Consider the following 53956-nt stretch of genomic DNA (forward strand, 5'->3'; position numbering starts at 1 on the left):
ACAAACATTTTCCCTGTCAGTTGTAACCTTCCCATTTATGAAATCAAAGTCCTGTTACTATTGGTTTGGCTTCTTACCATGATCTTACCAAATAAGGTGCATGTTTCTTTATTGAACCCTTATTGTATCACATTTGCTGGGGGACATGAGAGAAGCCTCCTCGCAGGATTGCAAGACATCCGGGCATCCCCTGGGCAACATCTTCGTAGACGGCCGATTCTCTCAACCCAGAAGCAACCAGAGACGACCAGGATTACCACCTCACCCGCCTCATAGGAAACCTGCTACAAAACAGGAGCTTCTTTGTTGAGTTCCAGGGCCAGAGAAGCAGATGGCGGAAACAGAAGAACGGCCTGCCTCAGGGGAGCATGCTTGCTCCATCCATGTTCAACATCTACACAAATGACCAGCCACTGCCAGAAGGGACAGAAAGTTTCATCTATGCTGATGATCGTGCCATTACTGCTCAAGCAGGGAGCTTTGAGATGGTAGAACAGAAGCTTTCCGAAGCTCTAGGTGCTCTTACTGCCTATTACAGGGAAAACCAACTGATCCCTAATGCATCTAAAACACAGACATGCGCCTTTCACCTTAAGAACAGACAAGCTTCCCGAGCTCTGAGGATTACCTAGGAAGGAATCCCACTGGAGCATTGCAGCACACCCAAATACCTGGGAGTCACTTTGGACCGTGCTCTGACCTACAAGAAGCACTGCCTGAACATCAAACAAAAAGTGGGTGCTAGAAACAACATCATACGAAAGCTGACTGGCACAACCTGGGGATCACAACCAGACACAGTGAAGACATCTGCCCTTGCGCTATGCTACTCTGCTGCTGAGTATGCATGCCCAGTGTGGAACACATCTCTCCACACTAAAACAGTAGATGTGGCTCTTAATGAGACATGCCGCATTATCACGGGGTGTCTGCGCCCCACACCACTGGAGAAATTACACTGCTTAGCCGGTATTGCACCACCTGACATCCACCGGGAAGTAGCAGCCAATAGTGAAAGGACCAAGGCAGAGACATCTCCAGCTCATCCCCTATTTGGCTATCAGCCAGCACGTCAACGACTTAAATCAAAACATAGTTTTCTTAGATCTACAGAGACACTCGCTGGAACACCCCAGCAAGCGAGAGTCGAAAAGTGGCAGGCCCAAATCCAGCACCTCAATTCATGGGTGATACCAGATGAGAGACTCCCCCCTGGGCACTCAGAAGACTGGGCGACTTGGAAGGCACTGAACAGATTGCGCTCTAGCACCACGAGATGCAGAGCCAATCTTAAGAAATGGGGCTACAGGGTGGAATCCTCAGCATGCGAGTGCGGAGAAGAACAAACCACTGACCACCTGCTGCAATGCACCCTGAGCCCTGCCACATGCACGATGGAGAACCTTCTTGCGGCAACCCCAGAGGCACTCCAAGTGGCCAGATACTGGTCAAAGGACATTTAACCAAATACCAAATTTGCAAAATCTGTGTGGTTTTTTTCTCTTTCTTTCTTTCTTTCTTTCTTTCTTTTCTTTTTCTTTTTAATCTCTGTGTTTGTTTTGCTCTGTTAGAATTGTAATACAATGGTTGCTGATGACACGATAAATAAATAAAATCACATTTGCTATTTGAAAAATCCCATATACCAAAGCTGTACTTCTCTATTTGAAGCTCAATATTTTCCATCCATTGTATTCTCTGTCTTTCCTTCTATCACTTGGTTGATCTGATTAAAAACATCATTTCATCCTTATTTTTTCTATACCCTTTATACAATAAATCTTATACTTTATACCATATATTGCTTTCATTTGTGTTAGAGCAATTGTTCTTTACCAGTCATGTAAACCAATCTTAGCAAATTCTGCATTTTGATATCTCATTTGCTTTGTTTTTCAAAAAGGTCTGATGCTCTGGAAAAACCAATAGGTTCTGGTACCAGATAATAATATGAGTCACCATTATTATTATTATTATTATTATTATTATTATTATTATTGCACTCCTTAAAAACTATAAAACACAAACAATACATATATTTACTGTTCCAATTAATAGTCCAATTGCAATTTTTTTTCATAAGCTTTGCATCCTTTTAATTGGTGGCCAGTTGCATTCCTGTTTAGAAACCAAATAAAGGGGGATATGATAGCCATGTATAAATATGTGAGAGGAAGCCACAGGGAGGAGGGAGCAAGCTTGTTTTCTGCTTCCCTGGAGACTAGGATGCGGAACAATGGCTTCAAACTACAAGAAAGGAGATTCCATCTGAACATGAGGAAGAACTTCCTGACTGTGAGAGCCGTTCAGCAGTGGAACTCTCTGCCCCGGAGTGTGGTGGAGGCTCCTTCTTTGGAGGCTTTTAAGCAGAGGCTGGATGGCCATCTGTCAGGGGTGATTTGAATGCAATATTCCTGCTTCTTGGCAGGGGGTTGGACTGGATGGCCCATGAGGTCTCTTCCAACTCTTTGATTCTATGATTCTATGATTCTATGAAAACTGTTAATTAACTTGCACAGCTTTCCAAGTTTTTCCTGGTTCGGATGAACCCACTTCTGTTTGTCATTAGCCTGTAATCAATAAGGATGAGGGTCTTCTGCTCAAAACTGCAAATACTTTATGAAAACTATCATCAATAAGAGTGAGACTAAATAAAATCTAAAATTACATATGTCATGAATGACTTTTCAATGATTTTAAAGCATAGGTTCTTTTTAGTGCAATTTCCAGTGTGAGAAGGTATATAAGATTACAGAAAACATTTAGACAAAGAATGACATTGGACATACAGACATACAGATTCTATGCAACTACATTGGATTCACAATTACATTGGTTAACAAACAAACAAAGGGGAATTATATTTTCACTCAACATTCATACACATGTACACGCATTCATCCACATGCATCCAAATATTACCATATCCTTTTCTCCCTCCTTGGAGAAGCACCTGCAAGGCCAGACCCTGCTTTCCTGCAGCCTGCCAATGCACAGTTCCATAACTTCCATAATGCCATAACTTCAAAACACTGAAATGCCAAAACTTCTTTCCCTAAGCACAATGCCAAGGACCAGACCTCTGTTTTCCATACAGCAGAACCTGACTTCCTGCACAAAATCTAAGACTCCAAAAGCACACTTCTTCCTCTTCCCTTGAGAAAGAAGCCCCAAAGTGTCCAGAATCATGCTTTCCCATAGCATATCTGACACTCTCTGAATACACCATCTCTGTCCTTCCCATGGGGCAGAGCATGTAAGTACTGGAGTCTGTGTCTATTTTTTCTCTGAAAGTGCCTAATGCAACCTGTCTCACTAAAAGCGGAATAAAAGAACCTATTTAATGTTTTTAAAAGTACTTATGACACATATGGTCCCTTTCTGTATCCAATTCATCCTGCCTTTCCTTCAGTTAAAACCTTACATACATTCTTGAATCTAGATGGTTGGCAGCTATGTAACGAAGGCATTGCCTTACTATTTTCAAATCATAAGTTCCGGTTTCTGGCCATCTGGGATTTAAATTAAATTTCAGCCATTCCACCTGACACAGAAATTGCAATTTCTGGGCATTGTTACATCCTGGCATCTGTTGCCTAAACTTAGAGAAATTCTTAACCATACATTCCAATGGGCTTGAGCATTTCTTACTCCCTTTTTGCCCCATTTCCCTAAGGGTGGTGCCTATTCAGTTGTTTCACACTCCCAAACAGACAATACTTTCCAACCTTCCACCCTTCTGGCGCCTGTTTACTAGTCTAGACTTTCCCTTTCCCCAAGAAAAACTCTACTCGCCTGGTCACGATGACTTGCGTTCCCTGACGTTCCTGGGGATGAGATTTCCAACTTTCCTCTCAAGTGGAGCGTTCCTGCTGACGAGGGCACCCAACAAAGATGAACAAAAGGATCGGTCTGTTGTTTTGGGATCCCTTCTCGACCTCTGTTGATACATCCCAATTGGGCAGCCTTCGCCTTCAGGAATGGGTTGCCAACAACCTCTAGAATCTCATCAAACCGGCACCTCTGCTATATCTCGGTGGAACCTCCAGAAATGTAGGGGACCCCCTGCTTGGGGTCCTTGCTGAGTCCGTCACAGAGGGCAGCAAAATGAAGAGAGTCTAGTCTCCAGAGGTAAAGCAGAAAATCTCTTTATTTCAAGTGTGGCCACACAGGGAGAAACAACCAAGACAAACCAGTGTCTTCAAAAAAGGCTGTCTCTCATATTTGGATATTTCAGTCACCTTATATACATGTCTTTTCACTGTGTCATGGGCACACACCTCTCTTATCGGATCAACCATTCAAAAACATGTTTTTCTCATATTTTGCCACTTCAGTGTCTTTCACTGCTAACCTTCTACAAACTACGTAAACACACACATTATTGTTACAGATAAGCATTTTGGGTGTTAACCCACCCTGAGTACTCTCTAGGCGAACTTGACAATACAGTATCTTGTGTCTTCCAGATTCATTATCTCCTCTTAGCTTTTGGTCTTCTGCAGGCCAGAGGAGAGGGACAAACCCCTCTTTAGGTTTGCATTTCAGCACTTAAACACTTCTAAGTTCTGTTAACCCTTTCACTTTAAACAGACAAGGGTTCTTTCTCCCACCCTGGACGTTATTCCACAGGTATACACACACCCCACTTGCCTTCCTGCCAACAGAACCTCGGAAGGTGTCATTCAGGACTGTAGCGAGGGGGAGGGGTTACGGGTTCAACTCCCCCCCCCCCCCGAAATGTTTCAATTTTTTTAAAAAACCTGGTTTACTTATGAATTTTAACTGGTTAACCAAATCCCCATGCTAAGTCTATGAGATGCAAAAAATTAGGAGTCCCTCCAGTCTGTTGGCTACCTTGATGAGATTGCTCCCAGACACCACTTCCGTCCTCACCGGAATCGTTCCCCTTGGTACACTAACGAGCTACGGATGATGAAGCAAGCACGAATGCGACTGGAACATCGGTGGCGACAGAAACCTGACGAAGTGTCAATGTCTAATTTTAAGGCTTTTCGCAAGTTCTATGAGTCAGCCATCAAGGACGCTAAAAAATCATATAATTCTTCCTTAATAGCCTCTGCTAGATCGCGCCCAGCACAGTTATTCAAACTCGTTCGTGCCTTGACTAGTCCGGCTCCTTTAGTCCAGAACCTAACAACTATGCCTATTACAGCTTTGGCATTCCAGAAATTTTTCACTAACAAAATTACCATGCTTTGGCAAGAACTCCCCCCACAGTTGACACTTTGAGTGAGCTGGAGACCTTGTGGCCCGCTTAGCGGGCCTATCTTCGATCAATTTACACTGCTTGACACGGAAGATGTCGCCAGAATTCTGGCCATTGCAAAACCAACCACCTGTTCTCTTGATCTGTGCCCCTCTTGGCTGATCAAGAGCTGCTTGGAAGGTCTACTCGATCCGTTATGCAGTATAATCAATGGCTCTCTTGAACAGGGGTTTTTCCCGGACAACCTAAAAGAGGCAAGGGTTCGTCCCTTGTTAAAGAAACCTAGCTTGGATCCTATGACCCTTGCCAATTACCGTCCTGTTTCTAATCTGCCATTCTTAGGTAAGGTGATAGAGTGGGCTGTACTAGGACAATTGCAACAATTCTTGGATGACACAGCCAGCCTTGACCCTTTCCAGTCAGGTTTTCGCCAGGGCCATGGGATGGAGACAGTCCTGCTTGCCATTACGGATGAACTCCATCGCCAGTCTGACAACGGTGGATCCGCGCTATTGGTACTTCTCGACCCCTTGCTAGTTTGGGCTCAGAGTTTCGACCTGGACTGCTATCAATATGCAGATGATACCCAATTCCTTCTATGCCTGGAGCCTAGAGCAACATCAATTCCAGACAATTTCACCTTATGTCTGGAGGCTCTGTCGAACTGGCTAAGTGCTAGCAGACTGAAGGTGAACCCGGCGAAGACTGAGATTCTCTGGCATGGCCGCCTGGCAGGTCTGACTCATCAGTTACCCACCTTCGATGGTGCCACCCTATCTCCATCGACCACTGTTAAGAGGTTAGGTGTCGTCCTGGATTCGCAGCTGACAATTGAAGCTCAGGTCGCTGCTGCCAGCAAACAGGCCTTTTTCCATCTACGACAAGCGAGGCAACTGGCACCCTATCTATCTGACGAGGCTCTGGCAACTGTCATCCATGCCAGGGTCACGTCTAGGCTGGACTATTGCAACGCCCTGTATGTTGGCCTTCCTATGCCTATGACCCGAAAGCTCTGTATTGTTCAGAATACGGCAGCCAGTTTACTCACAAGAACGCCCATGAAATGCCATATAACACCAGTGCTGCAACATTTACATTGGCTTCCAATTGAGTACAGTGGCCTGTATAAGATGTTAGTTCTGACCTTTAAAATTCTTTACGGCCAGGGTCCATCATACCTTAGGGACCGCCTCTCCTTCTCCCATCATCGGAGGTTGCAACGACCAGCCCAACGTGACTTACTCTATATACTGGATCCTAGAGAAGTGCACTTGGAAAGTACCAGACGCAAGGCTTTTTCTATTTCTGCCCCTGCCTTATGGAATTCCTTGCCACCCTATATGAGAGCCATGCGTGACTTAGGACCTTTTACTCTGGCACTTAAGACCTGGCTTTTTACTAGAGCATTCGATCTCTGTTAATTTTTAATTTCTGTATGTATGTATTTTATCTTTTACAATTTAGCTGTAAATCGCCTAGAGCATTCTCGGATGGAGGGTGATTAATAAGTAATTAAATATGAAAAAGAAAGAAAAAGAACTGCAAGCACTATCTCAGGCAAATATTGACAATTTATTCACACTGTCATTACTTGCAGCAGCAGCCGATGTAGTGAAGCAATCAAGTTGGGGGGGTGTTGAATGTTCTCATTAAGGAGGCCAGACTTGGTGGAGGTGGTTGACAGGGGCAGAGCTGCAGGCTATTGAAGGCTGCTCTGCCCTCTGCTGTGCTCTTTGCTTCAGCGTGCGCTAGGAGGCAGGTTTCAACCACCCCCCCTTGAAATTTTCAACCCCCCCTCCCCGAAAATTTCAATCCCTCCCAAAAAAATTTTCTGGCTACGGTGTCATTAGCCACAGGTGCAGGCGAAACGTCAGGAGAGAATGTCAGGAGAGGAGTTTTGGGGTCAGATGTCATCTGTACGAGGATGATGTTCAGCTCTATCACTCCTTCCCATATGTCACTAAGGAGGCTGTGCAGGTCCTGAATTGGTGTTTGGCCGCTGTGTCGGTCTGGATGAGGGCGAACAGATTGAAACTCAATCCAGACAAGACAGAGGTACTCCTGTCCAGTCGAAAGGCCGAACAGGGGATAGGGTTACAGCCTGTGTTAGACGGGGTTGCACTCCCCCTGAAGACACAGGTTCGCAGTTTGGGAGTGATCCTGGACTCATCACTGAGCCTGGAACCCCAGGTCTCGGCGGTAGCCAGGAGAGCTTTTGCACAATTAAAACTTGTGCGCCAGCTGCACCCGTTCCTTGAGAAGTCTGACTTGGCCATGGTGGTCCATGCTCTTGTTACATCCTGAATAGACTACTGCAATGCACTCTACGTGGTGCTGCCTTTGAAGACTGCCAAGAAGCTTCAACTAGTCCAACGATTGGCAGCCAGGTTGCTCACTGGATTGACGTATGGGGAACATACAACTCATTTGTTACGCCAACTCCACTGGCTACCGATCAGCTTCTGAGCACAATTCAAAGTGCTGGTTTTCACCTTTAAAGCCCTAAATGGTTCTGGCCCAGACTACTTGTCTGAACGTATCTCCTGCCACGAACCATAATGAAGTTTGAGATCTTCAGGAGAGGCCCTGCTCTCAATCCCACCAGTATCGCAAACACAGTTGATGGGGATGAGAGACAGGGCCTTCTCAGCAGTGCCCCCCCCCCCCCCGCCTGCCTATGGAAGGCCCTCTCTAGAGATATCAGATTGGCCACCTCCCTCTTGTCTTTTAGAAGGAAAATCAAGACCTGGTGATGGGACCAAGCGTTTGATCAGTGAGCAGCAAGTGGAAGAAGATCACATAACTTATGGCAATGAATTGACCTGGACTGGTTTTTGGATTTCGATTTTAATGGATGTTTTAATTAATTGTTTTAATTTTTAATATTTTGATTGTACTGTGGTTTTTTATGATGCTAGCATTGTATTATGCTTTTGTTAGGCCGCCCTGAGTCCCCCTTTGGGGGGAGAAGGGCGGGGTATAAATATAGGAAATAAATAAATAAATGCTGTTGGAACATGGCCAGACAGCCCGAAAAACTCACAGCAACCCAGTGATTCTGCCCTTGAAAGCCTTTGACAACACACCAAACAAAAGCATATACCCCACTTGTAATAAGGGATGGAGTCCTGAAAACAGAAGCTCTACTACCAGATAGCAAGAGATTGGAAGCATGCGTGCAAAAGCAAGCAGAGGGGAAAGAAAGGCAGGCAATGCAAGCCTCCTGTGCGGGACGGACGCAGGTGAAGGAAATGCTGCAAAGTGCCACAGGTGGCAAGGCTGGCTCTCTTTCTGGGGGAGGATCCAGAGCCAGGATCCGCTTCCCAGGAGCCCAGGGCAGACGGGACGGCTTTGGAAAGGTGAGACCCTTCCTTCCCTTCTTTCTCTCCCCTGGAAATAAATGCATTTGGGCCTCTCTCCTGGAGGAAGGGGCCCTGCAAAGGAGACTTTGAAGCTTTGCTGGGAAGAGTTTTGCCAACTGTGGAAGCCTTTTTTTGTATTCCTGCTTGCATTCCTGTCTCCAAGGAGCTATGAGGCCGGCAAACAAACAGCAGCCTCTTTAGGCATGGGCCAGCTTTGTCCCTTCAAATTGCATTATATAGTTGTTATAGACCAGGAATGGGCAAACTTTGGCCCTCCAGGTGTTTTGGACTTCAACTCCCACAATTCCTAGGCTGTCAGGAATTGTGGGAGTTGAAGTCCAAAACACCTGGAGGGCCAGAGTTTGACCATATGTAACACAATTTGATAAAATGTTCTGTTCCTGGTTTAAAAGTGTTATTTCCTTTAGTAGTACAGTCCTTACTTTGAAAGTAGTAATTCTACTCCAGGAACTTTGTTTTTGTGTCACAAACTTTGTTGAGACACGATGGGAGATTCATTGAAAAACTTGAGCCAAATGTACTGTAGGATAATGTCCATCCTGCAAAGACATTTTTTTTTTTGCATTTTAATAAACTTTCCCCATTTTTTATGATAGATCCAATTGGGGAATGACATTTATAACCCAGGAACAAAAAATTATTGTGTTACACAGAATTATTTGCCCAACAACCAGGTGCATCTACATTGGACATTGAAGGCAGTTTGGTACTATTTGAATTACGATGGAATGGTGGGAATTTTTAGGAGGCCTTTCGCCTTCTCTGCCCAAGAGTGTGCATTCCTCCTCGCCAAACGTATCTCGACTCTCGGTTAATCGGCACTCTCAAGCAACCGGGGGAATCATAGAAATCATACTTTAAATAAAAAGGTATTATTGCTATACAGGAAAATAGTAAAACTATGCCCCCCATCTATCATTCCATTTAATACAGTTGGAAACTGCATTATATAGTCAGTGTAGACTCAATGTAACATAATTGAACTGCATTATTATTAGTCTAGAGCAGACATAGGCAAACTATGGCCCTCCAGGTGTTTTGGACTTCAACTCCCACAATTTCTAACAAGTTTGCACATGCCTGGTCTACAGCAACCATACAATGCAATTTGAAGGGGGCTGCCTTACATTAAGTTTGTTTTTGTTTGCTTTCAATGTTTATTTATTTATCGTGTCAGGAGCAAACCAAAACAGTTGTATTGCATTAAAAACAAACAAACAAACAAAACATAAAGTTTGCAGACTTGGTATTCTATTAAATGTCCTTTGACCAGTAGCTGGCCACTTGGAGTGCCTCTGGTGTCGCTGCAAGAAGGTCCTCCATTGTGCATGTGGCAGGGCTCAGGTTGCATTGCAGTAGCTCATGGCTCTTCTCCACACTCACTTGTCGTGGATTCCACTTTGTAGCCCCATTTCCTAAGGTTGGCTCTGCATCTCGTGGTGCCAGAGCACAGTCTGTTCAGCGCCTTCCAAGTCACCCCTAAAGCGCCCCTAAAGTTCCCCACTGGCACAGTTACTTAACAAAAAATAACAAAAAAGTAGTTGTTATGTAGGGGCAAAGAAACAAAATATTTCCCCAAAAGGCAGAAGCCCCCTTTATAATGGGGAGGGCAAGGATGGACACCACAAAAGTTGAATCTTTTAAACTGCAAAAAACTATTGCCATAGCAATAACGACAAACAAGCATACGGGGGTGCAATCAAAGGGTTTGTCACAACCCCCAATTGGGCTCCAGAGCTTTTATAGTAAATGCAATATGCATTTTAATTCGTTTCCAAAGACAAATAATTTCATTGGTCTAAGTTAGCTGTGATTTACATTATAGCACACGTGGGATCCTAGCAATGGCACCACTGTAACATAACTATAGTCCATTGTTCTCTGACCATGACGGTATGTTATCTGTTAGTCTGTTGCAAACATGGCTTCAGAGCGACTGGGAACCTTGGGGATTCTAACTAGCCATCAGCTAGCTGGTTTTGTCCGGATATATTGTTAGCCTTGAATAGTAACTTCTCCTTTGGAGCAATGATTTCTCAAACAATCAGCATTTTTTGTAAACATAGGCCTACTGTAGAAATAGGTCAATATGGCAGTAAATCATGACATATGGGCATTGGGAACATCTCTGAAAATTCCCTTTTTAAGACCACGTCCCCTCTAGTTATAGTTGCGATACGGACCCCATCCAATTTTGGAAGCACTTTAGAAACTATTTTCCCCCACCCCCTAGTTTCGTAATGAGTATTGAAACAGGAAGTAGCCAGGCTTTGAAGCTGCAAGGCCATTCTATGCTAATCAAGGTGGCCAATTGCAACATTCACACCTGCCCCAAACAGATAAGAGTACTTTCTCCCACCCCGGACATTATTCCACAGGCATATAAACCCCACTTGCCTAGTTTCCAATAGACCTCAAGGCCTCTGATGATGCTTTCCATAGATGTGGGCGAAACATCAGGAGAGATTGCTTCTGGAATTATTTATTTAATTATTTAAAACACTTATATTCCGCCCTTCTCACCCCGAAGGGGACTCATAGGGCACACCATATACACGGCAAACATTCAATGCCTGGATACAATACATAAACATTAAAAAACATTTATCAAAATATCAAAATACACCATTTAAAATAACACCATTTAAAACCGTCCTAGCTATCCGCATCAAATCCGATTGGCCCTGTCATCTTTCCCATTGCAGCTTCATTGCCCTGTCCCGAAAGCTTGGTCCCACAACCAAGTTTTTACCATCCTTCTAAAGGACAGGAGGGAGGGGACCAACCTGATCTCACCAGGAAGGGAGTTCCATAGCTGGGGAGCAATCACTGAGAAGGCCCTGTCTCTCGTCCCCACCAATCGTGCCTGTGACAATGGCGGGATGGAAAGCAGGGCCTCCCCGGAGGATCTTAATCTCTGTAATGGTTCATAGGGGGAGATGCGTTCGGACAGGTAATTTGGGCTGAATGTAGCCATACAGCCTGGAAAACTTACAGCAACCCATTGTTTACACTGATCTCACAGACCGAATAATTATGTGTAGGACTTGGAGAAGTTTGACTGCAACTTCTGGATTCTACCAGCCGGTATGACAACTAGTATGACTCTGGAGACCAGGGTTCGAATCCCGGCTCATCCATAGATATCCCTGCGTGGTCTTCACCCCAAATCACCCAGAGATGTCTATGGATGAGCCAGGATTCTAACTCTCATCTCCAGAATCATAGTTTGCAAATGCAAACTTTCTCTGATGACATTTTGCCAAGAAACCCCCAAGATAGGTTCACCATAAGTTGGACATCTTGGAGGTTCACAACAACAACAACAACAACAACATCTTGAGGCAACTGGCCTTTAATATGGCTTCTCCATTGAAAGGTGTCTTAAATGAGCTTCATTGCCATATCAAGGCAGATTGTGTCATCCTGGGTTTTATAGGAAAAAATGCGGTTGTTATTCTGGGTGCTCTTTTTCCTTGGCCGAAGTCTTGTTTTGTGAAACCAGCTGTCATTTTGAAGCCACCTTTGACTATTTCGCCAATAAGGAAGTGAAATATACCCAGCTGATGAGGAAAAAGATCTCTGGACAGCCGATTAATGATTGCTAATGTCAATAGGGATATAAACCTTCCGAGGTTCAGGGAAAGAGCAGAGACGGGATGGTAGAACAACCAGTTCGAACAGTACTTTCCAGTTGTCCAAGCCAGTGGTAAGAACTGTACTTTTCCCATTTATTGTACTTTATTTTCCCCCCTTGTGATCTTAAAAAAGGCCAGGGTCAATTTGCTTTCCTTTCGGTGTTTTGAGATCTTAAACTCTGCCTGTTGAAGTGTTGCTTTTTTGGAACTGTAGGATGGAAAGAAAGTTTTGTTAAAAGTTTGTTCTAGATCAAGCATGGGCAAACTTTGGCCCTCCAGGTGTTTTGGACTTCAACTCCCACAACTCCTAACAGCCGGTAGGCTGTTAGGAATTGTGGGAGTTGAAGTCCAAAACACCTGGAGGGCCAAAGTTTGCCCATGCCCAATCTAGATTCTTTTCCTTTACCAGTCTTATCCAATAGATATACATTAAGTTTTGTCCCAGATCAAATTAAAAGCTCTTTCCGTGTCCCCAAAGAGCTTTATATACTGGGTTGCTGTGAGTTTTCCAGACTGTATGACGTTTTGCTCACATCTATCGCAGGCATCCTCAAAGGTTGAGAGGTCTGTTGGAAACTAGGAAAGTGGGGTTTATATATCTATGGAATGGATTTAGGAATTCTGGATAAAATATAATTTCCCTAGAAATGCAGGCATTTTTGAAGAGCAAGTCGGAGTGCTATGATTTTTTTTTAGCTTTGAATATGTTTTAATGGATTTTAACCGTGAATTTTAACACTTATATTTAATTCTATCTTAATGGTTGCCAATTTGTATACTTTAAATTGTGTGGTCATGCTTTTAATTGTAAGGTGCTTTGAGTCTCCTTCGGGAGAGATAAAGCCGGGTATAAATAAACATAGTAATAAAATAATAATAAAGGCATATGACTTCAATACAAACTTTGTGACAATAGTCTGGGGAGCTATTTAGCAAGATAAAGGTCCTCAAACAGAGCAGTTCAAATTTCATATTTCCAAGCAATGGTTGAGTATCTTTTATCCAGAATTCCTAAATCCAAAATACTAAAATAAACCCAAAGCTGTTTCACTTTGGTGGCTGAGAGAATGATGCCTTTGCTTTCTCTCCAAGCTATCTCATTATCTATATACATGCATATTGCAAAAGTAGTAGAAGTAATAATAATAATAATAATAATAATAATAATAATAATAATATTTTTGTGTCAGGAGCAACTTGAGAAACTGCAAGTCTCTTCTGTTGTGAGTGAATTGGCCATTTACAAGGATGTTGCCCAGAGGATGCCCAAATGTTTTAGCATCCTGTGGGAGGCTTCCCTCATGTCCACGCATGGGGAGCTGGAACTGACAGATGGCAGCTCACCCCACTTCTCGGATTTGAACCGCCAACCTTTCGGTCAGCAGTCCTGCCGGTACAAGGGTTTAACCCATTGTGCCATTGGGGACTCCTTTTATAATAATACTAATAATAAGAATAATAACAATAATAATCATAATAATTTGTACCAATGTTAGTGTTCAATCTAAGGTGACACTGAGATATTTAGGGCGGAGCAGTGTTTGAGCTCTTGGCCTTCCCAGGTAACTTTCAATTTCCTGTTGGCTTCATGGTTATGTAGATGGAAAGCACACACTTGTGTCTTGGCAGGGTTAGGCTTCAGGTGAGAGAGATCTGGAGAGATCTTTCAGGACATTAGGAAGTTGTTTTTCAACTTTTTAAAAAGTCTTTTGCTTGTGTTGCTAGGCCAAGGTTGTATTGTCGAAGGCTTTCCTGGCCAGAATCAGTGAGTTGCAGTAAGTTTTTCGGGCTGTATGGCCAGGGTGTTTCAGCAGCATTCTCACCTGACGTTTTGCCCACATCTCTGGCATTCATCCTTAGAGGTTGTGAGGTCTGTTGGAAACTAGGCAACTGGGGTTTATATATCTGTGGAACAATGTGCAGGGTGAGAGAAAGAACCCTTGTCTTCTTGAGGAAAAAGTGAATGTTGCAATTGGCCAGCTTAATTTGTATTTAATGGCCTTGCAGCTTCAAAGCCTGGCTAGTTGCTGCCAGGAGGAATCCTTTGTTGGGAGGTGTTAACAGGCCCCGATTGTTTCATGTCAGGAATTCCCCAGCTTTTTGAGTGTTGCTCTTCATTTACTGTCCCGATTTTAAAGTTTTTTTTAATACTGGTAGACAGATTTTGTTCATTTCCATGGTTTCCTCCTTTCTGTTGAAATTGTCCACATGCTTGTGGATTTCAATGGCTTCTCTGTGTAGTCTGACATGGTAGTTGTTAGAGTGGTCCAGCATTTCTGTTTTTCTCAAATAGCAGGTGCTCTGCTATGGCTGACTTCTCTGGTTGAATCAGTCTGCAGTGCCTTTTGTGTTCTTTGATTTGTGTTTGGGCAATGCTGCTGCGTTTGGGTGTCACTTTGTAGGCTAGTCTACAGCTGCATGGTATACAGTGTACTCCTGCAGAGGTGAGAGGATCCCTCTTGTCCTTTATGGAAAGTAGCATTTGTTGGATTTTCTTGGTGGGCATTCCATAGATATATAAACCCCACTTTCCTAGTTTCCAACAGACCTCTCAACCTTTGAGGATGCCTGCGATAGATGTGAGCAAAACGTCATACAGTCTGGAAAACTCACAGCAACCCAGTATATAAAGCTCTTTGGGGACACGGAAAGAGCCTCCTTGAAGACTGAGTACCGCATATACTCGAGTATAAGCCGACCCGACTATAAGCCGAGGCACCTAATTTTACGACAAAAAACTGGGAAAACATATTGACTCAAATATAAGCCGAGGGTGGGAAATGCAGCCACTACTGGTAAATTTCAAAATAAAAATAGATAGAAATAAAATTACATTAATTGAGGCATCAGGAGGTGAAATGTTTTTGAATATTTACATAAAACTGTAATTTGAGATAAGACTGCCCAACTCTGATTAAATCATTATTCTAAACTTCTTCAATGTAAATGTACTTACGTATCCTTCCAACAATAATGAAGAGAGTAAAATAATAAACGTAATAATAATAACAAAGTAAAATAATGGAAATGCAATAATAACAGTAATAATAGAGTAAAATATTAAATGTAATAATGGAGTAAAATGATAAATGCAATACTAATAAAGTAAAATGATAAATCTAATAATAATCATGAATAGTGTAAAATATTAATAATAATAATAATAATAATAGAGTAACATACTGTAAATGTAATAATAATACAGTAAAATAATACATGAAATAAAAATAATACTAATAACAGAGTAAAATAATGAATAACCTTGACTCGAGTATAACCCGAGGGGAGTTTTTTCAGCCTAAAAAAGGGGCTGAAAAACTAGGCTTATACTCGAGTATATACAGTAATTACAATTGGGCGTCCCCTAAGCAATATTTCTTGTAAACAGCTAATCTTTCCAACCCAAAAGCATTGCTTTACAACATTTTAGCCTGGAGATGTGTTTCTTTCCTCCAGAAATGGACGGACACCAATGGTCTTTATCAATACCACTTCTAAATATTATGTCTATTAACAACATATTAAAATAAACATATGCAGTTAAAATACACGAGCCAGTGAAGTCATATGTTCGAAAGAACATAATCAATACATATTAAACAGCAATATAACTTTAGCAGTGTTGCTATGCAAACAGTAAAGCGCTTTTATTTGCAGCTCTCCTTTTGCAAACAGGATTCCTTGGCTTTGCGCCACTTATCAGACTTGGGATGCCTCTGCAGTATTAGCAGATGTCTCTTTGCATCATGAGAGACTTTCTTCACAAACGGATGTATGGCTATGCTATATGTGTGTGGTTAAATCCACGTTGAGGAATCATCACTGGATATACCGACTGGAGCTGATGGGAGTTGTTTTCCAAAATATATGAAGGAATCAAAGCTTCCTACTGCTGGTTTTAAACAGTTATAGATAGGATTAGAAAAACCTTTTCCAATTGCGACCGACTTTACTGATGGTGACACAGCATGTTAAATTGCTGAGCTGCTGAACTTGCTGACTGAAAGGTTGGTGGTTTGAATCTAAGGAACGGGGTGTTAAGCCCAGCTTCTGCCAACCCAGCAGTTTGAAAACATGCAAATGTGAGTAGATCAGTAGGTACTGCCTTGGCAGGAAGGTAACGGCGCTCCATTCAGTCATGCTGGCCACATGACCTAGGAGGTGTCTATGGACAATGCTGGCTCTTCAGCTTAGAAATGGAAATGAGCACCATCCCCCAGAGTTGGGCACAACTAGACTTAATGTCAAGGGGAAAGCTTTCCCTTGCCCTTGGTAATGACGCTTTGTCTATTTTTTTTAAATCCCAATAATTCGTTTTAATTTTCTTTCTTTCTCCTCTCCTCTCAACTCAACAGTGAGGTGCTTGAAAGTGATACCTCTCATTAAATTGTAATATGGAACCAGTCGCAGGATCATGTCAGTATTACCTTTCCAGTTCGGAGTAAATTAAGAACCTGTCACAAAGCATAACGTTCACCTTTGTGATGCCAGTCATTCAACTAGGGTAATTTTGTTATATCTAGGGCTTGAAGTTTCTCTGTATTATTTTTAAGTCTTATTTTCTGATTGATCTTTCATACCCATGGAGGCTAGCAAGGTGATGTATTAGTTATAACGGGGAAAGGGAAATGTAAGTTGTGTATCTATCTATCCCTTCTCATCCTGTCCCCTTTTACTCTACTCTTCCTTAACTGGCAGCCTTCGGACAGCTTGGATCAAAGTTCAGGACATCAAATGTTCCATTGGCTAGGAGTGTCGCCATTTGCAGGCCAGGAACAGTCTGCTTTATAGTTTGCCTTGCAGTTCTTTTATTAATCCTGGAGGAAAAATTGTTTTGTGGATCTCCTTGGTTAGATGCCCACAGTGTTTTCAATACCCTGCTGGGCTTTTCCCACCAGCTATTTCCTGGTCACATAATATGGCAGCTCCGTCATTATGAAAAAATACATACCGTACCTGTCAGCACTGACCTTTGTCTCAAGTTATTTATGGTTGCATGAAAAGTTACCTGCGAAACTGAGACTTCAAATGGTATTTGCATCTCCCCAAGTTGCAAAAACAATCAAATGTGCAGTTACTCTTCTTGTGTTACTCTTCATATCTTTTTATGCAGTATAATAATAATAATAATAATAATAATAATAATAATACATTTTATTTATATTCTGCTTTATCTCCCCGGAGGGACTCAGAGCAGATTACAGTTTTACATATATAAGGCAAACATTCAGTGCCTTTTTACACAGTGAAACAATGAATACAATACACAAACAGAGATAAATATCTTCTCTTAACATCTCCTGGGTCTGGAGGCAATGCTCAACTCTGGCCATGGGGAGGTGCTCTTGTTCCATTTTTCCATGCCAAGGAGTCTGTTGCCATAGACTTCTCCGATTATGTTGCCTGCATATCTGCATGAAGTGGCCTTTTACCTCTCCGCCAAGGCGGTACCTATTGATCTACTTGTATTACATGTTTTCGAACTGCTAGGTAGGTGGAAGCTAGGGCTGACAGCTGGGAGCTCACCCCGACTTGTAAGGCTTGTTCTTGTGCAGCAAAATCAGGCCTTCAGTTTCGTTTTTAGAGCTCCCCTTCTAAGCTACTTCCATGTTTTCTCATTATTATTACTACGATTATATTGTCTTAAATTAGGTCCATAATGGAATCATTAAGGAACTGAAGCAATCTGCTGAACAGGTTTTCAGAGTCTTGGTCCTACAGAGATAAAGATTTGCCGACACCATGACTTTTCACTACAACAAAGCCTTTGAGAATGCAAAGTATCCTTCCTCAGAGTCCCTGGAGGCAGATGACCCCGGCTATCACTATGCGGAAACACTGGAGATGGACCGAATGTAAGTCTGAAGCAGAGTCCATTATGACTACGGGCTTAAGATAGATAACTTCCTGTGCAGTATTATCTGAAGATAGGTTGCATGGGATCATGATGTTAGTAGTGCATTCAGGATTGCACTGTTGGGTTCTTTTCCTAGGGCATAAGATCTCCTTTGAACCTCAGTCAATTGCATGGAAGGCATATTCCCTATTTGCTTGTGCCTTATTTTAGTGTAATTTCTCACTAGGTACCAAGTCCTATCTCCTTCCAAAGAACAATCATTGGGTTCTTGACCAAAGAAGTCTCAGAATGTATGGTGAGGCAAAATTGATGAGAGTAATGGGTGAAGATGAGTAAAAAAGTTTACATAAGGTGAAACCAATGTTGGAGACAAACCATGTAGGGTAAGGCCAATCAACATCAACCAATGAAAAACCAGAACAAAGTAGAGACAACAGGATTCTCACAGATCATATTCCAATTCAGATTCACTGACATGTGAGCTAATCTTTTTTATTTCATTATAGATACTTTTCTGGAATTCTGTTCCAAAATAGCATAATTATCTGGACCTGTTGCAGTCTGGCTTTAGGCCGGGACATGGAACTGTAACAGCCTTGGTCGCCTTAGTGGATGATCTATGCAGAGAACTGAACAGAAGGTAGTGTGTCCCTGTTGGTTCTCCTGGACCTCTCAGCAGCCTTCGCTATTATAGACCACGGTATCCTTCTGAGACGCCTCACAGAATGAGGTTTGAGGGCACTGTTTCACAGTAGCTCTGGTCCTTCCTGGACGGTCATTCTCAGTAGGTGTTGGGGGACACCTGCTCAGTCCCACAGCCTTTATCTTCTGGGGTCCCACAGGGTTCAATAGTGTCCCCCATGTGGTTTAACATCCACATGAAGCCGCCAGGAGAAATCATCTGGAATTTTGGAGTTTGGTGCCACCTGTATGCAGATGACATCCAACTCTATCACTTCTTTCCACTTGCTGCTAGGGAGGCTGTTCAGGTCCTGATCCAGTGCTTGGTCACTGTGGTGATCTGGATGAGGATCAACAAATTGAATCTGAATCCAGGCAAGACGGAGGTACTCCTGGTCACTCACAAGACCGAACAGGGTATGGGGTTACAGCCTGTGCTGGATGGGGTTACATTCCCTCTGAAGTCACAGGTTTACAGCTTGGGAGTCCTCCTGAATTCATCACTGAGCCTCGAACTCCAAGTTTTGATGGTGGTCAGGGGAGCATTTGCACAATTAAAACTTGTGCGCCAGTCTGCTATCGAGCACAATTGAAAGTGCTGGATTTAGACTATAAATCCCTAAATAGTTCAAGCCCAGCTTACCTGTCCGAGTGTATCTCCTCCTATCAACTACTTTGGAGGTTAAGATCTTCTGGGGAGGCCCTGCTCTCGGTCCCAGCTCCTTCGCAGGGGTGGTTGGTGGGACAAGACACAGGGCCTTCTCAGTGATGGCCCCTTGGCTGTGGAATTCCCTCCCAAGCAAAATCAGATCAGCTCCCTCCCTCCTGACATTTAGAAAGAAATTAACAACGTGGCTGTGGGAACAAGTCTTTGAACAATAATTCAGTTCAATAAGTAGATTATGAGTTTGGATTGTGTGGTTTTTTTATCTAGTGGTTTTAATGTTTAGATGTTTCTAACTTTCTGATTTTAATGTATATGTTTTTATTTGCGTGTCTGTTCATGCGGTATTAAATTGTTGCCTACTTGTAAGTTGCTCTGAGTCCCCTTTGGGGTTGGGAAGGGCGGGGTATAAAATAGTAAATAAATAAATAATTTTGAGCCACTTTGAGCCTCCTTTGGGAGAGATAAAGCAGTATATAAATCTGTATAAATAAAAATGTAATGTTTGTTTGTGAGGTTAACATAACTCAAAAACCACTGGACGAATTGACACCAAATTTGGACACAATGCACCTATCAGGCCAACGAGTGACCATCACTCATAAAACACTGAAAAACACAGCAGAAGAGACTTAAAAAGCCAAAAACACACACATTACAATGCATACACAAAACTACACACACATATATGCAAACACACATATACACATATACACACACATATACACGCACACAAAACACACAGCAACGCGTGGCAGGGGATGGCTAGTAAATACAATAAATATAGTAATAATAATAATCTCTTTTTGCGCAGGAGATCTGCTGAAAGAAGCACTTCTTTCCATTACAACCCTTATGATTCCTCTCCCTACCATTCCTATGGAGAGCACAATGAGGAAGGGACACGGAGGCAGACTCCCTCCATTCATATACCCATGAACTCAATGCGGATTCTGGATTCCGGTACCGAGTACGGGTTAAGAGATTCTTCATTTGGAACACCCACTTCAAATCCATATAGAAATGCACATGGTATGTAACTGTAGTGTGTATGTGTGTGAGAGAAAGAGAGAATGGGGAGAGACAGGTTGAGGACTGAGGATTCACACCCAACTTCAATTCTAACCTCATGGACTATGGCTAGTGAGACTGCAGCACAATCCAAGGACTACCCAGGCTTGACTTTGTTGAGATTACACAGTTAAATCCATGATTCCCAATCTTTTGTTGGCCCTGCCCCTTGAGTGTCATCCCTAAAATCCTGATGACATATCATTCTTATTGTTTCCAAGGTGAACTCCTATTAACTCATGTGGAGGAAGCCTCAAAGGCCATTAACTTGGTCTAAACAACCTTCCAATTAGCATGGCATCCATAAAAGAGAATAAAAGAACTAATTGATTTGAATCTCCTGCATCGAATTCAGGGTCACTTCATTTCAAAGTGTCTTTGGGGAGAATCTCAGAGAATATATCCTGTTGCCTGACATTAGTGTTCTTGCAGCTGATCTGCCCTGTACAGTCTGATTTTAATGTCAAAAAGTTGAATGTCACAATATATATTTATATACTATCTATGAGGCCCCCAGTCCCATAAGAAATGCCAAAAATAAAAATCACTGTTAAATCATTCTTGAATTGCACCCCCTTGAATTGATTCCTTTGTTGAATTAAACTGTCTTAATTTGGCCAATGTATTTGTATCCGGGAAGGGGGGGGGAGATAATCTTACGGTTCAAAGTCTAAATACCCTAAAGTAGTGGTTCTCAAAGTGTGCTCCCAGGAGCCCTTGGGTTTCTACTGTTATTACAAAGGCTAGGTGACCATCTATTGGGGGTGCTTTGATATTGCTTTTCCTGCATGACAGAAGGACGTTGGACTGCATGGACACTGGGGTTGTTGTTGTTGTTGTTAGAATCATAGAATCACAGAGTTGGAAGAGACCTCATGGGCCATCCAGTCCAACCCCCTGCCAAGAAGCAGGAAAATCACATTCAAAGCATCCCTGACAGATGACCATCCAGCTCTGTTTATTGTTGTTGTTGTTGCTGTTGCTGTTGCAAAGGCTGGGTGGCCATCTGCTGGGGGTGCTTTGATTGTGCTTTTCCTGCATGGTAGAAAGAAGGGGGTTGGATTTGATGGCCATCTGTTGGGGGTGCTTTGATCATGCTTTCTCAGCATGCAGAAGGAAGTTGGACTGTATGGCCCCTGAGGTTGCTCCTATTATTATTATTATTATTATTATTATTATTATTATTTAGGGCTTGATGGCCATCTGTTAAGGGTGCTTTGATTGTGCTTTTCCTGCATGGCAGAAGGGAATTGGACTGAATGGCCCCTGAGATTGCTCCTATTGCTATTACTATTATTAGTACAAAGACTGGATGACCATCTGTTGGGAGTGCTTTGTTTGTGCTTTACCTGCATGGCAGAAGGGAGTTGGACTGTATGGCCCCTGAGGTTGCTCCTATTATTATTATTATTATTATTATTATTATTATTATTTATTAGGGCTTGATGGCCATCTGTTAAGGGTGCTTTGATTGTGCTTTTCCTGCATGGCAGAAGGGAATTGGACTGAATGGCCCCTGAGATTGCTCCTATTGCTATTACTATTATTAGTACAAAGACTGGATGGCCATCTGTTGGGAGTGCTTTGTTTGTGCTTTACCTGCATGGCAGAAGGGAGTTGGACTGGATGGGCCCTGAGGTTGCTCCAATTATTGTTGTTATTATTATTATTATTGTTAATGTTATTGTTATTGTTAAGGCTGACTGGCCATCTGTTGGGGGTGCTTTGATTGTTCTTTCCCTGCATGGCAGAAGGGAGTTGGACTGGGTGGCCTCTGGGGTCTTCCACTGAAAAACTGTTAAGTTTCTGTTGGTCAAAAAGTTTACCTGTATCAGATATATATACCATATGGATTTAAGCTAGGCCTGGGCCAACTTCAGCCTGCCCTCCAGGCATTTTGGACTTCAACTCCCACAATTCCTAACAGCCAGTAGGGGAGACAATATGGAAACCTTTCATCAACAATAAGCATACGAGCTCAAGCCAGTGTTTGGTTCATCCAATGCCTGTGGGAAGAGGGCAGTTTGAGGGCAATAGGACCCATAGGCCTTGGTTTCTGCACAGTAATACATTTGAGTCTAGGCTTCATACTGCATATGCAGCTTCACATGTGTCAATGCTGTTCCATTCATAATAAGAGCGATAAATATCTGCTGATGAACATCTAGCACTTTCAACGAGAACATTTCAGACCGAGTTGTATCCCTTGCCCTCCTGTGTGTTTTGGCAAGCATTCAGGAGGAGACGCATGCTATACTAGTTCTGCATTCTTCTTTTGTCTTCAACAGTTAATCCTTCATTTGACTATGAGGCGGAATTTGCACAGACTTTACCTGCGGACAGTAATGCTCCGAATCACCATTATACACGGAAACCTTCTGCTCCATCCAATGGAGGTAAAACCTAGTGACATCGTTGAATAGCACTATATAACATAATTCTTGTTCCTGGGTTATAAATACCATTATTTCCTCATTGGTTCTATCATAAAAACATGGAAAGATTTATTAAACTGCCAAGACTTGGCTTTTGTGGGAAGGACCCCCTGCTATAACACATTTTGCAATAGCTCTTCAATGAAGATCTCGTCAACGAGTCTCAACCAATTCAACATAGTTTGTGCCACAAAAACAAAGTTCCTGGTGTAGAACAACTACTTTCAAAGTAAATCCTGCTCAATTAATCAGGAAATAACACTTTCAAACCAGGAACAGAACATTTTCAGAGTGTAATTTGCCCCCAAAACAGTGTAGTGTAGTAGAGCTGTGATGCAATGATTATTCCTGCTTGTTAGGCATGTTGATTCTAGAATTCTGCCACTGTCCAGTTAAGAACCCTTTTTTTCTAGAATTGTTGCATAAGTGCCATGAGGATCACTATCTTTCAAATAGCTAGAGTCATGGGGAAGTGATATTGTGCTCTTAACAACATTCGTGATCCTTTTTTCTGCTGCTGGCTTTGGTGGCAGAGTACAAGAAAAGTTATTTTGATGTGAAATGCAACTTTTATAGTTCTTGCAAAGCTAAGATGGAACCATTTTTGACCAAAGGAATTGAAAGAGTCCCTTTTTTCACATAACTTACTTTATTGAAACAGTCGCTGTCCAAATATAGATCACCTCCCTCTGAACAATGAATGGTGCAAGATATGGAGAAAGCAAGTAGTGCTTCGAAGACCAAACCCTTTGATTCTTTGGAATGGCTGCACAAGAAACGTATCTGGGGTGAAAGCCCTTTGTCCACTACCATTTTCTTAAATCCAGATTCTGGAAGTGTTAGCGGTCAGGAAAGAGAGGGTTCTGTTTTCCCAACTCAGTGTTCTTCCCGAACCTTTAACATTCAGATACCTGTTTCTTCTCGCTCTGAAGTGGAAGGTACTTCATATAAATACTAAGTGTGGAAAAGTCACCTATGGCTATTCCATTCTGTAGTGCAGAGCTTCCCAAACTTTCCATATTGGGGACACACTTTTGTGACATGGTCATTCTGCTTTATTGTCAAACTGGAGGTCAAACCAAACCCTTATAAGAGTACCATGCTCTCTCTCTATAATTATATAGTCTGACTTGGCCAGGGTGGTCCACACCTTGGTTACATCCAAACTGGACTATTGCAATGCGCTCTACGTGGGGCTGCCCTTGAAGACGGCCCGGAAATTTGAACTGGTACAACGGGCGGCAGCCAGGCTCCTTACTGGAGTAAACTATAGGGAGCATACAAAACCCCTATTAAAACAGATTCATTGGCTGCCGATAAGTTGCCGAGCCAAATTCAAGGTGCAGGTCATGACCTATAAAGCCCTAAACTGTTTGGGCCCTGCCTATCTCCGCGATCGCATCTCCTTCTATGAACCGGCGCGAACTCTAAGATCTTCCGGTGAGGCCCTTCTCTCGGTCCCACTACCGTCTCAAGTGGGGACGAGAGAGAGGGCCTTCTCAGTGGTGGCCCCCCGCCTCTGGAACACTCTTCCAGGGGAAATAAGACAGGCCCCATCCCTCCCCTCCTTTCGTAAGAGCTTGAAGATCTGGTGGTTTCAACAAGTTTTTGAAAATGGCCAGTTCTAACTCATCCCTATACATTGTCAAATACAGCCTTATTCTTCCTACCAATTACCCAGATCATTTCCTCTAGTCGGCCCTGGAATGAACAGCCACAGACCCGTACCTAATATTATTGTTGCCTGCCATAGCATTGCATTTAATTCCCGGGCCCCCTAGAATTTTTGGGCTTGCACAAATCTTGGCCCGGTCTTTTAAATTTTTAAAAATGCCTTGAACAGGCAGGATTACTTTAAATATATGTGTGTTATGGCGACAATGTTTATGCATATTTTGTTTTGTTAATCTTATGGTTATGTTGTTTTTACTTTGTATGTTCTGTGATTTTTACCTGGGAACCGCTCTGAGTCCCCTCGGGGAGATAGAGCGGTATATAAATAAAGTGTTTTTATTATATATACAGGGGCGGCTTGTCCATTACGCGAAGTAAGCGGTCGCAGAACACTTTTTTTTTGCCAGGGGTGCAGAGGCGCCTCTGTAAATGCCCCTCGACTGCCACTTGAGGAGCGCCCCCTCAGCTCACAACAGCCCTAGCAGTCCGTGGGGAGCTTCGGCTTTCTTGCCTCGCTGCCGGGTGATCCTCTTCCCAAAGGGGCCGGGCCCTTGAGCCTTGCCTCTCGTTCCTGCTCCACCCGGCCACCGGGTGCGCGAGCAGAGCCGCGCTCAATCGTTCTCTGCGTTCGATCCCTTCCCCATGACCGGCTCCCTTTCCTGATTCCCCGGCGCTCCACCCGCCTCCTCTCCTCTTCCCAATCCACGGGTGGGCCAAGGGGACGGAGCCACCGTGCCTGGCCCGCTTCAGGTCCGGAGGCGTGTCTGAAGACCCCAGCGTGCGCACCAAAAGTTGCCTCTTCTCCTGACTTTCGCTTCAGCCATTGGGACCGAGAGTGAGAGAGAAAGAGAGCCCCTCCAGCTGGAGGTATCTCCCACCTCCGCTTCCTCCTTTGTTTTTGCACCTACCTTCAGGAAAGGTGGGCATCTCCACCTCTCTCTCTCTCTCTCTCTCTCTCTCTCTCTCGGTCCCAATGGCTGAGGAGAAAGTCAGGAGAAGAGGTGACTTTTGGTGCACACGCCGGGGTCTTCAGGCACGCCTCCGGACCCAAAGCGGGCCAGGCAAGGGAGCAAATGTGGCAAGGTGAACTATTACTGGGATGTATAGTTCACCTACAATCAAAGAGCATTCTGAACTCCACCAATGACGGAATTGAACCAAATATGGCACACAGAACTCCCACGACAAACAGAAAATATATATCAATGATTAGTTGGGGGGGGGGGGGAGGAATACTGTTTGCTTACCGTTGAAAATTACCAGAGAAAATTACCTCTGTATATATATAGTATTATATTATATTTATACCCTACTCTATTTCTCCTGAAGGAGACTCAAACTGGCTGTACATATAAAATTTTGTGTGTGTGTGTGTATATAATTTATTTTATTTATACCCTACTCTATTTCTCTTGAAGGAAACTGAAAGCAACTATACATATAAAATTACGCGCGCGCACGTGTGTGTGTGTGTATATGTACACACACACACACACCCTGCTTTATCTCTCCTGAAGGAGACTCAAAGTGGCTATACATATAATATATAATTATCTTTATTTATACCCCACTTTTCTCCCCGTGGGGATTCATGGCGGCTAACACTCCACAAGTTGAAAAGGTGCATTACAAAAGTTTTAAAGAACAATTAAATAGTAACAGTCTGGTTAAAACAGAATTAGGATACAGTAAGTACGCTGGAATTATATGCTTCATACAATCTTTACTGTATACAGTAAACGAAGTTAGGACATTTTTCCTTTACATGTCTTATGTCCTACATTAAATTCTTGTGTAGCTTCCTATATAGCTGCTCCATCACAAACATAATTTTATTTTCTGAATGAGAAAGTTATCCCTTTTAGTGGTAATTATTACTGCAGGTCAATCAACAAGTTGTGTAAATTATAAATATTATAACAGTCCCTACACTTGAATAGCAGCAGCACTCCACTTCTGCAGTGATTAAACCTCTCTGGATGTTTTTAAATAGAGGCTGGATGGCCATCTGTTGGGAGGGCTTTGATTGTGCATTCCTGCCTGGCTAATAAAAGGGTTAGACTAGATACACTTTGGGGATCCCTTCCAACTCTGATGAAATATAGACTGCCTGAGAGTCAAATGGAGTCTCCTTCTCTGGAAATTTTTGAATGAAGGCCATCAGTTGGGAGGGCTTTTTGGCTCAACGTTTGGTTTTTTAGCTTCTTAAAAATATGCATTTTCCATTCTTTGTCAACTTCAACCAGAGGAGTAACAGGTGAGACATTGATTCAGATTTTGTGACATCTTCTGGTATGCTTTGATTATAGTTATGACACCCTGGAGCCAGTGAGGAGGAAAAGAAAGAAGGAAAGGGATATTGTGATGCCCTTTTTTCTATTTTGAAAGCTAACTGAATGCTTAACTTGTATATTTTGCAGATGAAAAATTAATTGGTGAGCTCATAGCCATGTCCACACGTGAAAGGATTAAAGCAATCCAGAAGATTCCAAAACCAATGAAAGAAAAGCGAAATATCAGGTAACATGAATGATAATAATAGTAATAACAAGAATAATAATAGTAATATTAAGAATAATTGTATTGCCCACCTCTCCCTGCAGCTCTAATCCGTAAGTGCCTTAGTTGGAAAAGAGACAAAACATCTATACTGTTTTCAAAAGTGCATTCTCTTTTATTAATTGCTCATTAGAAAACAACAACAACTGTGTTTGTGAATTAACTAATGCAAAATGCGACCTGATAGTTTAAATATAACGATGTTTTCAAATATGCAATTGATGTCTGCTTGGAAGGAGTTACTGCAATTTGCTCCAGAACTTTATTTGGGGGAAGTTTTGGATTATGTTTTACATAATGTCTTATGAAGTATTTCAAACTTCAATGATCAAGAAATTACAACAACAAAAACAACAACAACAACAACATGTTTAGAGAGGAAGGAGGTACACCATGTTAATGAGCCCTTGGGGAGGTCAAAATGTCCTTATAGGTGGTTCATGAAGGCTTGAAGAAATGCCCAGGTCAGGGTGAGCTCCTGACCTTTAGCCCAGCTTCTGCCTACCTAGCAGTTCGAAAGCAAAATGTGGGTAGATAAATAGGTACCACTTAAAAGCGGGGAGGTATTTAAGGCACCCATAAGGAAATGCCAGAAAAATATCAGTGATTTGATCAAGGAGGAAATTTACAAACAAAGCTCTTTGGCAGGGAAGATGGAGCGACAGCACCCCACCCTCAATGGCTAGAACCGAGCACAGCTTCCAAGATGCCGATGATGGGAAAAGCCTATATATACCTCTATCTATGTAGAATTGACTGTCTTGTCAATGTATAAACAGCATTGAATGTTTGCTGTATATGTGTGTTCTGTGATCCAGCCTGAGTTCCCTTTAAGAAGAGAGGAATATAAATATGGTAAATAAATAAATTAACTTAAAGAACAGAAGTATTTGGCTGGTGATAGACATCCCTTGTGCAAGGCTTCATTACAATACATCAAATCATTTAAAGCAGCGTTTCTCAACCTGGCAGTTGCAACCCGTGGGGGGAAGGGTCATGAGGGGGTTTCAGAGGGGTCGCCAAAGACCATCAGGAAACGGTATTTTCTGTTGGTCATGGGGGATCTGTGTGGCAAATTTGGCCCATTTCTATCATCAGTGGGGGTTGGAATGCTCATTGATTGTAGATGAACTATAAATCCCAGCAACTACAACTCCCAAATGTCAAGGTCTGTTTTTTCCAAACTCCACCAGTGTTCACATTCGGGCATATTGAATATTTGGTCAAGTTTGGTCCAGATCCATTGTTTGAGTCCAGAGTGCTCTTTGGATGTAGGTGAACTACAACTCCAAAACTGAAAGTCAATGCCCACCAAACCCATCCAGTATTTTCTGTTGGACATGGGAGTTCTGTGTGCCAAGCTTTTTTCAATTCCATCATTGGAGGAGTTCAGAATGCTCTTTGATTGTAGTTTAACTATAAAACCCAGCAACTACAACTCCCAAATGACAAAATCAACCCACCCCACCCCAAAAAACCCCACCAATATTCAAATTTGGGCATATTTGTGCCAAATTTGGTCCAGTGAGTGAAAATACAACCTGCATATCAGATATTTACATTACAATTCATAACAGTAGGAAAATTATAGTTATGAAGGAGCAACAAAATAATTTTATTGTTGGGAGTCATCACAACATAAGAAACTGCATTAAGAGGTCTCAGCATTAGGAAAGTTTAGAAACACTGATTTAAAGGTTATGAAATTGACTATTTAGTAGTGAAAAAATGTTCTCAACACTTGTTATTTTTTGGAACAAGACTAAACTTTAAAAATGTATTCCTTGTTTGCCATTCTCTTTCTCCCAGGAATCATGTTCTGCTGGAGAAAACCAAAAAGTCCTTCAGCGGTCATACTCAAATTAACTGTTGCACCCAATGCTTCTACAGTGCAGCCTTGGTAAGCATGGCATGGCTTTAGGCAAAAAGAAAAGGTTTTAATGAGATTATTAATGTTGACTTTGTTGGGATGAGATATTCATTGAAAATCTATAGCAAAATGTGCTGCAGGATGTCCCTCTCGCAGAAACAAAGTTTTTGCAGTTTGATAAACTTTTCCCAGGTTTTTATGATCGGACCAATTATGAAATGACATGTACAACCCAGGAACAAATATCATTTTGTTACATAGTGTAATGATGCTGCCCACACACTATGATAAGCTTTCCTGCATATGCCATGAAATGCGTTGCGTGACCAAATCAGCCAACAACAAAACCCATTATGTTCAATTAATATAACCGCCAGAAGCAAAGCAGTGTGAAAAGACAGCAGAAATATACTGAGTTCTTATTGCACAATGCTATGTAATGTGATGTTTGTTCAAAAAATTTCCTAATTGGTGCTATCATAGGAATGTGAAAAAGTTCATTAAACTGCAAAAACTTTGAAAAATAGAGATTGCACCCTGTGCAGAATTTTTAATTTTGTGAGAGTAACAAAAAGAACAATGAAAAAACAAAACAAATGATTAGCATTAAGTCCAAGCTCTTCTTTCCTCTCTTCTAGTCTTTCCGGCAGTTTAAAAATAGTGTGAGCGACTGCTTTCAGCTTTTCAAACTTTGGCAGAAGATTCTCAAAGACATCGGTGGCAAATTTGGGACCAGCATTCGGTCCTATTTTGTGTTTCTGACCTGGCTCTTGATGGTGAACCTTTTCTCTTTCCTGGTGAATTTCAGTTTTATTACGATTCCTCAGCTCGTCGCAGCCTCACCGAATAACCTTTCCTTCATTGGGCTGGAGTTCTTTACAGGAGCCGTAAGTAGAGAAAAACCAGGGTCAAAACTGGGTTTGGATATTCATTTCATTAAGTGGTTGAAAAGCAATACGGAGCTGGCCATCAAACTTGCAGTTGTCTAACGGTGGAGCTTACAGCTTCTGTTCTCATTCCAGAGCCCAGAAATATTGCTTTTGAATCACAACTCTCAGAATCTTCCATTTGACCTGGAGGATTTGGGGAATTTCAGGCCACATGGCACTTCTCACCTGGCCCACGGCCCACATGCTAGTATTTACCCCTTGAGCCCTGCCTGTTGGGTCTTCCTCGCTTGCCGTCTGCATCGCTTCACAGATCACAGAAGGAATGGTGTCTTAAGCTCTGTCTCTAAACCCAGTTCTCTTCTGGCAAGGGAGAGTAAAGCATCACAGGAGGAGTGTTATCTTAAGTAGCTCTGATGCTTTTGATCCAGGTCGCAGTGAAGGATATAAGGACAAACTATGCCACTGCCAAAAATGATGGGAAGGGGAGGGAAATCCCTCCCCCCCATAGCCGCCAGTAAAAGAAATAGTGGAACTGGACAATGGAGTGTGTGTTCTGTGTGGAGCATCTTTGACATTTGGAAGCAAGGAATGGTGCCCTTCCTGTCCTGCCTCCCTCCTGCTGCTGCTCCTGGAGAAGTTTGAGGGCGAGGCCAGTGGGGAGAAAGAGGACATGCTTTTAAGGAGATTTTATTTATAGAAAAAAAAATCCCTAAAAGTTGGGGGATGACCCAAACGTTATAAATCTTGGTGGGCTAAAAGTGGTAAATGTGCCCTCCATGTGTGGTGATTTTCACCCCTGTAGCCCTAAAACTGAGGTGAAGGGGAGCCTGGGGAAGCCTGCCTATTACCACCAACGGGCTGAAAATGATTGTATTTTTGGCTACGGAACAAAAACGCACATTCAGAAAGGTTCCCATTTTCAGGAGAGGTGCTCGAAAACTAAAATGGAGTCATACGAATGAAACATAAAGAAATTGATAGAGATTCTGTACAAATGCACAAGACTATTGTGTACTCCAAAGAGGTGTTCAACAGTGGAACTTTCTGCTTCAGAGTCCACTAGAAGCTCCTTCTTTGGAGGCTTTTAAACAGAGGCTGGATGGCCACTTGTTGGGAGTGCTTTGATTGTGCTTTTCCTGCAGGGCAGAATAAGGGAGGTTGTACTGCATGGCCCTTGGAGGGGTCTCTTCCTACTCTAGGATTCTATGACATGTTTTGCAATACATTTGCATTCTGACTCCGTCTTGTTGTTTCAGGGCTATTTTACAGACACTGTGCTTTATTATGGCTTTTATACCAACACGACAATTGTGAAAAATGAGACCATGCCTCCCTATTACATGCAACTAGCCTATCTTCTCACCATGGGGATCTTTTTCGTTCTCTGCTTCCTAAGCTTACTTTACAGGTATGATGTCATTTCCCTGCTTTAAATTAAAATGCTTTTGTTTTGTTTCACCAAGGAAAAGGATCATTTTTCCTGCTTATCGTATGGTAATATCTATCTATCTATCTATCTATCTATCTATCTATCTATCTATCTTTATTAAGAACATAATATCACAATCTCTGAACAGATAATAAACAGCTATTGCATATACACATTGTAAGTAATGGTGTATTTCTGTATTATCTGTTCATCTCTTTTACAAAGTTACTCTTTTTTCAACATTCCCCCCGCCCCCCCCCCCCCCCCCCCCCCGCCACCGCACTCCCCATACCCTTACCACATTTTGCTTTACATCTTTATCTTTAACCATGAACACAATTGTCTTAATCTATCTATACTGGCTTCACCACTTTCTATCTATTCCATTTCTCTTTAATTCCTTCTGTTTTATCCACTCAAACTATACATGCCATTATGTCCTATTGGACTTGATCAAACACGTAATTGTTCCCATTTTCCATATTCCATTTTCTTCATCTCTCCACCCCGAGACTATTACCGCCTTTCCTGTTAAAATCACTGCTCTGAATACATTTCGGTTTTTTACCTTAATTTTTTCATTTCCTAGTATTCCTATTAACATAAAGACCATATTTACCTGAATTGGTGTTTTAAATAGTTTCTTTGTTTGTTTGTTTGTTTGTTTGTTTTACTATCTTTTCCCAGAAAATTATGTACAGTGGCTCCAGTCCTTCCTGGATGGTCACTCCCATAAGGTGTTATTGGGGGACACCTGCTCGGCCCCACAACCTTTGTCCTGTGGGATCTCGCAGAGCTCAGTACTGTCCCCATGTTGTTTAACATCTACATGAAGCCGCTGGGAGAGATCATCTGAAGTATTAGAGTTCAATGCCATCTGTATGCAGATGACATCCAACGCTATCACTCCTTTCCACCCGTTGCTAAGGAGGCTGTTCAGGTCCTGAGCCAGTGCTTGGCAGCTGTGACGATCTGGATGAGGGCAAGCAAATTGAATCTGAATCCAGATAAGACGGAGGTACTCCCAGTCAGTCGAAAGGTCGAACATGGTATAGGGTTACAGCACAGGTTACAGCCTGTGCTGGATGGGGAGAAACTCCCCCCAAAGACTCAGATTTGCAGCTTGGAAGTTCTCCTGGACGATAGTTGAGCCTGGAACTCCAGGTTTCGGCAATGGCCAGGGAGCATTTGCACAATTAAAACTTGTGCGCCAGTTGCACCCGTACCTTGGGAAGCCAAGCCATGGTGGTCCACACTGTCGTTACATCTGGCATATAATACTGTGATGCGCTCTATGTGGGGTTGCCTTTGAAGACTGTTCAGAAGCTTCAGGTAGTCCAACAGGCAGCAGCCAGATTGCTCACCGGAGCGGCGTATAGAGCATACAACTCCCCTGTTATGTCAGCTCCTCTGGCTGCCAGTTTGCTACTCAGCACAATTCAAACTGCTGGCTTTAGCCTATAAAGCCCTAAACGGTTCTGGCCCAGCTTACTTGTCTGAAAGTATCTCCCCCTATGATCCAGCTCAAACATTAAGATCTGCTGGATTGGCTCTTGTGGTCCTGCCTTCTTCTCAGGTGAGACTGGTGGGGATGAGAGACAAAGCATTCTCAGTGTTAGCCCCTCGGCTATGGAACTCCCTTTCTAGGAAAATCAGATTGGCCCCCTCCCTCCTGGTTTTCAGAAAAAAAACAGTCAAGATCTGGCTGTGGAACCAGGCATCTGGGGAGTAGCATAACCAGAGTGCAAGATACATTTACAGAATTGACATAAAGGAAGTAGTATGGACAACAATTGCAGGATTAGGTGCTATGTTTTAACTGTTTTTAATTGTATTTATATATTATTTGATTTCAATGCTCAATGTGTTGTATTTGGATGTTTTGTGTTGTAATGTGTCATTGCCAAAGTGTAAGTTGCTCTGAGTCCCCTTTGGGGTGACATGCAGCAGGGTAGAAATATGGTAAATAAATAAATGATTGTCTCTGGGCATGGCCACCACATGTGGGCATACCATCCTTTATTTGCTCCACAAGGCCAGCATGTTGAGCTTATTCCCATATTTGATCGTTGGGCTGGTGTCCTGTACCATTTCCAAATCAGTTTTCCTTCTAACTCATTATACTTCTCCATTTTTATTTTCTTAACTCCCTTCCTTGGTTTCTCTATGGCTTGTTTTGTGAGGAGGGCTGCTTTCTGCAATTTCTTTTGTAGTGTTTTTACGATATATTCATCCTCTTTTATCATCCATTTATATATTGCTCCGGCTAATCCTTTATCTGATTCCTCCCCTTTTATGAGTATACTCTGCAGGTACTTTCTTTGTCTATACATTCCCCATATTTCCCCTGTTTAAGTTTATTATTTAGGCCTAATACTTTTATCCAGTTTTTATTATCCTCCTTATGGGGATCAGTTGACCATTTATATCATGTAGATATTTAATACAATAGTAGCCTTTGTCCTTCATGTCCTTCCACTAATTGGGATCAAACTCCTTCTCATACAAGCATTCTAAGGGCGCCCACTTTGATACTTCAGGCATCCCATCGTATGGTAATACGACAGTTCTGAGTAAACTACCTATTGCTCACCTACATGTTAAGATAGTCTCCATCAGTGGGAATGGGAGGAGAATGGGTTGCTATGTATAGGAATGATTATGATCTCTAACCTTTCCCCCTCTTTTCCTTCAACTGCTTTTCCGTGTTTTGCTGTATTTACAGCATGGCAAAGTCCTTTCTCAAGAACTTTTCCAGCCCACAGATGTATTCTGCAAACGCCGCCAAACTTCTCTGCGTCTGGGACTTTAATATCACCAATGCAAATGCTGTGAAGTTAAAGCAGAAAAACCTGAGTACTCAAATAAAGGTCTGTCTTGAAAACATTCATAACCAATTCAGGTTGGCCTCTCAACTGTGCAAATGAGCCTCAGTGGAGAGACCCAATTTGCAAAGGCAACTGTTCATCCCAAAACATCAAAAGCATGGTTTTGGTTCTCTTTGCTCTTCTTGACCTAGGAACTCACTCTTTAATAATAATCACAATAATAATAATTATTATTATTTTATTTCTTACCCACTTCTCCTTGTGAAACAGTCAAAACACATAAACATTGCAAAAATTCTGTAAACACGCATATTAAAATGTAGTTCCATAAAAGATACATATTAAAATTATTTCTATTAAAATACATATTCAATGCACAGGATAGAGATTAAACAAAGGATACAAGTTTAAAATTCATGCTTAAGACTTTGATTACTTTGTTCACTCTGGATTATCCTTTGACCCTGGCTCTAGAGATCCGCTTTCACTCATTGGAGAGGTTTCTAAGGATTTTAATTGTAATAATTCTGTTAATATTTAATTCTATTTTAAGGATTGTATATTTTTAGGTTTTGAATTGTATTGTATTGGCTTTACAGTGAGCCAATTTGACTCTTTTTAGAGAGAGAAAAGTGGGGTACAAATAATAATATCATCATCTTCTTGTTGTATTTCTAATAATAATAATAATAATAATAACAACAACAACAACAATATTGCTGGACTAGACTTTGATTTGTCTTCGTGTGTGTTGGATGCTCTTTAGAGCCAAAGGATGAGCAGGAGCCCCTCTGGTTTCCATCTTGGTCGGTGTTGTGTCACGAAGAAGCAAATCCTTAAAAGTGGTTCTTTTCTTATCATGAAAAGGGAGGCAGACTTCAGGAGTTACTTTCTGAAATATACAAATTACAAACATCTGACTTACAAACAACTCCTAGTTAGGAATGGGTCTGAGATATCAGAAAGTGAGAGAAATCTACCCATTGGAAAGAAGGGAAATCAACTCTTGGAAGAGTCATTATCAGGGGAAAGGGGCTTTGTGTCCAATCCTTGTTTCCACAACAAGCCAAATTTTTTGATGATGGCTTTCATTCCAGGAGACCTTGTCAGAAGTAAATGCTGGAACGTCGAAGCTTCCTTTAAGTCGGAGGCTTTCCCGCATCGCAGTCCATGCTGTGGCCTGGTTTGTTTCATTGGGCGCTGCTATTGGTTCATGCGCTGGCATTTATCACATCTCTCTTGTCAATTTACAGGTAAGGCCTAGTGGAACTATATTTTAATTTACACACACACACATATATACACTGATTTTGTCAGACAGTATAGGGGGAATAATCAATACGAAAGAAGGAAAGATAAGGTTAGATAGGGCAGGCATGAGCAAATTTCGGCCCTCCATGTGTTCTGCCAACCTAGCAGTTCAAAAACATGCATTGTGAGTAGATCAATATGTACTGCCTAGTTGGGAAAGTAAAAGTTGCCCATGCAGACATGCTGGCAAAACACGACCAGGAGGGTCGATGGACAATAGGCTTCTCGGCATGGAAAATAGAACAAGAGCACTTCTCCATGACCAGAGTTGAGCATCACCTCCAGATGCCGGAGATGGAAAAGGAAACCTTTGCCTCTGTTTGTGTATTGTATGTCATTGTTGTTCACTCTATAAAAGGGCATTGGATGTTTGCCTATATATGTGTATACTGTAATCTGCTGAGTCCCCTTGGAAAGCTAGAACGGAATATAAATAAAGTATATATACCTCACAACCTCTGAGGATGCTTGCCATAGATGCAGGCGAAACATCAGGAGAGAATGCTTCTAGAACATGGCCATATAGCCCGAAAAACCTACAACAACCCTATATTAGTACTTTATGTTAATAATTATATTTATATTAATAATTTATATGTTTATAAATAAAGTATATATAAATTGACCATCTATCCCATTGCTGTTTGTTCCATCTACAGTGTTGCCCTTATGATGCACTTTCCCCTGTCCTAAACTGAAAGCCTAACCCCACTGTTTTGGGCTCCTCCCAAATAACCTTCTTCTATTTCTACATCATCTAGGGTTTTATCATTTTACCTTGTCCATTTGGTCCACCCATTGTGTTCGATTTTATATTATGTTACTTTGCTTTGTCTGCTCTATTTTGTTACTGTATGTATTTTATTGTGATGTGATTATTGTTGTTTGCATATTGTATTTTATTTTGCTATGTTGTATCTTTGGGCTTGGCTTCATGTCAACCACCCCGAGTCCCTCTTGGGGAGATGGTGGCAGGGTATAAATAAAGATTATTATTATTATTATTATTATTATTATTATTATTATTCCAGGCATGGGCAAACTTCAGTCGTCCGTGTGCATTAGACTAAAACTCAATAGGTGTCCAACCCATGGCTTCAAGCTGCCTACCTTCCGATTAGCAAGTTTTTCTGCAGTTAGTGGTTTAACTCTCTGTGCTACCATGGCCCCATTAGATAGAGAGCAGTAGCCCATATGTCTGGATGGATTCGGATTAGAGCTGCTTTGAAACATTGATCTGGAATTTTGCCCTTAAAGTTCCTTCTAGACCAGAAAAAAACTGACCTGGAAAGTGAAGCTGCAACGCTGGTGCTGCCAGTCGCTGTGAGCCTAATCAATCACATGGTGCCCTTCTTGTTATCCCTCTTCGGCTTTGTGGAAAGCTTTGCTCATCCCAGGCACCAGATCTATACCGCCATGATCAGGTATGGTTCGTCCCGGCCACTTTACCTTCACTGTAATACATAAGAAACATCACCTTCTTCTGTTTTGTTGTTCTTCGCTTTTGTTTATCGAAATATCACTTGGTGGTTTTGTTATAGAAAGCTGACTATATTGACCAAACCAGTGCTGAGCATTCATTCCTTGCCCAGTATAACCCTGTGAAATTCATTGGGTTGCCATAAGTCAACAGGCAAAACACACCATCCCGTGTTTAATTAGTTTTTTTCAATTTATTAATCTGTTTGCATTTGTGCACCTTTAACTGCTGAGCCAATTGGGTTTTTGGACTGCAATAAAGTCTTGATTGATTGATTGAATATGGTGGAAATACCTTTTCCATGCCCATTAGATGACATTTTGGGATGATGGCCTCCAAACCTAATACAAATGCCCTCTATACTTTCTAGAGTGCATTTGGGGGCCTTTCTGAGTAATCATATGATGCCACCAGCAAGTTGCGCATTTGCTCACCTCTGCTCCAAAAACAGGACTGTGATTCCAGCACTTCTCTCTCAATATTGTTGTCAAAGAAGAGGATACAACATGAGCAGAGATGGTTCTTCTGATCTCCAAGCTCTTAAGAAGAACAGCTGTAGTGTTGCACTGCTTGGATTCTCATGCTTACCTCTCCCTTTTTGCAGGAACATCATTCTGAAAGTATCTCTCATTGGAATCCTCTGCAACTACTGGCTTAACAAAGTGGCCTTGTCCAAAGCAGAGGTAAGACTGGAGTGGCCAATTATCCCTTCAAAGAAATAAGCACAAAGCCCAGGAGCCACTGTTTTCTTCCCTGGGCATGATGAGGCCATGGGGGGCTTGGTGCCATTGCTCTCATGCTAGTTGCCTTTGGTTAGGGTGAAGGCAAAGTGGAGAGGGCCTTGTGCAGGGAGAGGCAGAACCAGACTTGGTGTGATGAACATAAAACAGCACATGTATCCATATAACCTTGTTATGCAGACTTAGGTCACAGAATTGCAGGCACTACCATATTGACTCGAGTGTCATGCGTCATTGAATCTAATGCGCACCTCCATTTTCAAAACCCAGAAACCAAAAAGAGAGAGAGAGAGAGAAAAGGAAAAGAAAAGGCATTTGCTGCCGAATGTCATGCAGATTGGCAAAAAGTGCACTCTTTGTCATTTGGCCAAAAAAAGGTGTGCATTACAATGGTTGCCTGCTTAGGATTCCTTCTTTAGAAACAGAACACCAAATCTTCCAGCGACTGAAAAGAAAACTATGGGGTGTGTCTCTGCTATAGAATGAACACACTTTAACATCTTTGGTTCAATGCTATGGAATCATGGGGGTGTAGTTTGACATGGCCTGAGCCTTCTATGCCAAAATATGCATATGCCTCACCAGACTACAAATCCCAGCATTGCATAGCATCCTGGCCATGAAATTAGAGATGAATATCCCTCAGAGAAAAGCTCCAGCTGCAGCTCCTGAAGTATTTTCCCCTTTGGCTTTGGCTCAGCACTAAGATGATGATATGATGCAAAAATAATGCACGCCCATTTATTGGTAATGTTATTTAGTGCCAAAAGATGAGCATTAGATTCGAATCAATATGTTAAATGGGTCATTTTCTCCCTGGAGAGCTTTTATCTGAAATCATATAGTCCCCACTGCTGGTCACACCTCAGAGAATCCAGATAATTCTTGTATTGGGGTCTGATCTGTCCCAAATTGGAGCAGAATCCCCTAAGGTGGACACTCTACCCCAATTCTTTAACATCCTGGTGTCCCTTTACTCAGTGTGAGGGAGAGATGTTCTGTTTTCTCATTGCTTATTATTCCCCTCCACATCTTCCTAGTGCTGGGAAACCTTGGTTGGCCAAGATATATACAGGTTGCTTGTGGCTGATTTCATCTGTTGCCTCCTGGGTTCCTTCTTTGGCGAATTTCTCCGACGGTATGTGTTCCCTTCTTTGCGCCCGTGTCGTACTTCTGTGCCTATTTATGTTTACCCTATTATTATATTTATTTATACTCTGCTTTATCTCCCTCGAAGGAGACTCAAAGTGGCTTAACATAAAAACATCAGCATACAATTTAAAATAATATACACATCTGCAAACATTAAAACAAATTTTAATATAAATGGTATTTCAAAAATTCAGGTAAAAACCATTAAAACATACTCAGTTAAAACCCACAACACCCATTGAATTGATCTTTAAATCCTTCTTCTTTAAAAGCCTACCTGAATAAACATCTGGAATCCTGAGATAGTTTAGCTCAAAGACGAGTGGATCTCCTTTGAGTTATTTTAGTTTGGTTAAACTGTCGGTATTTGCCAACTAGTCTTTTCTGATTAAAACTTTTGGAAACTTCTAAAGCTTCCAACAGTCACCCTATATAAAAGTGCATAGCTTTGATTTTATGCTGATGATCATTTTTATGAATAAACTCTTCAGACATGCTAGTTCTGCCCCAAAAGGAGCGGTTAGACCAGTGGTTATCAACCTATGGGACCCCAGGTGTTTTGGCCTAGAACTCCCAGAAATCCCAGCCAGTTTGCCATCTTTTTGGATTCTGGGAGTTGAAGGCCAAAACATCTGGGGACCCACAGGTCGAGAACCACTAGGTTAGACAGTGATCTTGGTACTTGCAGAACCTGGATATATTTTAGGGTGTTTTAACGTTTTGGGTTCTTAGTTGTGAACAAGGTGGGCTTATACATGAAATAAATTAACATTCAAATCCTTTTTTAAGTTCTGGCAAAAAATACTATTTGGTTTCATTCTGTGCCATTATTAGAATCATCGGGACTAAATGCTGCAAAAAACTGGGTGTGCCTGAATTCGATATCGCTCGGAACGTTTTGGATTTGATCTATTCTCAAACTTTAACATGGTGAGTTAAAATGACACGTTAATAATACTGCTCCAAAACTCCTTTGTCAGAGTCCAATTGAGGTCTGTTCTACACTGCCATATAAAATCCAGATGATCTGCTTTAAACTGGATTATATGGCAGTGTGGACTCATATGATCCAGTTCTACCTTGATAATTGGTTTTGAAAGACAGCAGGCGCTGTCTTCATAGACCTGTCAGTAACCATTTCCTCCTCCTGAGAAAAATGTATAATATCACAAAGGATTACCACCTCACCTGCTTCATAGGAAATCTGCTACAAAACAGGTGCTTTTTTGTTGAGTGCCAGGGTCAGAGAAGCAGATGGTGAAAACAGAAGAATGGTCTGCCTCAGGAGAGCGTGTTTGCTCCACCAGTGTTTAACATTTACACAAATGACCAGCCACTGCCAGAAGGGACAGAGAGTTTAATCTGTGCTGATGATTATGCCATCACCACTTCAGCAGGGAGCTTTGAAATGGTTGAACAGAAGCTCTCCGAAGCTTTAGGTGTTCTTACTGCCTATTACAGGGAAAACCAGCTGATTCCTAATCCATCTAAAACTCAGACGTGTGCTTTTCATCTTAAGAACAGACAAGCATCTCAAGCTCTGAAGATTACCTGGGAAAGAATCCCACTGGAGCATTGCAGCACACAAAATAACTTGGAGTCACTCTGGACCGTGCTCAGACTTACAAGAAGCACTGCTTGGCTATCAAGCAAAAAGTGGGTGCTAGAAATAATATTGTACGAAAGCCGACTGGCACAAGCTCAGGATCACAACCAGACACAGTGAAGACATCTGCCCTTGTGCTTTGCCATTCTGCTGCTGAGTACACATGCACAGTGAGGAACGCATCTCACCACGTTAAAATAGTGGATGTGCCACATTATCACAGGATGTCTATGCCCTACACCACTGGAGAAATTATACTGTTTAGCTGGTATTGCACCACCTGATATCCTCTGGCAAGTAGTAGCCAGAAATGAAAGGACCACGGTATTGACATCTCCGGCCCATCCTCTGTTTGAATATCAGCCAGCAAGCCAAGGACTTAAATCAAGAAATAGCTTCCTAAGACCTACAGAGACACTCGCAGGAACACCTCAGCAAGTGAGAGTCCAAAAGTGGCAGACTAAAACCCAGAATCTCAATCAGTGGCTAATGCCAGATGAGAAACCTCCCTCCCCCCTGGGCACACAGAAGGCTGGGTGACTTGGAAGGCACTGAACAGACTGCACGTTGGCACCACAAGATGCAGAGACAACCTTAAGAAATGGGGCTTCAAAGCGATGTCTACAACATGCGAGTGTGGAGAAGAGCAAACCACAGACTACTGACTACTATGCAGTGTGAGCCCCGCCACATGCACAATGGAGGACCTTCTCACAGTGACACCAGAGGCACTCCAAGTGGCCAGCTTCTGGTCAAAGGAAATCTAGCAAGGAAATCCAGCTTCTGGTCAAAGGAAATCTAATGTATAGAAAAACCACTTTGTTTGTGGTTTTTCTATACATTATAATGTATTCTCAATTTGCTTCTGACACGATAAATAAATACAGTACTAAACTACCTCGAGGGCCTTGGAACTATAGTGGTAATTGATTAATTTTTAAAAGCTGTTGTACAAAGTTCTAAATTATACTCTTAAAAAGGATCTCAAATATCAGGTCTTTTTATTTGCCTCTTTTATTTAAAACAAATGTTGGACCAATGGAAATTGGCTTCAGATCTTCTTGCCCTTTTCTTCCCAATAGGATTGGCATTTTCTTCTCGCCGTTACTCCCAGCGATTCAGATGATCTCATTTTTTATCATCTTTTGTGTGAAGAAGGTAGGCTGTATTTTACTGAACTCTCATGTTTAAATTCCATGCTGATTAAAGCTCAAGGTTTATTCAATCTACAGTCTTACTGGGGTGAAGGAGGTTTTTTGCATACAGCTCAAACCGTCATTTAACTTTAATTCTGAATATGTTTTAATGGATTTTAACTGTGAATTTTTAAAATACTGTTTTTATTTAATTCTGTTTTAATGTTTGCATGTCTGTGTATGTTAAATTGTATGCTAGTGCTTTTATGTCAAGCCGCTTTGAGTCTCCTTTAGGGGGAAAGGCAAAAGCGGAGTATAAATAAATAAATAAATAAATAAATACTTTCATTTATTATTTATTTATTATTTATTTTCTACCTTTATACCCTGCCCTCTCTCACCCCGAAGGCACTCAGAGCGACTTACAAGTTATATGTACATACAATGTATTCTATTACTAGCATAGCACAATATTAGCATTATATATTACTATATTATACTATGGCACTATACTGTAATATTAGTCATATTACATGTAATATATAATTAATATTATTATACTGTATTATGTGTTATATTGTATTACATTATAATATTATTATCTATATTATATGTATATACAATATATTATTATCATAGCACAATATTAGTATTATATAGGTGGAAGGGCCCTCAACTGATGGCACTGGCTTCCACTCTTCATTCTCTTTATACTTATAGCATGAGTGCATTTTCCCCATTTACTGACATAAGAAACTTGTTTGAATGAGACTTATTTGGTTTTTGAAATCTGTATACGTGGAAGGAACGAAATAGTCCCATGGGAAAAGGGAACAGAAAGGTCAAAAAGCTTCTTTTTTTTGGGGGGGGGGGGGGGTTGCTGTAAATATAGTTGTTGATGTTTTAAATGATTTTAATTGTGTGGCTTTATGTATGTGTTATGTGTTTAAGTTATTTAATTTGTTCTTATGCTTGTTTATGATAAGAGAAGGGGAAACCATCCCAAATCCCCTTAAGGGCTCCAAGGGAAGAAGAAAAAGTAATGGCTTGAAATCAATGTATGGAGCTATGTCTTCGTCAAGAGAGCGGCGTGACGAAGGAAATCAGGGGGTTGCTTACTGGGATCTATGGTCTCTATTGTCTATCCCAATTCTGTGCATGTTGACTTAGCAAGTTGTCCCAATTTCAAGGAGACTTTCTTCTGCAGTAAATAAGAGTTATGTTGATTGTGTTGTCGAAGGCTTTCATTGCCAGAATTCACTGGGTTGCTGTGAATTTTTTGGGCTGTGTTCTATTTTTATGTTTCACCTGCATCTGTGGCTAATGGTGTCTTCAGAGGTCTGTTGGAAATGAGGCAAATGGAGTGTATAATATACCTGTGGAATAAAGTCCAGGGTGGGAGAAAGAACCCTTGTCTGTTTGAAGCAAGTGTGAATGTTGCAGTGAGCAAGCTTGATTATATTGGGTAGCCTTGCAGCTGCAAAGTCCATTAGTGAAGGTATTTGTATAGCGGTAGCCTAGCCGTTGCTGCCTGGAGGCATACTTTGTTTGGGAGGGTGTTGACTGGCACTTAATTGTTCGCTGTCTGGAGTTTCCCTGTTACTGAGTGGTGTTCCTTATTTACCGTTTTGATTCTGGTGTTTTTTAATACTGGATTTTGTTCATTTTCATGGTTTCCTCCTTTCAGTGGTTTGTCTGTGTAGTCTGACATGATGGTCGTCACACAAAAATGCTGGACCACTCTGAAAACCACACAGAGAAGCCACTGAAATCCATAAAACGCGCGTGAACAATTTCAACAGAAACCATGAAAATGAATAAGATCTGGTTATCTGTATTTTTTAAAAAACCCACCAGAATCAAGACAGTAAATAAAGGACACCACTCAGAATGCCAGACAGCAAGTGCCAGTTAACACCTTCCAAACAGAGGATGTCTCCAGGCAACAGAGGCCAGGCTACCTCTATGCAAATACCCTCACTGATTGACTTTGCAGCTGCAAGGCTACTCAATGCTAATCAAGCTTGCCAATTGCAACATTCACACTGGTTTCAGACAGACAAGAGTTCTTTCTCCCACCCTGGACATTATTCCATATATATACTCACACACACTCCACTTGCCTCATTTCCAGCAAACCTCTGAAGATGTCATTAACCACAAATGCAGGCAAAATGTCAGGAGAGAATGCTACTGGAACATGGGCATTGAGCCCAAAACTCACAGCAACCTTGAGTTATATGGGCGCCTTTAACTCAATGGTCACCTCCTTTTTCCTGGGTATCAGAGGTAGATGTTTCTCAAGCAAAGTCCTTCCCATCCTGCTGCCCTTGACTGCAACTCCCATTGTGTGGCCATTGCTGCTGGAGGATAGCAGGAGTTGCAGTCCGCTGTATCTGAAGGGAGCTAGGTTTTGCAAGACTAGTGTGGGGAGATTGCATCACATTGGGATCAACAGAGTTCCTATGGAGTTCCCATGGTACACTTTCCCTCTTTTGTCCTGAAAGGTCAGCCTAATGATGAACTGCCAGCCACCCCGCAAAGCTTGGAGAGCCTCCCAGATGAACACCATCTTTGTCTTCTTGTTGTTCTTCCCCTCCTTTGTGGGAGTCCTTGCTGTCATCGCAATTGCCGTTTGGAGGTAACAGCAAATCAGTTGCTCACATTATTTGAGGGCCTTTCATTTGAGTGCATGCTGCGGTTAGAGGTCTTGATGTAAGGAAGAAACATGCCAATGGCTTGGAGGGAAGTTGCTCAGGGGGCTGATTGGGTCTAGCTGTATCTTGGAAGGTTGAGTGAGGACCCGTTGGAAAAAGAAGAAATCACAGAATCATGGAGTTGGAGGAGACCCCAAAGGCCATCCTATCCAACCCCATTCTGTCATGCAGGAAAAACGCAATCAAAGCACCTCCAACAGATGCCCATGCGGCCTCTATTTGAAAGTTTCCAAGGAAGGAGTTTCCAATGGACTCTGAAGTAGAGAGTTCCACCGCTGAACAGCTCTTTGTATGATCAAGAGATTCTTCCTAATGTTCAGGCAGAATCTTCTTTCCTATAGTTTGAACCCATTGAGTGCTAGTTTCCAAGGCAGCAGAAAACAAGCCTGCTCCCTCTTCTTTAGGGCATCCTTTCAGATATTTATACATGGCTATCATGTCTCCTCTCAGCCTTCTGTTCTGCAGGATAAACAGTTTTTAAGCCCTTCCTCAGAAGGATTCATGGTCTATAGATCTCTTATCCTTTTAGTCACCTTTTACCTATGGATAGCTTTCAGCATCGAGTCAACATCCCTCTTGATTTGCTTCACCCAGGGCTGTGATTCCAGGTAAAGAGATCTGATCAAAGCAGAATAGAGAGGCACCAGGACTTCCCTCAATCTGGACACTAGACTCCTTTGGATGCAGCCCAGAATCCCATTGGCTTTTTGAGCTGCTACATCACACTCTTGGCTCATATTTAGCTTGTTCTCCATGAAGACTACAAGATCTTTGAGATGGAGCTGAAGATACTTGCCTAAGAGGCTTATTTTACATCACAGAGGGGTCAGGATAGGTAGGCATTCAAGGGACCCCACTCGACTCTTTCTAACTATCCATCCCTTCACAATTCTTCATCCAAGCATTGCTGCATTTCCAATACCTTTAGAGCAAGCATAGGCAAACTTGGGCCTTCCCTCCAGGTATTTTGGACTACAACTTCCACAGCTCCTAACAGTTTGCCCATGCCTTCTTTAGAAGTATATTCATGGTTTTAGTTCCGGATTTCAGGGAGCTGTTTGTTGCCCTGTCCTTCTGTAGAATTCTTGGCCTTCTTCTGAGTTTGCTTCTTCAACAAAAGAAAGCTAAGTGTCATGGAACTGTTTAGTGCATATTTTAAAGTGATATGAGTTGTTCTCCCTTAGCTGAAAATAATAATAATAATAATAATAATAATAATAATAATAATAATTTTATTTTCTCGTGTCAAGAGCGACTTGAGAAACTGCAAGTCACTTCTGGTGAAAGAGAATTGGCCAGGGGATGCCTGGATGTTTTGATGTTTTACCATTCTTGTGGGAGGTTTCTCTCATGTCCCTGCATGGGAAGCTGGAGCTGAAAGAGGGAGCTCATCCACACTCTCCTTGGATTTGAACTTCCAAGCTGTTGGTCTTCAGTCCTTCCAGCACAAGGGTTTAACCCATTGCACCACCGGATTAAAATAATAACAATAATAATAATAATAATAATAATAATAATAATAATCAGCCTTTCTCCTGCCCTTCTCCTTCCCCAGGACCAACTTTAGATCTCAAGCTTGTAAACAAAGAGCAGTAAATTGTTACGAGATACCAGACAATGATATGCAAGATGCGTCATTTATATTAAACAGCTCCTTTGTATTTATAGAACAGTGTATGAACATGACAAGTTGAAGTCCAGCAGTTGTGCTTTTCCTGCATGGCAGGATGGGGTTGGACTGGGTGGCTAATGTAGTCTCTTCCCACTCAATAATTCTGACATCAGGACAATGTGTTCCCCATTTCCAATTTATAATTAAACAATGATAATATTGTACCATGAGTATTATTCATATTGGTATCCTGCCTAATAAAAAAAATCAATACATTAAACATTTAAAAAAATATTAAAATAACCTTTTCTGTTATTTTCCCAGGCGGAAGCCTTCTGAGGCGTGTGGTCCTTTCCGAGGCCTCCCTACGATCTTTGAGGCCATCTCTGGCTGGGTGTCAAAGCTCTCTGGTTATCCAGGCTCTGCTTGGGTGGTTTGGATTTATCACAATTTAATCGAAAGTGTGCACTTCTTCTTCATCCTCTCAGTCATAATACTGTGAGTTTTCTCCTTTGTGTTGAAATTGTCCACATGCTTCATGTGGATTTTAGTGGCTTCTCTTTGTAGCCTGACATGGTGGTTGTTAGAGTGGTCGAGCATTTCCATGTTCTCAAATAATATTCATGGAGGAAACCATGAAAATGAGCAAAATCTGGCTACCAGTATTTTAAAAAACCTCTAAAATCAGGACAGTAAATAAAGAACAATGCCCAGAAAACAGGGGAATTCAAGACAGGAAACAATCAGGGTCAGCTAACACTTCCCAACACAGGCTTCCTCCAGGCAGAAGGCAGACAGGTTTTCAAGCTGCAAGGCTATTCGGTGCTAATCAATAGGTTACTGCTCCAGCAGGAAAGTAATGGCGCTCCATGCAGTCATGTCGACCACATGACCTTGGAGGTGTCTATGGACAACGCAGGCTCTTCAGCTTAGAAATGGAGATGAGCACCACGCCCCAGGGTCGGACATGACTGGACATAATGTCAGGGAAAACCTTTACCTTTACTAACACAACTTTATAAAATTAAGCCGATGATTAGAAAATGGGACATGTTTTGCTTCCAGATAAAATGCTGACTTTTTTCCTTTCTGATTTAGGATTATCGCATACCTCTACTGGCAAATTATAGATGGACGGAAAATAATGGTTAAACTGCTGAAAGAGCAGATTGTCAATGTAAGTAGATTATTTGGGGCCATGGCTTGTTCTTTTTTGTTCTTTGGAAGACCCATCGTATGGGCAGGAGTTGCAGGAGACTCTAGCTGAATATCTAGAAAAGGGACTTCTAGATGATGGGAGCATTTTGAGAAAGAACCAGCTGCTCTCGTCTTCCACTCCCTTCACCTTTTCCTTGGAAGGTGATTTCTGCAGTGAGTGGCAACACCTTTGTGGACTGGGGCAATGCTGTTGCTTTTCCTTCAAAAGAGTGGCTCATTTTGAATCCAAAGGGTGCTTCTCTCCAATGGTTCCTCCTCTTCATCCTAGGAAGAAGTGCGTATTTGGTGCCATAGAGGGTTCGGTCCTGGGCCCAGTCCTGCTCAGGATCTTTATTAATGGCTTGGATGAAGGGTTAGGGGGGAAATCTGCTTATCAAGTCTGCAGATGGGACCAAATTGGGAGGGAGAGGACATACTACAGAGGACAGGACTGGGATCCAAAATGACCTTAACGGATTAGAGAGCTGACTGGCCAAAACTAACACAATGAATTTCAACAAGTACAACTCTAAGATAATCCCCTTAGGCAGAAAAATGAAATGCAAAGATATAGAATGGGTGACGCCTGGCTCCACAAGTCAGAAAGATCTTGGAGTCCTCATGGAAAACAAGCTGAACACAAGCCAAGAGTGTGACGCAGCAGCTTAAAAAGCCAATGGGATGTAGGGCTGCCTCCAAAGTCGTCTAGTGCCCAAATTGAGGGAAGCCATGGTGCCTCTCTATCTGCTTTGGTCAGGCTGGCAGCCAAGCAGAGCAGCGGCTGAGCCCCCAAGCACAGGTGTGGAATCACACTGTGTCCAGTCCTATGCACCACAATTCAAAAGAGATACTGACTACGCTGGTAGGTGTCCAGAGGAAGAGGGTGACTAAAAGGATCAAAGGTCTGGAGACCATGAATCATCCCTATGAGTACTGTCTTAAAGAGCTTGTGAATGTTTAGCCTGCAGAAGAGAAGGCTGAGAGGAGACATGATTGCCATGTATAAATATGTGAAAAGATGTCATAAGGAAGAGAAAGCAGCCCTTGTTTACTGCTGCCCTGGAAACTGGAACTCAATGCAGCCATGGGTCCAAATGATAAGAAATACTATTCTACCTGAACATTAAGAAGAACTTTCAAATCAAATCATTTATTTCGGTCATAGATCAGCACAGGAAATAAAAGTCACAATTTCATACGAACTTGGTACGTTTCGTACATTTAAAATATAAATATAAATACTGAAGCACAATGGGATGAGGGAGCGGATGGGGAAGAATCTTTCTGATTGTAAGAAGAGCTGTTCAACAGTGGAACTCTCTGCCTCAGAGTCTGGTGGAAACTCCTTCCTTGGGGGCTTTAAAACAGGCTGAATGGTCATCTGTAAAGGGTGCTTGGATTGTGCTTTTCCTACCTGGCAGGGGTTACAGTAGGTGGCCCATGTGGTCCCTTCCAACTCTATTATTTTATTATTCTAGGTATGATTTATTAAAGTACATTTATCATTATGTGTGGTGTAATGTGAACCCAGGACATTTTGAGAAGAAAGAGTAAAGCAGTGCCATATAAAATATGTCAAATTTTTGTAATGTTTCCTGACTTGCAGGAAGGCAAAGATAAAATGTTTCTGCTGAAGAAGTTGCGTGCTCTACAGGCATCTAAACTCCCAAATCCGGGAAAGCACTCAGAGGTACGTTTGACTTTGAAATGTTGCTTTGCTTCTTAATCACAAACAGTGAGAAGGGGGCCTTTCCCCACAACATGCATATTACATGTGTTTGGAAAACCACGTGGCTTTGATTTGGTGATTAAATTAAAGGGCTGCTGCTGCTGAGCTGGGAGGAATTAAGAGGGGCCTTGGGCAGTGAGTTCTCCTTGAACTTGGAAGGGGCTCTAAATCATGGCCTTGCAATATTAGCCAGTTTTGCATTTGGGGAAGTACAGAAAGCAGAGCGATTGACTTGGGAAACTACACAGTGCCAAATGGCAACCTACAGTGTAAACAATTCTTTGAAGTGTTTGACCCTTGGTTTTTCTGTTTTCCTTCCAGAGACACTCATTTGTGCGCCAGCTGCCTGGCCATCCAATGCACTTCCCGTTGCCCAATTCCATTGAAAGCTCTCCAAGAGTGAAAGAAAGAGACTCTTATGCTGAGGTATAATGGCAAGAGGGAATACTCTAGAGAGACTGTGTGCGCACACATTGGATCAAGTTCTTTCACTGTGAACAATGTGCATTCCTTTGCAGCTTTACAAATCCCTCAACTGCTTAGATCAAGTATCATCAAAATTTGGCCCTTCCTCTGGCTGTTAGGAATTGTGGAAGCTGCAGTCCAAAACACCTGGAGGAGGGCCAAAGTTTGCCCATGCCAGCCTCCTTGTCATGCTGGCCACATGACCTTGGAGGAGTCTACAGACAATTCTGGCTCTTCAACTTAGAAATGGAGATGATCACCAACTCCCAGAGTTGGACACAACTGGACTTAATGTCAGGGGAAACCTTTACCTTTACCTAAAATGGTAGAAGTTACTGGGTTGCTGTGAGTTTTTTCAGGCTGTATGGCCCTGTTCCAGTAGCATTCTCTCCTGACCTTTCCCCTGCATCTGTGGCAAGCATCTTCAGAGGATTGTTCAGAGGTCTGTTGGAAATGAGGTAAGTGGAATGTATATGTCTCTGTGGAGTGTCCAGGGTGGGGGAAAGACACCTTGTCTATTTGAAGCAAGTGTAAAAGCTGCAGTTTGCAAGCTTGATTAGCATTGACTAGCCATACAGCTGCAAATTCAATCAGTGTTGTTGTCTAGAGGCATCCTGTTTGGGAGGTGTTAAGAAACACAACCTACAAACAATCTACAGACACACCAAGACATTCAACAAAGGATAAGAGGGATCCTCTAACCACAATAGGAGTCTGTTGCATACCATGCAGCTGTGGACAAGTCTCCATAGGGACCCCCAAATACAGCAAAGAAAACAAAAGGCATTGCAGACGATTTCAACCAGAGAAGTCAGGCATAGCAGAACACCTGATGACCCAACTTTGACACAGAATATTATTTGAGAACACAGAAATGCTGGACCACTCTGACAAGCATCATGTCAGACTACACAGAGAAGCCAATGAAACACAACAAGAAGCAAGTGGACAATTTCAACAGAAAGGAGGAAACCATGAAATTGAACACAATCTGGTTACCAGTGTTAAAAAAAACACCAGTGTTAAGACAGTAAATAAAGAACACCACTCAGCAACAAGGGAACTCCAGACAGCAAACAACCAAGCGCCAGTGAACACCTCCCAAACAGGAGGCCTCCAAGCAACACCGATATAATTTGCAATTGCAAGACTACTCAGTGCTAATCAAGCTTGCCAATTGCAACCTTTATACTTGCTTCAAACAGACAAGGGTTCTTTCCCCTACTCTGGACAGTTCACAGATAGATATACATTCCACTTGCCTCATTTCCAACAGACCTCTGAACAAACCTCTGAGGAAGCTTGCCACAAATAGATGCAAAACATCAGGAGAGAATGCAGCCAGAACATGGACATACAGCCCGAAAAACTCACAGCATGCCAATGAATTCCAGCCATGAAATTCTTTGACAACATATTGAACATGGTAGAAGTTATGATCACTGCTTTCAGTGCCAGCTTTGCTTTAGTCTGCCCAGGTGCCAAAAGAGGCTGTGAGAAATTCCAGAATGTATCCTGTAGTTGGGTTGTTGTAGGTTTTTTGGGCTGTATGGCCATGTTCTAGAAGCATTCTCTCCTGACATTTTGCCTGTGAGGTCTCACAACCTCTAACCTCACAACCTCTGAGGCCTGCCTGCCACAGATACAAGTGAAACATCAGGAGAATGCTTCTATAACATGGCCATACAGCCTGAAAAACCTACATAACCCAGTGATTCCGGCCATGAAAGCCTTCAACGGTCCTGTAGTTAATTTGGCACAAGTGAGAAGCAGGGAGACTTTCCCTATTTCCTGGCTGTTTAGTTGAAATCATGGGAGTGAAGGGTTTCAAAACAAATGTGTCTGACTTAAGCCATTCTTTTTTTCTTTCCTCTTTATCTCTAGCCTTCCAGACTATCTGAAATGACCAGCTTCTCTCATGGTAAGCCACCTACCTGGCACACTTAGGCAGACAGCAAAAATGGAAACCCACTTCTTTCCCGTGTGAATAACACTGCATATACTATATAAGCAGGGTCATACACAGAAGCTGGATCATCCTCAAACATAAGGCTCCAATTAGGGAAAGGGTCCACACATTATGCTCACTTGGGGAGGTGAAACCCAGTCTAGGCCAGGGGTCCTCAAACTTTTTCAGCAGAGGGCCAGTCCATGGTCCCTCAGACTGTTGCGAGGTTGGACTATAGTTTGAAAAAAATACAAATTCCTATGCACACTGTACATGCCTTATTTCTGATGCAAAAAAACAAAAAACAAAACAAAAACAAAACCCAAACCCCACAATAAAAATGAAAGAACAATACAATATTTAAAAATAAGAACAATTTTAGCCAAGATAAACCTACCAGGATTTCAATGTGAAGTGTGGTCCTGCTTCTGGCTGATGAGATAGTCAAGTTAATTAGGATGGTTGCTGTTGTTGTGTGCCTTCAATTCATTTCAGACTTAGGGCAACCTTAAGTCTAAAACTGAGGGAAGGGGCCAGGTAAATTACCTTGAAGGGCCACATGGGCCTTAGTCTGGAGACATCTGGTCTAGGCCAAACGATTCATCTCTAAATAATAGCAGCAGAATTGAAAAAAATACTTCTGAGGACAGTGTAAAGGTGTAAACTGCTTTTAGATGTGAATGATTTAAGCATACATAGCACTATGCAACAAAATGTGATATTTTCTTCTGATCCTGGTTTGAAAGTGTTATTTTCTGTTTAATTGTGTGGAACTTAGTTTGAAAGTAGTTGTTCTGCTCCAAAAACTTTGTGACAGTTTTTGTGGCTGACACTAACTAGGTTGAATTGGTTGAGGCTTGATGATGAGATACTCACTGAAGAGCTAGAGCAAACTGTGCTACAGGATGTCCCTCCCAATGACATTTATAACTCAGGAACAAAAATCATGTTGCATAGTGTAATACAAGATGAATTTGACCATGAGACCTAGGAATAAAAAGGATGTGGAGATAACCCACCATCCACAGAGGAAGTGTGTAGAAAAGGACAATGAGGATTTGCCTCTAGTTCTACCTGCAACAATGGATCCTCTTGGCTCCAATCTTGGTGAATAAAGACTTTCCCAAATTCTGGAGTCCTTCATATGCAGGGTTTCCAGAGCCGGAGAAGCATACGCATGTGGATAGGCTTCTTTTCCTCAGGCGTACGATTGATAATTCGCTCAGAAATACAGGTCTCTTATCAAGCATGAGAATGCCGTGGCTTTAGCCTGCCTTTCTTTTCGCTGCAGGAGTTGAAGAGGATGCCCAGCCACCCAGAAATGCTGGGGTTTCTGAAGCTTTAGTTTTAGCTTTGAGAGCCAGACAAGAGGCGGAATGGGAAATAGATGATGATGAAGAAAGCACATGAAAGTCAACGAGGGCCTCAAAAGACACCAAGAAGCCCTTCTGACCCAGAACTTTGGTATTTGCACTAAACATATCTATTAAACTTTACCAAAAAAATCCACTTTAATGGGATGCAGTTTTGCTTTATTATGATTTTTTTGGGGGAAATACAGTGTAACAAGGTGAGGCAAACTCTCCTTCTAAAGTGCTTGATCTGTAGGTAAGATAAACCGCATATATATACCTTTAAGATAACTGCCAAATAATTTTTTCGCTGTATTGATCACAATTTTTTTTAAGCACCTCTCTTCTTACTACAGTGAAAAGTATTTCCTACATAAATGCCATTCACTCTTTCTGAACCTACAGATGGGGAGGGAGATAATGACATTTTTGCAAAATAAATGTCACTTTGTAAACAGAAATGCTTGTCCCCGACTTTGCAGCTGCAGACTTTAAATCAGCCAATGGGGATGCTTTTGTGTTGTCGAAGGCTTTCATGGCCGGAATCACTGTGTTGCTGTGAGTTTTCCGGGATGTATGGTCATGTTCCAGAAGCATCCTCTCCTGACGTTTCGCCCACATCTATGGCAGGCATCCTCAGAGATTGTGCGGTCAGTTGGAAACTAGGCAAGCGAGGTTTATATATTGGTGAAATGATGCCCAGGGTGGTAGAAAGAACTCTTGTCTGTTGGAGGCAAGGGGGAACGTTGTAATTGGCCACCTGGATCAGCGTTGCTTTTCTTGTGTAGCAGCATTTTGGTTGCCAACTTGCCTAGTGTCTATTCTCAGACAAAATAGCCACATGCTTTGTAAACAAGATACTGAGCAATGCAGAAACTAGATATTTTCTACCTTTACCCAGTTCCCTCTTCATGCAAAAGTTCAAAATGAAACAAACTCATGAAAATTACCTTATTTCCCCAGAAATAATTGTATTATTAGATTTATTATAAACTGGGTCTTATATTAATTAATGCTCCAAAAGACACTTTTGGGCTCATTTTCAGCAGAGGTCTCATTTTTTTCATGTAAGACAATCTTCATTGATTCATGTACAAAAAACTGTCATCTGAAGGTGCCTGCTTGGGTATTTACAAATATATTTATTTATAATTTAAACTGCTGAGCTGCTGAACTTGCTGACTGAAAGGTTGGCAGTTCAAATTCGGGGAAGAGCAGGGTGAGCTCCTGCTGCTAGCCACAGCTTCTGCTAGCCTAGCAGTTCAAAAACATGCAAATGTGAGTAGATAATAGGTACTGCTT

The 53956-nt window shown here is 42.0% G+C and overlaps 1 protein-coding gene across 2 annotated transcripts; it reads left to right on the forward strand.

Annotated features, from left to right (window-relative positions):
- Positions 1-8502: 8502 nt before the first annotated feature.
- TMC5 (transmembrane channel like 5) lies at positions 8503-52793 on the forward strand. 2 transcript variants are annotated; one of them, XM_060786306.2, is made up of 22 exons: positions 8503-8589; positions 17904-18106; positions 20268-20485; positions 22813-22920; positions 27054-27153; positions 29002-29092; positions 29701-29949; positions 31209-31360; positions 34107-34251; positions 35307-35462; positions 36778-36944; positions 37605-37683; positions 38781-38878; positions 39727-39822; positions 41581-41656; positions 44142-44275; positions 46288-46461; positions 47062-47140; positions 48767-48850; positions 49211-49315; positions 51239-51275; positions 52594-52793. In XM_060786306.2, exons 2-22 carry the CDS (start codon positions 17994-17996, stop codon positions 52710-52712), a joined length of 2580 nt encoding a protein of 859 aa, XP_060642289.2. In that variant the 5' UTR covers positions 8503-8589; positions 17904-17993; the 3' UTR covers positions 52713-52793. The 2 variants fall into 2 exon arrangements, with proteins under 2 accessions (XP_060642289.2, XP_067317055.1); XM_067460954.1 differs by lacking the exon at positions 8503-8589 and adding an exon at positions 12269-12322.
- Positions 52794-53956: the final 1163 nt, after the last annotated feature.

This window comes from Anolis sagrei, chromosome X (assembly GCF_037176765.1).
Source record: "Anolis sagrei isolate rAnoSag1 chromosome X, rAnoSag1.mat, whole genome shotgun sequence".
Taxonomy (NCBI): domain Eukaryota; kingdom Metazoa; phylum Chordata; class Lepidosauria; order Squamata; family Dactyloidae; genus Anolis; species Anolis sagrei.

Excerpts from the sequence above, each read along its gene's own strand:
- TMC5 (XM_060786306.2), top strand. The coding sequence starts at position 17,994 with ATGACTTTTCACTACAACAAAGCCTTTGAGAATGCAAAGTATCCTTCC. Across the intron at positions 22,921-27,053 it reads TTCTGCTCCATCCAATGGAG|ATGAAAAATTAATTGGTGAG; the intron begins GTAAAACCTAGT and ends TATATTTTGCAG. Across the intron at positions 35,463-36,777 it reads TCTCTCTTGTCAATTTACAG|TTCCTTCTAGACCAGAAAAA; the intron begins GTAAGGCCTAGT and ends TTGCCCTTAAAG.